The sequence below is a fragment of the Brachyhypopomus gauderio genome, chromosome 7 (assembly GCF_052324685.1).
Source record: "Brachyhypopomus gauderio isolate BG-103 chromosome 7, BGAUD_0.2, whole genome shotgun sequence".
In the NCBI taxonomy this organism is placed as follows: Eukaryota; Metazoa; Chordata; class Actinopteri; order Gymnotiformes; family Hypopomidae; genus Brachyhypopomus; species Brachyhypopomus gauderio.
Genome location: NC_135217.1, coordinates 28,816,287 through 28,888,375, shown reverse-complemented (window position 1 = coordinate 28,888,375; position 72,089 = coordinate 28,816,287). Strand labels below are relative to the sequence as shown.

At 38.9% G+C, this 72,089-nt stretch overlaps 1 protein-coding gene across 10 annotated transcripts; it reads right to left on the bottom strand.

Annotated features, from left to right (window-relative positions):
* Positions 1-35,148: 35,148 nt before the first annotated feature.
* Positions 35,149-50,292, bottom strand: LOC143519517 (uncharacterized). Of its 10 annotated transcripts, none has more exons than XM_077013057.1 (9): positions 50,122-50,292; positions 48,970-49,142; positions 48,249-48,397; positions 46,574-46,684; positions 42,170-42,364; positions 39,300-39,648; positions 38,874-38,922; positions 36,722-36,833; positions 35,149-36,648 (listed from the first exon to the last, which is right to left on the bottom strand). In XM_077013057.1, exons 5-8 carry the CDS (start codon positions 42,305-42,307, stop codon positions 36,791-36,793), a joined length of 579 nt encoding a protein of 192 aa, XP_076869172.1. In that variant the 5' UTR covers positions 42,308-42,364; positions 46,574-46,684; positions 48,249-48,397; positions 48,970-49,142; positions 50,122-50,292; the 3' UTR covers positions 35,149-36,648; positions 36,722-36,790. The 10 variants fall into 10 exon arrangements, 8 of the variants coding, with proteins under 8 accessions (XP_076869172.1, XP_076869173.1, XP_076869171.1 ...); XM_077013058.1 differs by having other exon boundaries at positions 35,149-36,576; XM_077013056.1 differs by having other exon boundaries at positions 35,150-36,648; positions 39,043-39,648.
* Positions 50,293-72,089: the final 21,797 nt, after the last annotated feature.

The window sequence follows — 72,089 nt, the reverse complement described above, 5'->3', positions numbered from 1 at the left end:
GGGTGGAAAAATGAAAAAGACCAAGTCAGCCAAAAGTCATAAAGAGTGAAAAATATAAAATGTCATTGCATCAATCATGATTCAGTAATGAAAATGTTGGTGTCCTGTATCAACCTCTCTTCAATGTCTATACCTTTTAGATATGAAAAGGATTCTGCTGTCCATTGGGAAGAACCTGATGTGGACTCAAGCAGTAGGTGAAAAGAAAACTCTACATGACCAAACAGAATCTTACAGAATATTGCACACTAGTGTCACACCAATTACTGTTTAATGCTGACAATTTATTATGTACACATGTTGTATTCAATGTGTCTTTGATTACCTTCATCTTCTAATGCTTGTTCTGTCCTCTGCTGTTCCGTTCAAGTTGTGCTCAAAAGGTATGGGTGGAAAAATGAAAAAGACCAAGTCAGCCAAAACTCATAAAGAGTGAAAAATATAAAATGTCATTGCATAAATCATGATTCAGTAATGAAAATATTGGTGTCCTGCATGACACTCTCTTCAATGTCTATACCTTTTAGATATGAAAAGGATGCTGCTGTCCATTTGGAAGAACCTGATGTGGACTCAAGCAGTAGGTGAAAAGAAAACTCTACATGACCAAACAGAATCTTACAGAATATTGCACACTAGTGTCACACCAATTACTGTTTAATGCAGACAATTTATTATGTACACATGTTGTATTCAATGTGTCTTTGATTACCTTCATCTTCTAATGCTTGTTCTGTCCTCTGCTGTTCCGTTCGAGTTGTCCTCAAAAGGTATGGGTGGAAAAATGAAAAAGACCAAGTCAGCCAAAAGTCATAAAGAGTGAAAAATATAAAATGTCATTGCATCAATCATGATTCAGTAATGAAAATGTTGGTGTCCTGTATCAACCTCTCTTCAATGTCTATACCTTTTAGATATGAAAAGGATTCTGCTGTCCATTGGGAAGAACCTGATGTGGACTCAAGCAGTAGGTGAAAAGAAAACTCTACATGACCAAACAGAATCTTACAGAATATTGCACACTAGTGTCACACCAATTACTGTTTAATGCTGACAATTTATTATGTACACATGTTGTGTTCAATGTGTCTTTGATTACCTTCATCTTCTAATGCTTGTTCTGTCCTCTGCTGTTCCGTTCGAGTTGTGCTCAAAAGGTATGGGTGGAAAAATGAAAAAGACCAAGTCAGCCAAAACTCATAAAGAGTGAAAAATATAAAATGTCATTGCATAAATCATGATTCAGTAATGAAAATGTTGGTGTCCTGCATCACACTCTCTTCAATGTCTATACCTTTTAGATATGAAAAAGATTCTGCTGTCCATTTGGAAGAACCTGATGTGAACTCAAGCAGTAGGTGAAAAGAAAACTCTACATGACCAAACAGAATCTTACAGAATATTGCACACTAGTGTCACACCAATTACTGTTTAATGCAGACAATTTATTATGTACACATGTTGTATTCAATGTGTCTTTGATTACCTTCATCTTCTAATGCTTGTTCTGTCTTCTGCTGTTCTGTTCGAGTTGTGCTCAAAAGGTATGGGTGGAAAAACGAAAAAGACCAAGTCAGCTAAAACTCATAGAGTGAAAAATATAAAATGTCATTGCATCAATTATGATTCAGTAATGAAAATGTTGGTGTCCTGTATCGAATTCTCTTCAATGTCTTTACCTTTTAGATATGAAAAAGATTCTGCTGTCTATTTGGAAGAACCTGATGTGGACTCAAGCAGTAGGTGAAAAGAAAACTCTACATGACCAAACAGAATCTTACAGAATATTGCACACTAGTGTCACACCAATTACTGTTTAATGCGGACAATTTATTATGTACACATGTTGTATTCAATGTGTCTTTGATTACCTTCATCTTCTAATGCTTGTTCTGTCCTCTGCTGTTCCGTTCGAGTTGTGCTCAAAAGGTATGGGTGGAAAAATGAAAAAGACCAAGTCAGCCAAAACTCATAAAGAGTGAAAAATATAAAATGTCATTGCATAAATCATGATTCAGTAATGAAAATGTTGGTGTCCTGTATCAACCTCTCTTCAATGTCTATACCTTTTAGATATGAAAAGGATTCTGCTGTCCATTGGGAAGAACCTGATGTGGACTCAAGCAGTAGGTGAAAAGAAAACTCTACATGACCAAACAGAATCTTACAGAATATTGCACACTAGTGTCACACCAATTACTGTTTAATGCTGACAATTTATTATGTACACATGTTGTATTCAATGTGTCTTTGATTACCTTCATCTTCTAATGCTTGTTCTGTCCTCTGCTGTTCCGTTCGAGTTGTGCTCAAAAGGTATGGGTGGAAAAATGAAAAAGACCAAGTCAGCCAAAACTCATAAAGAGTGAAAAATATAAAATGTCATTGCATCAATCATGATTCAGTAATAAAAATGTTGGTGTCCTGTATCAACCTCTCTTCAATGTCTATACCTTTTAGATATGAAAAGGATTCTGCTGTCCATTTGGAAGAACCTGATGTGGACTCAAGCAGTAGGTGAAAAGAAAACTCTACATGACCAAACAGAATCTTACAGAATATTGCACACTAGTGTCACACCAATTACTGTTTAATGCAGACAATTTATTATGTACACATGTTGTATTCAATGTGTCTTTGATTACCTTCATCTTCTAATGCTTGTTCTGTCCTCTGCTGTTCCGTTCGAGTTGTGCTCAAAAGGTATGGGTGGAAAAATGAAAAAGACCAAGTCAGCCAAAACTCATAAAGAGTGAAAAATATAAAATGTCATTGCATAAATCATGATTCAGTAATGAAAATGTTGGTGTCCTGTATCAACCTCTCTTCAATGTCTATACCTTTTAGATATGAAAAGGATTCTGCTGTCCATTGGGAAGAACCTGATGTGGACTCAAGCAGTAGGTGAAAAGAAAACTCTACATGACCAAACAGAATCTTACAGAATATTGCACACTAGTGTCACACCAATTACTGTTTAATGCTGACAATTTATTATGTACACATGTTGTATTCAATGTGTCTTTGATTACCTTCATCTTCTAATGCTTGTTCTGTCCTCTGCTGTTCCGTTCAAGTTGTGCTCAAAAGGTATGGGTGGAAAAATGAAAAAGACCAAGTCAGCCAAAACTCATAAAGAGTGAAAAATATAAAATGTCATTGCATCAATCATGATTCAGTAATAAAAATGTTGGTGTCCTGTATCAACCTCTCTTCAATGTCTATACCTTTTAGATATGAAAAGGATTCTGCTGTCCATTTGGAAGAACCTGATGTGGACTCAAGCAGTAGGTGAAAAGAAAACTCTACATGACCAAACAGAATCTTACAGAATATTGCACACTAGTGTCACACCAACTACTGTTTAATGCGGACAATTTATTATGTACACATGTTGTATTCAATGTGTCTTTGATTACCTTCATCTTCTAATGCTTGTTCTGTCCTCTGCTGTTCCGTTCAAGTTGTGCTCAAAAGGTATGGGTGGAAAAATGAAAAAGACCAAGTCAGCCAAAAGTCATAAAGAGTGAAAAATATAAAATGTCATTGCATCAATCATGATTCAGTAATGAAAATGTTGGTGTCCTGTATCAACCTCTCTTCAATGTCTATACCTTTTAGATATGAAAAGGATTCTGCTGTCCATTGGGAAGAACCTGATGTGGACTCAAGCAGTAGGTGAAAAGAAAACTCTACATGACCAAACAGAATCTTACAGAATATTGCACACTAGTGTCACACCAATTACTGTTTAATGCAGACAATTTATTATGTACACATGTTGTATTCAATGTGTCTTTGATTACCTTCATCTTCTAATGCTTGTTCTGTCCTCTGCTGTTCCGTTCGAGTTGTGCTCAAAAGGTATGGGTGGAAAAATGAAAAAGACCAAGTCAGCCAAAACTCATAAAGAGTGAAAAATATAAAATGTCATTGCATAAATCATGATTCAGTAATGAAAATGTTGGTGTCCTGTATCAACCTCTCTTCAATGTCTATACCTTTTAGATATGAAAAGGATTCTGCTGTCCATTGGGAAGAACCTGATGTGGACTCAAGCAGTAGGTGAAAAGAAAACTCTACATGACCAAACAGAATCTTACAGAATATTGCACACTAGTGTCACACCAATTACTGTTTAATGCTGACAATTTATTATGTACACATGTTGTATTCAATGTGTCTTTGATTACCTTCATCTTCTAATGCTTGTTCTGTCCTCTGCTGTTCCGTTCAAGTTGTGCTCAAAAGGTATGGGTGGAAAAATGAAAAAGACCAAGTCAGCCAAAACTCATAAAGAGTGAAAAATATAAAATGTCATTGCATCAATCATGATTCAGTAATAAAAATGTTGGTGTCCTGTATCAACCTCTCTTCAATGTCTATACCTTTTAGATATGAAAAGGATTCTGCTGTCCATTTGGAAGAACCTGATGTGGACTCAAGCAGTAGGTGAAAAGAAAACTCTACATGACCAAACAGAATCTTACAGAATATTGCACACTAGTGTCACACCAACTACTGTTTAATGCGGACAATTTATTATGTACACATGTTGTATTCAATGTGTCTTTGATTACCTTCATCTTCTAATGCTTGTTCTGTCCTCTGCTGTTCCGTTCAAGTTGTGCTCAAAAGGTATGGGTGGAAAAATGAAAAAGACCAAGTCAGCCAAAAGTCATAAAGAGTGAAAAATATAAAATGTCATTGCATCAATCATGATTCAGTAATGAAAATGTTGGTGTCCTGTATCAACCTCTCTTCAATGTCTATACCTTTTAGATATGAAAAGGATTCTGCTGTCCATTGGGAAGAACCTGATGTGGACTCAAGCAGTAGGTGAAAAGAAAACTCTACATGACCAAACAGAATCTTACAGAATATTGCACACTAGTGTCACACCAATTACTGTTTAATGCTGACAATTTATTATGTACACATGTTGTATTCAATGTGTCTTTGATTACCTTCATCTTCTAATGCTTGTTCTGTCTTCTGCTGTTCTGTTCGAGTTGTGCTCAAAAGGTATGGGTGGAAAAACGAAAAAGACCAAGTCAGCTAAAACTCATAAAGAGTGAAAAATATAAAATGTCATTGCATAAATCATGATTCAGTAATGAAAATATTGGTGTCCTGCATGACACTCTCTTCAATGTCTATACCTTTTAGATATGAAAAGGATTCTGCTGTCCATTTGGAAGAACTTGATGTGGACTCAAGCAGTAGGTGAAAAGAAAACTCTACATGACCAAACAGAACCTTACAGAATATTGCACACTAGTGTCACACCAATTACTGTTTAATGCGGACAATTTATTATGTACACATGTTGTATTCAATGTGTCTTTGATTACCTTCATCTTCTAATGCTTGTTCTGTCCTCTGCTGTTCCGTTCAAGTTGTGCTCAAAAGGTATGGGTGGAAAAATGAAAAAGACCAAGTCAGCCAAAAGTCATAAAGAGTGAAAAATATAAAATGTCATTGCATCAATCATGATTCAGTAATGAAAATGTTGGTGTCCTGTATCAACCTCTCTTCAATGTCTATACCTTTTAGATATGAAAAGGATTCTGCTGTCCATTGGGAAGAACCTGATGTGGACTCAAGCAGTAGGTGAAAAGAAAACTCTACATGACCAAACAGAATCTTACAGAATATTGCACACTAGTGTCACACCAATTACTGTTTAATGCTGACAATTTATTATGTACACATGTTGTATTCAATGTGTCTTTGATTACCTTCATCTTCTAATGCTTGTTCTGTCCTCTGCTGTTCCGTTCGAGTTGTGCTCAAAAGGTATGGGTGGAAAAATGAAAAAGACCAAGTCAGCCAAAACTCATAAAGAGTGAAAAATATAAAATGTCATTGCATAAATCATGATTCAGTAATGAAAATGTTGGTGTCCTGCATCACACTCTCTTCAATGTCTATACCTTTTAGATATGAAAAAGATTCTGCTGTCCATTTGGAAGAACCTGATGTGAACTCAAGCAGTAGGTGAAAAGAAAACTCTACATGACCAAACAGAATCTTACAGAATATTGCACACTAGTGTCACACCAATTACTGTTTAATGCAGACAATTTATTATGTACACATGTTGTATTCAATGTGTCTTTGATTACCTTCATCTTCTAATGCTTGTTCTGTCTTCTGCTGTTCTGTTCGAGTTGTGCTCAAAAGGTATGGGTGGAAAAACGAAAAAGACCAAGTCAGCTAAAACTCATAAAGAGTGAAAAATATAAAATGTCATTGCATCAATTATGATTCAGTAATGAAAATGTTGGTGTCCTGTATCGAATTCTCTTCAATGTCTTTACCTTTTAGATATGAAAAAGATTCTGCTGTCTATTTGGAAGAACCTGATGTGGACTCAAGCAGTAGGTGAAAAGAAAACTCTACATGACCAAACAGAATCTTACAGAATATTGCACACTAGTGTCACACCAATTACTGTTTAATGCGGACAATTTATTATGTACACATGTTGTATTCAATGTGTCTTTGATTACCTTCATCTTCTAATGCTTGTTCTGTCCTCTGCTGTTCCGTTCGAGTTGTGCTCAAAAGGTATGGGTGGAAAAATGAAAAAGACCAAGTCAGCCAAAACTCATAAAGAGTGAAAAATATAAAATGTCATTGCATAAATCATGATTCAGTAATGAAAATGTTGGTGTCCTGCATCACACTCTCTTCAATGTCTATACCTTTTAGATATGAAAAGGATTCTGCTGTCCATTTGGAAGAACCTGATGTGGACTCAAGCAGTAGGTGAAAAGAAAACTCTACATGACCAAACAGAACCTTACAGAATATTGCACACTAGTGTCACACCAATTACTGTTTAATGCAGACAATTTATTATGTACACATGTTGTATTCAATGTGTCTTTGATTACCTTCATCTTCTAATGCTTGTTCTGTCCTCTGCTGTTCCGTTCGAGTTGTGCTCAAAAGGTATGGGTGGAAAAATGAAAAAGACCAAGTCAGCCAAAACTCATAAAGAGTGAAAAATATAAAATGTCATTGCATAAATCATGATTCAGTAATGAAAATGTTGGTGTCCTGTATCAACCTCTCTTCAATGTCTATACCTTTTAGATATGAAAAGGATTCTGCTGTCCATTGGGAAGAACCTGATGTGGACTCAAGCAGTAGGTGAAAAGAAAACTCTACATGACCAAACAGAATCTTACAGAATATTGCACACTAGTGTCACACCAATTACTGTTTAATGCTGACAATTTATTATGTACACATGTTGTATTCAATGTGTCTTTGATTACCTTCATCTTCTAATGCTTGTTCTGTCCTCTGCTGTTCCGTTCGAGTTGTGCTCAAAAGGTATGGGTGGAAAAATGAAAAAGACCAAGTCAGCCAAAACTCATAAAGAGTGAAAAATATAAAATGTCATTGCATCAATCATGATTCAGTAATAAAAATGTTGGTGTCCTGTATCAACCTCTCTTCAATGTCTATACCTTTTAGATATGAAAAGGATTCTGCTGTCCATTTGGAAGAACCTGATGTGGACTCAAGCAGTAGGTGAAAAGAAAACTCTACATGACCAAACAGAATCTTACAGAATATTGCACACTAGTGTCACACCAACTACTGTTTAATGCGGACAATTTATTATGTACACATGTTGTATTCAATGTGTCTTTGATTACCTTCATCTTCTAATGCTTGTTCTGTCCTCTGCTGTTCCGTTCAAGTTGTGCTCAAAAGGTATGGGTGGAAAAATGAAAAAGACCAAGTCAGCCAAAAGTCATAAAGAGTGAAAAATATAAAATGTCATTGCATCAATCATGATTCAGTAATGAAAATGTTGGTGTCCTGTATCAACCTCTCTTCAATGTCTATACCTTTTAGATATGAAAAGGATTCTGCTGTCCATTGGGAAGAACCTGATGTGGACTCAAGCAGTAGGTGAAAAGAAAACTCTTCATGATCAAACAGAATCTTACAGAATATTGCACACTAGTGTCACACCAATTACTGTTTAATGCTGACAATTTATTATGTACACATGTTGTGTTCAATGTGTCTTTGATTACCTTCATCTTCTAATGCTTGTTCTGTCCTCTGCTGTTCCGTTCGAGTTGTGCTCAAAAGGTATGGGTGGAAAAATGAAAAAGACCAAGTCAGCCAAAACTCATAAAGAGTGAAAAATATAAAATGTCATTGCATAAATCATGATTCAGTAATGAAAATGTTGGTGTCCTGCATCACACTCTCTTCAATGTCTATACCTTTTAGATATGAAAAAGATTCTGCTGTCCATTTGGAAGAACCTGATGTGAACTCAAGCAGTAGGTGAAAAGAAAACTCTACATGACCAAACAGAATCTTACAGAATATTGCACACTAGTGTCACACCAATTACTGTTTAATGCAGACAATTTATTATGTACACATGTTGTATTCAATGTGTCTTTGATTACCTTCATCTTCTAATGCTTGTTCTGTCTTCTGCTGTTCTGTTCGAGTTGTGCTCAAAAGGTATGGGTGGAAAAACGAAAAAGACCAAGTCAGCTAAAACTCATAAAGAGTGAAAAATATAAAATGTCATTGCATAAATCATGATTCAGTAATGAAAATATTGGTGTCCTGCATGACACTCTCTTCAATGTCTATACCTTTTAGATATGAAAAGGATTCTGCTGTCCATTTGGAAGAACTTGATGTGGACTCAAGCAGTAGGTGAAAAGAAAACTCTACATGACCAAACAGAATCTTACAGAATATTGCACACTAGTGTCACACCAATTACTGTTTAATGCAGACAATTTATTATGTACACATGTTGTATTCAATGTGTCTTTGATTACCTTCATCTTCTAATGCTTGTTCTGTCCTCTGCTGTTCCGTTCGAGTTGTGCTCAAAAGGTATGGGTGGAAAAATGAAAAAGACCAAGTCAGCCAAAACTCATAAAGAGTGAAAAATATAAAATGTCATTGCATAAATCATGATTCAGTAATGAAAATGTTGGTGTCCTGTATCAACCTCTCTTCAATGTCTATACCTTTTAGATATGAAAAGGATTCTGCTGTCCATTGGGAAGAACCTGATGTGGACTCAAGCAGTAGGTGAAAAGAAAACTCTACATGACCAAACAGAATCTTACAGAATATTGCACACTAGTGTCACACCAATTACTGTTTAATGCTGACAATTTATTATGTACACATGTTGTATTCAATGTGTCTTTGATTACCTTCATCTTCTAATGCTTGTTCTGTCCTCTGCTGTTCCGTTCGAGTTGTGCTCAAAAGGTATGGGTGGAAAAATGAAAAAGACCAAGTCAGCCAAAACTCATAAAGAGTGAAAAATATAAAATGTCATTGCATCAATCATGATTCAGTAATAAAAATGTTGGTGTCCTGTATCAACCTCTCTTCAATGTCTATACCTTTTAGATATGAAAAGGATTCTGCTGTCCATTTGGAAGAACCTGATGTGGACTCAAGCAGTAGGTGAAAAGAAAACTCTACATGACCAAACAGAATCTTACAGAATATTGCACACTAGTGTCACACCAACTACTGTTTAATGCGGACAATTTATTATGTACACATGTTGTATTCAATGTGTCTTTGATTACCTTCATCTTCTAATGCTTGTTCTGTCCTCTGCTGTTCCGTTCAAGTTGTGCTCAAAAGGTATGGGTGGAAAAATGAAAAAGACCAAGTCAGCCAAAAGTCATAAAGAGTGAAAAATATAAAATGTCATTGCATCAATCATGATTCAGTAATGAAAATGTTGGTGTCCTGTATCAACCTCTCTTCAATGTCTATACCTTTTAGATATGAAAAGGATTCTGCTGTCCATTGGGAAGAACCTGATGTGGACTCAAGCAGTAGGTGAAAAGAAAACTCTTCATGATCAAACAGAATCTTACAGAATATTGCACACTAGTGTCACACCAATTACTGTTTAATGCTGACAATTTATTATGTACACATGTTGTGTTCAATGTGTCTTTGATTACCTTCATCTTCTAATGCTTGTTCTGTCCTCTGCTGTTCCGTTCGAGTTGTGCTCAAAAGGTATGGGTGGAAAAATGAAAAAGACCAAGTCAGCCAAAACTCATAAAGAGTGAAAAATATAAAATGTCATTGCATAAATCATGATTCAGTAATGAAAATGTTGGTGTCCTGCATCACACTCTCTTCAATGTCTATACCTTTTAGATATGAAAAAGATTCTGCTGTCCATTTGGAAGAACCTGATGTGAACTCAAGCAGTAGGTGAAAAGAAAACTCTACATGACCAAACAGAATCTTACAGAATATTGCACACTAGTGTCACACCAATTACTGTTTAATGCAGACAATTTATTATGTACACATGTTGTATTCAATGTGTCTTTGATTACCTTCATCTTCTAATGCTTGTTCTGTCTTCTGCTGTTCTGTTCGAGTTGTGCTCAAAAGGTATGGGTGGAAAAACGAAAAAGACCAAGTCAGCTAAAACTCATAAAGAGTGAAAAATATAAAATGTCATTGCATAAATCATGATTCAGTAATGAAAATATTGGTGTCCTGCATGACACTCTCTTCAATGTCTATACCTTTTAGATATGAAAAGGATTCTGCTGTCCATTTGGAAGAACTTGATGTGGACTCAAGCAGTAGGTGAAAAGAAAACTCTACATGACCAAACAGAATCTTACAGAATATTGCACACTAGTGTCACACCAATTACTGTTTAATGCAGACAATTTATTATGTACACATGTTGTATTCAATGTGTCTTTGATTACCTTCATCTTCTAATGCTTGTTCTGTCTTCTGCTGTTCCGTTCGAGTTGTGCTCAAAAGGTATGGGTGGAAAAACGAAAAAGACCAAGTCAGCTAAAACTCATAAAGAGTGAAAAATATAAAATGTCATTGCATCAATTATGATTCAGTAATGAAAATGTTGGTGTCCTGTATCGAATTCTCTTCAATGTCTTTACCTTTTAGATATGAAAAAGATTCTGCTGTCCATTTGGAAGAACCTGATGTGGACTCAAGCAGTAGGTTAAAAGAAAACTCTACATGACCAAACAGAATCTTACAGAATATTGCACACTAGTGTCACACCAATTACTGTTTAATGCGGACAATTTATTATGTACACATGTTGTATTCAATGTGTCTTTGATTACCTTCATCTTCTAATGCTTGTTCTGTCCTCTGCTGTTCCGTTCAAGTTGTGCTCAAAAGGTATGGGTGGAAAAATGAAAAAGACCAAGTCAGCCAAAAGTCATAAAGAGTGAAAAATATAAAATGTCATTGCATCAATCATGATTCAGTAATGAAAATGTTGGTGTCCTGTATCAACCTCTCTTCAATGTCTATACCTTTTAGATATGAAAAGGATTCTGCTGTCCATTGGGAAGAACCTGATGTGGACTCAAGCAGTAGGTGAAAAGAAAACTCTACATGACCAAACAGAATCTTACAGAATATTGCACACTAGTGTCACACCAATTACTGTTTAATGCTGACAATTTATTATGTACACATGTTGTATTCAATGTGTCTTTGATTACCTTCATCTTCTAATGCTTGTTCTGTCCTCTGCTGTTCCGTTCGAGTTGTGCTCAAAAGGTATGGGTGGAAAAATGAAAAAGACCAAGTCAGCCAAAACTCATAAAGAGTGAAAAATATAAAATGTCATTGCATAAATCATGATTCAGTAATGAAAATGTTGGTGTCCTGTATCAACCTCTCTTCAATGTCTATACCTTTTAGATATGAAAAGGATTCTGCTGTCCATTGGGAAGAACCTGATGTGGACTCAAGCAGTAGGTGAAAAGAAAACTCTACATGACCAAACAGAATCTTACAGAATATTGCACACTAGTGTCACACCAATTACTGTTTAATGCTGACAATTTATTATGTACACATGTTGTATTCAATGTGTCTTTGATTACCTTCATCTTCTAATGCTTGTTCTGTCCTCTGCTGTTCCGTTCGAGTTGTGCTCAAAAGGTATGGGTGGAAAAATGAAAAAGACCAAGTCAGCCAAAACTCATAAAGAGTGAAAAATATAAAATGTCATTGCATAAATCATGATTCAGTAATGAAAATGTTGGTGTCCTGCATCACACTCTCTTCAATGTCTATACCTTTTAGATATGAAAAAGATTCTGCTGTCCATTTGGAAGAACCTGATGTGAACTCAAGCAGTAGGTGAAAAGAAAACTCTACATGACCAAACAGAATCTTACAGAATATTGCACACTAGTGTCACACCAATTACTGTTTAATGCAGACAATTTATTATGTACACATGTTGTATTCAATGTGTCTTTGATTACCTTCATCTTCTAATGCTTGTTCTGTCTTCTGCTGTTCTGTTCGAGTTGTGCTCAAAAGGTATGGGTGGAAAAACGAAAAAGACCAAGTCAGCTAAAACTCATAAAGAGTGAAAAATATAAAATGTCTTTGCATCAATTATGATTCAGTAATGAAAATGTTGGTGTCCTGTATCGAATTCTCTTCAATGTCTTTACCTTTTAGATATGAAAAAGATTCTGCTGTCTATTTGGAAGAACCTGATGTGGACTCAAGCAGTAGGTGAAAAGAAAACTCTACATGACCAAACAGAATCTTACAGAATATTGCACACTAGTGTCACACCAATTACTGTTTAATGCGGACAATTTATTATGTACACATGTTGTATTCAATGTGTCTTTGATTACCTTCATCTTCTAATGCTTGTTCTGTCCTCTGCTGTTCCGTTCGAGTTGTGCTCAAAAGGTATGGGTGGAAAAATGAAAAAGACCAAGTCAGCCAAAACTCATAAAGAGTGAAAAATATAAAATGTCATTGCATAAATCATGATTCAGTAATGAAAATGTTGGTGTCCTGCATCACACTCTCTTCAATGTCTATACCTTTTAGATATGAAAAGGATTCTGCTGTCCATTTGGAAGAACCTGATGTGGACTCAAGCAGTAGGTGAAAAGAAAACTCTACATGACCAAACAGAATCTTACAGAATATTGCACACTAGTGTCACACCAATTACTGTTTAATGCAGACAATTTATTATGTACACATGTTGTATTCAATGTGTCTTTGATTACCTTCATCTTCTAATGCTTGTTCTGTCCTCTGCTGTTCCGTTCGAGTTGTGCTCAAAAGGTATGGGTGGAAAAATGAAAAAGACCAAGTCAGCCAAAACTCATAAAGAGTGAAAAATATAAAATGTCATTGCATAAATCATGATTCAGTAATGAAAATGTTGGAGTCCTGTATCAACCTCTCTTCAATGTCTATACCTTTTAGATATGAAAAGGATTCTGCTGTCCATTGGGAAGAACCTGATGTGGACTCAAGCAGTAGGTGAAAAGAAAACTCTACATGACCAAACAGAATCTTACAGAATATTGCACACTAGTGTCACACCAATTACTGTTTAATGCTGACAATTTATTATGTACACATGTTGTATTCAATGTGTCTTTGATTACCTTCATCTTCTAATGCTTGTTCTGTCCTCTGCTGTTCCGTTCGAGTTGTGCTCAAAAGGTATGGGTGGAAAAATGAAAAAGACCAAGTCAGCCAAAACTCATAAAGAGTGAAAAATATAAAATGTCATTGCATCAATCATGATTCAGTAATAAAAATGTTGGTGTCCTGTATCAACCTCTCTTCAATGTCTATACCTTTTAGATATGAAAAGGATTCTGCTGTCCATTTGGAAGAACCTGATGTGGACTCAAGCAGTAGGTGAAAAGAAAACTCTACATGACCAAACAGAATCTTACAGAATATTGCACACTAGTGTCACACCAACTACTGTTTAATGCGGACAATTTATTATGTACACATGTTGTATTCAATGTGTCTTTGATTACCTTCATCTTCTAATGCTTGTTCTGTCCTCTGCTGTTCCGTTCAAGTTGTGCTCAAAAGGTATGGGTGGAAAAATGAAAAAGACCAAGTCAGCCAAAAGTCATAAAGAGTGAAAAATATAAAATGTCATTGCATAAATCATGATTCAGTAATGAAAATGTTGGTGTCCTGTATCAACCTCTCTTCAATGTCTATAACTTTTAGATATGAAAAGGATTCTGCTGTCCATTGGGAAGAACCTGATGTGGACTCAAGCAGTAGGTGAAAAGAAAACTCTACATGACCAAACAGAATCTTACAGAATATTGCACACTAGTGTCACACCAATTACTGTTTAATGCTGACAATTTATTATGTACACATGTTGTATTCAATGTGTCTTTGATTACCTTCATCTTCTAATGCTTGTTCTGTCCTCTGCTGTTCCGTTCAAGTTGTGCTCAAAAGGTATGGGTGGAAAAATGAAAAAGACCAAGTCAGCCAAAACTCATAAAGAGTGAAAAATATAAAATGTCATTGCATAAATCATGATTCAGTAATGAAAATATTGGTGTCCTGCATGACACTCTCTTCAATGTCTATACCTTTTAGATATGAAAAGGATTCTGCTGTCCCTTTGGAAGAACCTGATGTGGACTCAAGCAGTAGGTGAAAAGAAAACTCTACATGACCAAACAGAATCTTACAGAATATTGCACACTAGTGTCACACCAATTACTGTTTAATGCAGACAATTTATTATGTACACATGTTGTATTCAATGTGTCTTTGATTACCTTCATCTTCTAATGCTTGTTCTGTCCTCTGCTGTTCCGTTCGAGTTGTCCTCAAAAGGTATGGGTGGAAAAATGAAAAAGACCAAGTCAGCCAAAACTCATAAAGAGTGAAAAATATAAAATGTCATTGCATCAATCATGATTCAGTAATGAAAATGTTGGTGTCCTGTATCAACCTCTCTTCAATGTCTATACCTTTTAGATATGAAAAGGATTCTGCTGTCCATTGGGAAGAACCTGATGTGGACTCAAGCAGTAGGTGAAAAGAAAACTCTACATGATCAAACAGAATCTTACAGAATATTGCACACTAGTGTCACACCAATTACTGTTTAATGCTGACAATTTATTATGTACACATGTTGTGTTCAATGTGTCTTTGATTACCTTCATCTTCTAATGCTTGTTCTGTCCTCTGCTGTTCCGTTCGAGTTGTGCTCAAAAGGTATGGGTGGAAAAATGAAAAAGACCAAGTCAGCCAAAACTCATAAAGAGTGAAAAATATAAAATGTCATTGCATAAATCATGATTCAGTAATGAAAATGTTGGTGTCCTGCATCACACTCTCTTCAATGTCTATACCTTTTAGATATGAAAAAGATTCTGCTGTCCATTTGGAAGAACCTGATGTGAACTCAAGCAGTAGATGAAAAGAAAACTCTACATGACCAAACAGAATCTTACAGAATATTGCACACTAGTGTCACACCAATTACTGTTTAATGCTGACAATTTATTATGTACACATGTTGTATTCAATGTGTCTTTGATTACCTTCATCTTCTAATGCTTGTTCTGTCTTCTGCTGTTCTGTTCGAGTTGTGCTCAAAAGGTATGGGTGGAAAAACGAAAAAGACCAAGTCAGCTAAAACTCATAAAGAGTGAAAAATATAAAATGTCATTGCATCAATTATGATTCAGTAATGAAAATGTTGGTGTCCTGTATCACACTCTCTTCAATGTCTATACCTTTTAGATATGAAAAGGATTCTGCTGTCCATTTGGAAGAACCTGATGTGGACTCAAGCAGTAGGTGAAAAGAAAACTCTACATGACCAAACAGAATCTTACAGAATATTGCACACTAGTGTCACACCAATTACTGTTTAATGCAGACAATTTATTATGTACACATGTTGTATTCAATGTGTCTTTGATTACCTTCATCTTCTAATGCTTGTTCTGTCCTCTGCTGTTCCGTTCGAGTTGTGCTCAAAAGGTATGGGTGGAAAAATGAAAAAGACCAAGTCAGCCAAAACTCATAAAGAGTGAAAAATATAAAATGTCATTGCATAAATCATGATTCAGTAATGAAAATGTTGGAGTCCTGTATCAACCTCTCTTCAATGTCTATACCTTTTAGATATGAAAAGGATTCTGCTGTCCATTGGGAAGAACCTGATGTGGACTCAAGCAGTAGGTGAAAAGAAAACTCTACATGACCAAACAGAATCTTACAGAATATTGCACACTAGTGTCACACCAATTACTGTTTAATGCTGACAATTTATTATGTACACATGTTGTATTCAATGTGTCTTTGATTACCTTCATCTTCTAATGCTTGTTCTGTCCTCTGCTGTTCCGTTCGAGTTGTGCTCAAAAGGTATGGGTGGAAAAATGAAAAAGACCAAGTCAGCCAAAACTCATAAAGAGTGAAAAATATAAAATGTCATTGCATCAATCATGATTCAGTAATAAAAATGTTGGTGTCCTGTATCAACCTCTCTTCAATGTCTATACCTTTTAGATATGAAAAGGATTCTGCTGTCCATTTGGAAGAACCTGATGTGGACTCAAGCAGTAGGTGAAAAGAAAACTCTACATGACCAAACAGAATCTTACAGAATATTGCACACTAGTGTCACACCAACTACTGTTTAATGCGGACAATTTATTATGTACACATGTTGTATTCAATGTGTCTTTGATTACCTTCATCTTCTAATGCTTGTTCTGTCCTCTGCTGTTCCGTTCAAGTTGTGCTCAAAAGGTATGGGTGGAAAAATGAAAAAGACCAAGTCAGCCAAAAGTCATAAAGAGTGAAAAATATAAAATGTCATTGCATAAATCATGATTCAGTAATGAAAATGTTGGTGTCCTGTATCAACCTCTCTTCAATGTCTATAACTTTTAGATATGAAAAGGATTCTGCTGTCCATTGGGAAGAACCTGATGTGGACTCAAGCAGTAGGTGAAAAGAAAACTCTACATGACCAAACAGAATCTTACAGAATATTGCACACTAGTGTCACACCAATTACTGTTTAATGCTGACAATTTATTATGTACACATGTTGTATTCAATGTGTCTTTGATTACCTTCATCTTCTAATGCTTGTTCTGTCCTCTGCTGTTCCGTTCAAGTTGTGCTCAAAAGGTATGGGTGGAAAAATGAAAAAGACCAAGTCAGCCAAAACTCATAAAGAGTGAAAAATATAAAATGTCATTGCATAAATCATGATTCAGTAATGAAAATATTGGTGTCCTGCATGACACTCTCTTCAATGTCTATACCTTTTAGATATGAAAAGGATTCTGCTGTCCCTTTGGAAGAACCTGATGTGGACTCAAGCAGTAGGTGAAAAGAAAACTCTACATGACCAAACAGAATCTTACAGAATATTGCACACTAGTGTCACACCAATTACTGTTTAATGCAGACAATTTATTATGTACACATGTTGTATTCAATGTGTCTTTGATTACCTTCATCTTCTAATGCTTGTTCTGTCCTCTGCTGTTCCGTTCGAGTTGTCCTCAAAAGGTATGGGTGGAAAAATGAAAAAGACCAAGTCAGCCAAAACTCATAAAGAGTGAAAAATATAAAATGTCATTGCATCAATCATGATTCAGTAATGAAAATGTTGGTGTCCTGTATCAACCTCTCTTCAATGTCTATACCTTTTAGATATGAAAAGGATTCTGCTGTCCATTGGGAAGAACCTGATGTGGACTCAAGCAGTAGGTGAAAAGAAAACTCTACATGATCAAACAGAATCTTACAGAATATTGCACACTAGTGTCACACCAATTACTGTTTAATGCTGACAATTTATTATGTACACATGTTGTGTTCAATGTGTCTTTGATTACCTTCATCTTCTAATGCTTGTTCTGTCCTCTGCTGTTCCGTTCGAGTTGTGCTCAAAAGGTATGGGTGGAAAAATGAAAAAGACCAAGTCAGCCAAAACTCATAAAGAGTGAAAAATATAAAATGTCATTGCATAAATCATGATTCAGTAATGAAAATGTTGGTGTCCTGCATCACACTCTCTTCAATGTCTATACCTTTTAGATATGAAAAAGATTCTGCTGTCCATTTGGAAGAACCTGATGTGAACTCAAGCAGTAGATGAAAAGAAAACTCTACATGACCAAACAGAATCTTACAGAATATTGCACACTAGTGTCACACCAATTACTGTTTAATGCTGACAATTTATTATGTACACATGTTGTATTCAATGTGTCTTTGATTACCTTCATCTTCTAATGCTTGTTCTGTCTTCTGCTGTTCTGTTCGAGTTGTGCTCAAAAGGTATGGGTGGAAAAACGAAAAAGACCAAGTCAGCTAAAACTCATAAAGAGTGAAAAATATAAAATGTCATTGCATCAATTATGATTCAGTAATGAAAATGTTGGTGTCCTGTATCGAATTCTCTTCAATGTCTTTACCTTTTAGATATGAAAAAGATTCTGCTGTCTATTTGGAAGAACCTGATGTGGACTCAAGCAGTAGGTGAAAAGAAAACTCTACATGACCAAACAGAATCTTACAGAATATTGCACACTAGTGTCACACCAATTACTGTTTAATGCGGACAATTTATTATGTACACATGTTGTATTCAATGTGTCTTTGATTACCTTCATCTTCTAATGCTTGTTCTGTCCTCTGCTGTTCCGTTCGAGTTGTGCTCAAAAGGTATGGGTGGAAAAATGAAAAAGACCAAGTCAGCCAAAACTCATAAAGAGTGAAAAATATAAAATGTCATTGCATAAATCATGATTCAGTAATGAAAATGTTGGTGTCCTGCATCACACTCTCTTCAATGTCTATACCTTTTAGATATGAAAAGGATTCTGCTGTCCATTTGGAAGAACCTGATGTGGACTCAAGCAGTAGGTGAAAAGAAAACTCTACATGACCAAACAGAATCTTACAGAATATTGCACACTAGTGTCACACCAATTACTGTTTAATGCAGACAATTTATTATGTACACATGTTGTATTCAATGTGTCTTTGATTACCTTCATCTTCTAATGCTTGTTCTGTCCTCTGCTGTTCCGTTCGAGTTGTGCTCAAAAGGTATGGGTGGAAAAATGAAAAAGACCAAGTCAGCCAAAACTCATAAAGAGTGAAAAATATAAAATGTCATTGCATAAATCATGATTCAGTAATGAAAATGTTGGTGTCCTGTATCAACCTCTCTTCAATGTCTATACCTTTTAGATATGAAAAGGATTCTGCTGTCCATTGGGAAGAACCTGATGTGGACTCAAGCAGTAGGTGAAAAGAAAACTCTACATGACCAAACAGAATCTTACAGAATATTGCACACTAGTGTCACACCAATTACTGTTTAATGCTGACAATTTATTATGTACACATGTTGTATTCAATGTGTCTTTGATTACCTTCATCTTCTAATGCTTGTTCTGTCCTCTGCTGTTCCGTTCGAGTTGTGCTCAAAAGGTATGGGTGGAAAAATGAAAAAGACCAAGTCAGCCAAAACTCATAAAGAGTGAAAAATATAAAATGTCATTGCATCAATCATGATTCAGTAATAAAAATGTTGGTGTCCTGTATCAACCTCTCTTCAATGTCTATACCTTTTAGATATGAAAAGGATTCTGCTGTCCATTTGGAAGAACCTGATGTGGACTCAAGCAGTAGGTGAAAAGAAAACTCTACATGACCAAACAGAATCTTACAGAATATTGCACACTAGTGTCACACCAACTACTGTTTAATGCGGACAATTTATTATGTACACATGTTGTATTCAATGTGTCTTTGATTACCTTCATCTTCTAATGCTTGTTCTGTCCTCTGCTGTTCCGTTCAAGTTGTGCTCAAAAGGTATGGGTGGAAAAATGAAAAAGACCAAGTCAGCCAAAAGTCATAAAGAGTGAAAAATATAAAATGTCATTGCATCAATCATGATTCAGTAATGAAAATGTTGGTGTCCTGTATCAACCTCTCTTCAATGTCTATACCTTTTAGATATGAAAAGGATTCTGCTGTCCATTGGGAAGAACCTGATGTGGACTCAAGCAGTAGGTGAAAAGAAAACTCTACATGACCAAACAGAATCTTACAGAATATTGCACACTAGTGTCACACCAATTACTGTTTAATGCTGACAATTTATTATGTACACATGTTGTATTCAATGTGTCTTTGATTACCTTCATCTTCTAATGCTTGTTCTGTCCTCTGCTGTTCCGTTCAAGTTGTGCTCAAAAGGTATGGGTGGAAAAATGAAAAAGACCAAGTCAGCCAAAACTCATAAAGAGTGAAAAATATAAAATGTCATTGCATAAATCATGATTCAGTAATGAAAATATTGGTGTCCTGCATGACACTCTCTTCAATGTCTATACCTTTTAGATATGAAAAGGATTCTGCTGTCCATTTGGAAGAACCTGATGTGGACTCAAGCAGTAGGTGAAAAGAAAACTCTACATGACCAAACAGAATCTTACAGAATATTGCACACTAGTGTCACACCAATTACTGTTTAATGCTGACAATTTATTATGTACACATGTTGTATTCAATGTGTCTTTGATTACCTTCATCTTCTAATGCTTGTTCTGTCCTCTGCTGTTCCGTTCGAGTTGTGCTCAAAAGGTATGGGTGGAAAAATGAAAAAGACCAAGTCAGCCAAAAGTCATAAAGAGTGAAAAATATAAAATGTCATTGCATCAATCATGATTCAGTAATGAAAATGTTGGTGTCCTGTATCAACCTCTCTTCAATGTCTATACCTTTTAGATATGAAAAGGATTCTGCTGTCCATTGGGAAGAACCTGATGTGGACTCAAGCAGTAGGTGAAAAGAAAACTCTACATGACCAAACAGAATCTTACAGAATATTGCACACTAGTGTCACACCAATTACTGTTTAATGCTGACAATTTATTATGTACACATGTTGTATTCAATGTGTCTTTGATTACCTTCATCTTCTAATGCTTGTTCTGTCCTCTGCTGTTCCGTTCGAGTTGTGCTCAAAAGGTATGGGTGGAAAAATGAAAAAGACCAAGTCAGCCAAAAGTCATAAAGAGTGAAAAATATAAAATGTCATTGCATCAATCATGATTCAGTAATGAAAATGTTGGTGTCCTGTATCAACCTCTCTTCAATGTCTATACCTTTTAGATATGAAAAGGATTCTGCTGTCCATTGGGAAGAACCTGATGTGGACTCAAGCAGTAGGTGAAAAGAAAACTCTACATGACCAAACAGAATCTTACAGAATATTGCACACTAGTGTCACACCAATTACTGTTTAATGCTGACAATTTATTATGTACACATGTTGTGTTCAATGTGTCTTTGATTACCTTCATCTTCTAATGCTTGTTCTGTCCTCTGCTGTTCCGTTCGAGTTGTGCTCAAAAGGTATGGGTGGAAAAATGAAAAAGACCAAGTCAGCCAAAACTCATAAAGAGTGAAAAATATAAAATGTCATTGCATAAATCATGATTCAGTAATGAAAATGTTGGTGTCCTGCATCACACTCTCTTCAATGTCTATACCTTTTAGATATGAAAAAGATTCTGCTGTCCATTTGGAAGAACCTGATGTGAACTCAAGCAGTAGGTGAAAAGAAAACTCTACATGACCAAACAGAATCTTACAGAATATTGCACACTAGTGTCACACCAATTACTGTTTAATGCAGACAATTTATTATGTACACATGTTGTATTCAATGTGTCTTTGATTACCTTCATCTTCTAATGCTTGTTCTGTCTTCTGCTGTTCTGTTCGAGTTGTGCTCAAAAGGTATGGGTGGAAAAACGAAAAAGACCAAGTCAGCTAAAACTCATAAAGAGTGAAAAATATAAAATGTCATTGCATCAATTATGATTCAGTAATGAAAATGTTGGTGTCCTGTATCGAATTCTCTTCAATGTCTTTACCTTTTAGATATGAAAAAGATTCTGCTGTCTATTTGGAAGAACCTGATGTGGACTCAAGCAGTAGGTGAAAAGAAAACTCTACATGACCAAACAGAATCTTACAGAATATTGCACACTAGTGTCACACCAATTACTGTTTAATGCGGACAATTTATTATGTACACATGTTGTATTCAATGTGTCTTTGATTACCTTCATCTTCTAATGCTTGTTCTGTCCTCTGCTGTTCCGTTCGAGTTGTGCTCAAAAGGTATGGGTGGAAAAATGAAAAAGACCAAGTCAGCCAAAACTCATAAAGAGTGAAAAATATAAAATGTCATTGCATAAATCATGATTCAGTAATGAAAATGTTGGTGTCCTGCATCACACTCTCTTCAATGTCTATACCTTTTAGATATGAAAAGGATTCTGCTGTCCATTTGGAAGAACCTGATGTGGACTCAAGCAGTAGGTGAAAAGAAAACTCTACATGACCAAACAGAATCTTACAGAATATTGCACACTAGTGTCACACCAATTACTGTTTAATGCAGACAATTTATTATGTACACATGTTGTATTCAATGTGTCTTTGATTACCTTCATCTTCTAATGCTTGTTCTGTCCTCTGCTGTTCCGTTCGAGTTGTGCTCAAAAGGTATGGGTGGAAAAATGAAAAAGACCAAGTCAGCCAAAACTCATAAAGAGTGAAAAATATAAAATGTCATTGCATAAATCATGATTCAGTAATGAAAATGTTGGTGTCCTGTATCAACCTCTCTTCAATGTCTATACCTTTTAGATATGAAAAGGATTCTGCTGTCCATTGGGAAGAACCTGATGTGGACTCAAGCAGTAGGTGAAAAGAAAACTCTACATGACCAAACAGAATCTTACAGAATATTGCACACTAGTGTCACACCAATTACTGTTTAATGCTGACAATTTATTATGTACACATGTTGTATTCAATGTGTCTTTGATTACCTTCATCTTCTAATGCTTGTTCTGTCCTCTGCTGTTCCGTTCGAGTTGTGCTCAAAAGGTATGGGTGGAAAAATGAAAAAGACCAAGTCAGCCAAAACTCATAAAGAGTGAAAAATATAAAATGTCATTGCATCAATCATGATTCAGTAATAAAAATGTTGGTGTCCTGTATCAACCTCTCTTCAATGTCTATACCTTTTAGATATGAAAAGGATTCTGCTGTCCATTTGGAAGAACCTGATGTGGACTCAAGCAGTAGGTGAAAAGAAAACTCTACATGACCAAACAGAATCTTACAGAATATTGCACACTAGTGTCACACCAATTACTGTTTAATGCAGACAATTTATTATGTACACATGTTGTATTCAATGTGTCTTTGATTACCTTCATCTTCTAATGCTTGTTCTGTCCTCTGCTGTTCCGTTCGAGTTGTGCTCAAAAGGTATGGGTGGAAAAATGAAAAAGACCAAGTCAGCCAAAACTCATAAAGAGTGAAAAATATAAAATGTCATTGCATAAATCATGATTCAGTAATGAAAATGTTGGTGTCCTGTATCAACCTCTCTTCAATGTCTATACCTTTTAGATATGAAAAGGATTCTGCTGTCCATTGGGAAGAACCTGATGTGGACTCAAGCAGTAGGTGAAAAGAAAACTCTACATGACCAAACAGAATCTTACAGAATATTGCACACTAGTGTCACACCAATTACTGTTTAATGCTGACAATTTATTATGTACACATGTTGTATTCAATGTGTCTTTGATTACCTTCATCTTCTAATGCTTGTTCTGTCCTCTGCTGTTCCGTTCGAGTTGTGCTCAAAAGGTATGGGTGGAAAAATGAAAAAGACCAAGTCAGCCAAAACTCATAAAGAGTGAAAAATATAAAATGTCATTGCATCAATCATGATTCAGTAATAAAAATGTTGGTGTCCTGTATCAACCTCTCTTCAATGTCTATACCTTTTAGATATGAAAAGGATTCTGCTGTCCATTTGGAAGAACCTGATGTGGACTCAAGCAGTAGGTGAAAAGAAAACTCTACATGACCAAACAGAATCTTACAGAATATTGCACACTAGTGTCACACCAACTACTGTTTAATGCGGACAATTTATTATGTACACATGTTGTATTCAATGTGTCTTTGATTACCTTCATCTTCTAATGCTTGTTCTGTCCTCTGCTGTTCCGTTCAAGTTGTGCTCAAAAGGTATGGGTGGAAAAATGAAAAAGACCAAGTCAGCCAAAAGTCATAAAGAGTGAAAAATATAAAATGTCATTGCATCAATCATGATTCAGTAATGAAAATGTTGGTGTCCTGTATCAACCTCTCTTCAATGTCTATACCTTTTAGATATGAAAAGGATTCTGCTGTCCATTGGGAAGAACCTGATGTGGACTCAAGCAGTAGGTGAAAAGAAAACTCTACATGACCAAACAGAATCTTACAGAATATTGCACACTAGTGTCACACCAATTACTGTTTAATGCTGACAATTTATTATGTACACATGTTGTATTCAATGTGTCTTTGATTACCTTCATCTTCTAATGCTTGTTCTGTCCTCTGCTGTTCCGTTCAAGTTGTGCTCAAAAGGTATGGGTGGAAAAATGAAAAAGACCAAGTCAGCCAAAACTCATAAAGAGTGAAAAATATAAAATGTCATTGCATAAATCATGATTCAGTAATGAAAATATTGGTGTCCTGCATGACACTCTCTTCAATGTCTATACCTTTTAGATATGAAAAGGATTCTGCTGTCCATTTGGAAGAACCTGATGTGGACTCAAGCAGTAGGTGAAAAGAAAACTCTACATGACCAAACAGAATCTTACAGAATATTGCACACTAGTGTCACACCAATTACTGTTTAATGCAGACAATTTATTATGTACACATGTTGTATTCAATGTGTCTTTGATTACCTTCATCTTCTAATGCTTGTTCTGTCCTCTGCTGTTCCGTTCGAGTTGTCCTCAAAAGGTATGGGTGGAAAAATGAAAAAGACCAAGTCAGCCAAAACTCATAAAGAGTGAAAAATATAAAATGTCATTGCATCAATCATGATTCAGTAATGAAAATGTTGGTGTCCTGTATCAACCTCTCTTCAATGTCTATACCTTTTAGATATGAAAAGGATTCTGCTGTCCATTGGGAAGAACCTGATGTGGACTCAAGCAGTAGGTGAAAAGAAAACTCTACATGATCAAACAGAATCTTACAGAATATTGCACACTAGTGTCACACCAATTACTGTTTAATGCTGACAATTTATTATGTACACATGTTGTGTTCAATGTGTCTTTGATTACCTTCATCTTCTAATGCTTGTTCTGTCCTCTGCTGTTCCGTTCGAGTTGTGCTCAAAAGGTATGGGTGGAAAAATGAAAAAGACCAAGTCAGCCAAAACTCATAAAGAGTGAAAAATATAAAATGTCATTGCATCAATCATGATTCAGTAATAAAAATGTTGGTGTCCTGTATCAACCTCTCTTCAATGTCTATACCTTTTAGATATGAAAAGGATTCTGCTGTCCATTTGGAAGAACATGATGTGGACTCAAGCAGTAGGTGAAAAGAAAACTCTACATGACCAAACAGAATCTTACAGAATATTGCACACTAGTGTCACACCAATTACTGTTTAATGCTGACAATTTATTATGTACACATGTTGTATTCAATGTGTCTTTGATTACCTTCATCTTCTTATGATTATTCTGTCCTCTGCTGTTCCGTTCGAGTTGTGCTCAAAAGGTATGGGTGGAAAAATGAAAAAGACCAAGTCAGCCAAAACTCATAAAGAGTGAAAAATATAAAATGTCATTGCATCAATCATGATTCAGTAATAAAAATGTTGGTGTCCTGTATCAACCTCTCTTCAATGTCTATACCTTTTAGATATGAAAAGGATTCTGCTGTCCATTTGGAAGAACTTGATGTGGACTCAAGCAGTAGGTGAAAAGAAAACTCTACATGACCAAACAGAATCTTACAGAATATTGCACACTAGTGTCACACCAATTACTGTTTAATGCTGACAATTTATTATGTACACATGTTGTATTCAATGTGTCTTTGATTACCTTCATCTTCTTATGCTTATTCTGTCCTCTGCTGTTCCGTTCGAGTTGTGCTCAAAAGGTATGGGTGGAAAAATGAAAAAGACCAAGTCAGCCAAAACTCATAAAGAGTGAAAAATATAAAATGTCATTGCATCAATCATGATTCAGTAATAAAAATGTTGGTGTCCTGCATCACACTCTCTTCAATGTCTATACCTTTTAGATATGAAAAAGATTCTGCTGTCCATTTGGAAGAACCTGATGTGGACTCAAGCAGTAGGTGAAAAGAAAACTCTACATGACCAAACAGAATCTTACAGAATATTGCACACTAGTGTCACACCAATTACTGTTTAATGCAGACAATTTATTATGTACACATGTTGTATTCAATGTGTCTTTGATTACCTTCATCTTCTAATGCTTGTTCTGTCTTCTGCTGTTCTGTTCGAGTTGTGCTCAAAAGGTATGGGTGGAAAAACGAAAAAGACCAAGTCAGCCAAAACTCAAAGAGTGAAAAATATAAAATGTCATTGCATCAATTATGATTCAGTAATGAAAATGTTGGTGTCCTGTATCGAATTCTCTTCAATGTCTTTACCTTTTAGATATGAAAAAGATTCTGCTGTCCATTTGGAAGAACCTGATGTGGACTCAAGCAGTAGGTGAAAAGAAAACTCTACATGACCAAACAGAATCTTACAGAATATTGCACACTAGTGTCACACCAATTACTGTTTAATGCTGACAATTTATTATGTACACATGTTGTATTCAATGTGTCTTTGATTACCTTCATCTTCTATTGCTTGTTCTGTCTTCTGCTGTTCTGTTCGAGTTGTGCTCAAAAGGTATGGGTGGAAAAATGAAAAAGACCAAGTCAGCCAAAACTCATAAAGAGTGAAAAATATAAAAAAGTCATTGCATCAATCATGATTCAGTAATAAAAATGTTGGTGTCCTGTATCAACCTCTCTTCAATGTCTATACCTTTTAGATATGAAAGGATTCTGCTGTCCATTTGGAAAAACCTGATGTGGACTCAAGCAGTAGGTGAAAAGAAAACTCTACATGACCAAACAGAATCTTACAGAATATTGCACAGTAGTGTCACACCAATTACTGTTTAATGCTGACAATTTATTATGTACACATGTTGTATTCAATGTGTCTTTGATTACCTTCATCTTCTAATGCTTGTTCTGTCCTCTGCTGTTCCGTTCGAGTTGTGCTCAAAAGGTATGGGTGGAAAAATGAAAAAGACCAAGTCAGACAAAACTCATAAAGAGTGAAAAATATAAAATGTCATTGCATCAATCATGATTCAGTAATAAAAATGTTGGTGTCCTGTATCGAATTCTCTTCAATGTCTTTACCTTTTACATATGAAAAGGATTCTGCTGTCCATTTGGAAGAACCTGATGTGGACTCAAGCAATAGGTGAAAAGAAAACTCTACATGACCAAACAGAATCTTACAGAATACAGGTGCTGGTCTTTTATTAGTTCCACAAATTAATAAGGTTACAGTAGGGGGAAGAGCCTTTTCTTATAAGGCCCCCCAGATTTCTCACGCCGAAAAAAAAAAATCTAGTTTATTTACCTCTGATCCTTATCTATGATTCAATGAGTTACTAGTTCGCTCTGGCACCAACCACTGGCGATCGATCGATCGCGATATAATACTTAATTTGTGTCCATTTTACACCCCGCCCGGTAACAATTCACGTTCGCTGACCCCCCCATTTGATTGGTTGTGCTGCAGCTCATGCACACACACATACACACACACACAACGTACAGAGTGTGGAAAAGCAGAGGACCGGTCTGCGTCAGAAGGACGGAAATGAAATTAATGGGGTGCACTTTATAAATATTAATATGCGTTTTAAAATTTAGATTTGGGGTAAAAAAATCAAGTCTTTGCAAGTAAACAAGTTCAAGTCCAATTCAAGTCCCAAGTTATTGGTGTAAAAGTCCAAGTCAAGTCTAAGTCTCTGAATATTTTTTCAAGTCAGGTCAAAAGTCTTAATATTAATGACTCGAGTCTGACTCGAGTCCAAGTCATGTGACTCGAGTCCCCACCTCTGATGGCAACTAAAAATATGCCCTGTTGGCTATCAGCAGTGTTGGGTAAGTTACTTTTAAAAAGTAATTCGTTACAGTTACAAGTTACCTTGTTTAAAATGTAATTGTAGTGTAACTTTTCTGATTACTTTTGAAAAGTAATGTAACTAATTACTTTTGGATTACATTTTGATTACTTTAAGGTTTAAATGAGTATTGACCCATGATCAACATTTAATTTTTGAGAACTGACAGTGTGAACCTTAAAAGAGTACTAAGCTGAGAGAGAATTGCTGACAGGCAATCACAGGAGGTCCACAAGAAGAGATGCCTGCACCAGGCATGTAAGATCAGACTACTGTCATCGGGCCATGCTCTTTTCTGCTCCTCCCCCAGGCTCTACCATTTTCACAGTTTGCGGACTAACACAAGCAGGTTCAGAAACCACTTCTTTCCCACAGCGGTCACCTTATTGAACTCTTCCCAAAGACCATTCTTTCCTTCCCCTCTATCCATACCTTACCATCCATACAAAATCTGTACAGTGTTCCTCTTCAATTCACATCTGTATAGCCCTATCTACAGTGGTATAGGATAATCTGTATGATTCCATCTGTATTTATCACATTTATTTATGCCATGCTATTTTTCTTTGCCCTGTGCATTGTACTGCCATAACTACATTACACACACATGCATTTCCCTAGGTAATTTATCTACTCTGCACATATCTATTAACCATCTTTACTTACACTAGCTGTAACTAACTGCATTGTATCTCTAAATACTGCATTCTATACAATCTGCACGTGTTGCACTTGATTAGATACCAAACTGCATTTCATTACTTCATACAAATTTAATTCAAATGTATTGCTTGTCGAACGGTAGGTCTAAGATAGGTCCAATGATAGCCTACCAATTGGGTAGGCTAGGTCGTGTCATAGACATCGACAAACGTTTTTCCAACACCAAACAGTAATAAATATTCATTTGATACCGTCTGTCATTGTCTCTAATAGTCATGTATGATTCCAGCGAATACCTGTTTAGGACTTTAAACAGCTAATTTGGTTAGCCTGTAAATCAAGCTAGCATGCTAAAGAACAAACACATTCAAGTGAATGGTAGTAGCTAGCCTAGCAGGTAGCTAACTGTGGAAACCACAGTGTGACGGTCAGCATACCTTGCTGTTAGCTCGCTTACAACCTCAATAGTGGTTGCCTTCTGATCGGAAATAAACCTCCAAACTCCGAAATTTACACAAAGGCTTGGCATAATCACAAATAGTTGCCGATGGTGGCACATGGTTCACATTTATTGACAACACGAAAACAAAACAAACGCTTCTTAAATGTCCAGTGCTTGAAGGCGTCTGTCATTGCTGCTTGAGCTGAAACTGAACCGCGCGTTTGCAAGCGGGAAACAAGCGGCAAACGGCGATGTAGGGCGCAAAGCAATAAAAATATCATTAAATATTTCGCAAAGGTTTTTGTTTATATTTTTAAAATGTAACTAAAATTATAAGATATACATGAACGAAATCATTTAACTGAATTCATGAAGTCATTTAACTGTTCATGATGCCGAAATGAACTTGATATTCATTCGATAATTTACATACATGTTATGATAATATGTATATATATTCAGATTGAGGAGAAAAAATAACGTTGATACATGGCAACTAAAAATAGGCCCTGTTGGCTATCAGGCACCGGTCAGATCAGCACTGGGCTTTTTTTTTTTTTTTTTTTTTTTTTTTGTTTTCTTTTGTTTTTGTCTTTTTTTCGTTTTTTTGGTATACCTTTTTTTGTTACACTTAACCTAGCGTGGGGTTCGAACCCGGGTCTTGCTGACCCAAGTGCTTCAATGACCAGTGCCCTACCCATTAGGCCAACATAGGGCCGCTTACGGATCAAAATTCATAATATACAAAGTTAAAATACACGACATATGCGCATGCGCATTGCGATTACGACGTCACCGCATCAACGGACAAACTTCTCAAAAAAGCTTATATTTCAAGCACAAAGTGGACTTTTGCTTTCTTTCCAGTGTATTTCATCTATAGTTATATTTTGAAACGGTTTATGGGATTAAATTATTAACTTCATCAAGCGTTTTAACCATTGATCTGTAATATAGATCAATGGTTTTAACAACCCACTTTGAATTAACCTTCATTTTATAATTACCCCAGGCGTTTATTTGGATTGAAACATTATTCCCATGAACAGCACACTTTTGGATTCTGGAGGGCGCAGTTCGTACATAAAACATCCAGGCATCACCTGCTCAGTTTTTAATTGTAATTAAATTGTGATTTCTGGGACATTGGGACATTAGGATATCCGGCACATTTCAAATTCTGTGCATTGACATAATGTCATGAGATGGACTGAACAGCTTTTGTATAGTGGAAAGGTGATTTTGATATACACGAAGGAAGTCATTTAAATAAAGTCATGAAGTCATTTAACTGTCCAAGGTGCTGAAATGAACTTGATATTCATTGGATATTTTACGTATATATTATAAATAATGCATAGTTCGATTTTTCAGATTGAACAAAAAAAAAAAAAAAAAAAAAACCGGTAGTGGCAACTAAAAATGTGCCCTGTTGGCTATCAGGCACCGGTGAGGTGGGCACTGGGTATTGATCTATTGGCCCTTGTAATCCTCCTGTAACTGAGCCCGTCATTCTCATCACTGTCATTAAGAAACCTAGCGCAGCGCGTTTCCTCTCGGCTCCCTGATCCAGGGCCTCCACGCTCAATATCATTATTGAAGTTATGGGGTCACACACCCGGTGGCGGATTTGAACTCTCGTCGTTCTGCGTGACTGACCAGTGCGCTACCCATTACGCCAAGAACGGGCAATGTCAAAGGTCAAAAATTCATAATATACAAAGATAAAATATTCGAAACGTGCGCATGCGCATTGCGATTATGCCGTGACACCGCACCAGCGGATAAACCTCTCAAAGAAGCCTATGTTTCAAGCACAAAGTGGACTTTTGCTTTCTTTCCATTTTATTTCACCTATAGTTATAGTTTGAAACGATTTATCGTATTAAATTACTAATTTCATCAGGCGTTTTAAGAACCCACCTTGAATTAACCTTCATTTTATGATTACTTTCATTCCATAAACCCCAGGCGCTTATTTGGATTGAAACATTAGTCCCATGACCAACACACTTTTGTATCCACACTTTTTGTAGTTTTTAAAACAGACTATTCATATATAAGGCCACTGGAAACATGTCAGCACCGGCTAAGTCTCTTTATTAAGAGCTGAGCAGATCTCTCCAAAAGCCGCCGGGCGCAGTGGCGCGTACCTGTAATCCACGTTACTTGGAGGCTGAGCTTGGAGGAGCTTGTGAGTTCGGAGCTTCTGGGCTGCACCGCGCTGTGTTGATCGGTTGTCCGCACTAAGCTCGCTGTCGATATGGTGTCCCTGAGGGAGCTTCGGGCCACCAGGTCGGAAACAGAGCAGGTCAAAGCCCCCTTACCGATCAGTAGTGGGAGCGCATCTGAGAACAGACGCTGTAGCGCAGCCCGAGCGATAAAGTGTGACCGAACCTTTTACAGCGCACCTGTCTGACTTTTGTGCTGGAACCTGCTTGACTGATTTTATGTCTAAAACTCATCTCAACGTGTTTGATTAGCTCGTTAATTTAGCATCAGAATTAAAGTGATAATTTCGTGCCAAATCTGAGGCTAACAAAAACTGTTTGGATTTTAACTGGCAGATTACGAGCAAAATGAGTTAACCACAACAGCAATGAACTCATTTTATTGCCTTGTAAAGCATATAAAATTATAAAATTGTTGTGATTTCTGGAACATTCCAAATTCGGCACGTTGATAATGCGATAGGATTCAGTGCAATGTTGATATTGATATACATGAACGAAATCATTTAACTGAATTCATGAAGTCATTTAACTGTCCATGATGCCGAAATGAACTTGATATTCATTCGATAATTTACATACACGTTATGATAATATGTATATATAACAGTGGCGTGCACACATAGACATCAGGTGGTGCTAAAGCACCACCAACTCTGCCCTTTATCAACGAAAGTGCCCTTTTGAAACTTCGTTTTTTTTTTTTTTATTATTATCATTTATTTTTAATTGCCACTACCGGTTTTTTTTTTTTTTTTTGTTCAATCTGAAAAATCGAACTATGCATTATTTATAATATATACGTAAAATATCCAATGAATATCAAGTTCATTTCAGCACCTTGGACAGTTAAATGACTTCATGACTTTATTTAAATGACTTCCTTCGTGTATATCAAAATCACCTTTCCACTATACAAAAGCTGTTCAGTCCATCTCATGACATTATGTCAATGCACAGAATTTGAAATGTGCCGGATATCCTGACGTCGTAATCGCAATGCGCATGCGCATATGTCGTGTATTTTAACTTTGTATATTATGAATTCGCTCTGTGCACGTGACGCTTCCGCATGCCCATATACCGGCAGTATCATTTCCGGCTCGACTACAGAGACACGTCAACAATGACGTTTTACACGCGCTGTTTGCAGGACCTCCCTCGGGTGACGGTCAACGATGTTCATCGGATCGTCAAGACACACATGCCGCGGCTTCTTCGAGCGAGAAAGAGAAAGATTTCAAGATGTACATATCTAGTTATATTGACAACTACGAAGGTGAGTGTTCCGTGTTAGCGCTAGCACACACCTAAGCGTAAATTAGTTAGCGTTAGCATTGTGTGTGTGTGTGTGTGTGTGTGTGTGTGTGTGTGTGTGTGTGTGTGTGTGTGTGAGTGTGTGTGTGTGTGTGTGTGTTAGCTAGCTGGTCGTGTCTGAACACTAAACTTCGTAAGAGCTTAAACTCAAGATCAACACAAACCCGGCGGATCCCTGTGTTTAGCCCGGCCATGACTGGGTTAAACAGCGGAATCTGTGTTTGTAAACAAAGCGCAACTCGACGGTGTTCGCCGACGCGTGTTTGTTTACAAAACAACGAATATTGTGCTTTGTTTACAAACACGGAATCCGCGCCGGAGACTGCTGTTTAACCTGTCTCAGGACTGAGTTATCTCACTTCACTATTAAACACATACTGTGATTAAGTCTGTTCTTTTATTTGCATTTTAGTGTGGAACAAAGATCAGGTGACAGGAGAGATGTGTGTGAGGGCGACCTGTTTTAGGTCGATGAAGAAGTCGGAGAAGCCACACAGCTCGAGTGTAGGGTGACAGTGCTTTAGAAGATAGATGCTATGAATGTTGTTTTTAGATTTATGTTTATGGGGATTAAAAACATTTTGTTGGTGAAAAGTAAGTAGTGGAGTAATGTTTTGAGTAATGTTACCTGGCAATGTGAGTATGACTTAATGTCAGGAAAAGTGAATGTTAAAAGGCAAAACCCCCAGAAACTGTATTTGTTCAGATGTTTCCTGATTTACTTTATTGTAAATACTATTGAAGCTGGTAAATTGTTTATGTCAAATGAGGGCCACATTAGGCAACACTGTAGACTATTAGTGACAGTGTATTCTAATTATATAGCCTTTCCTGGCGGATTTTATTTTGTAAACAGTTTTTTTAATTAAATTGCACTTGATACTGTTTCTCATTGTATTTGCTACATTTTGTATTTTTGCAGATTTCATTAGATGATTCGAGACCTGCTCATGTGTTGCTGGGACAACTTTGTGCAATCATGTGGTGGCATTGCTTTATCAAACTGCACATTATTCACAACTAAGAGTTCCTGCTGTTCCTCCTGTCCTGAGCTGCACAGAGAGTGAGCAGCAATGACACAAGCCAAGAACTTTGGTAAGTAATAATATTCTAAACTTTGTACATTTGTGTAAAAATGTAGGATGCTATGAAAAATGTCAATAAACACAGAATACAGTCATATTGTCACGTAGGGCTACGCCTCCTCTCGTAGCTGTCACTCTGGGTTCCCTCATGTCTGTATTCCCTGCCTGTTTATCCCGCCCTGCTCGTTGTCTCTGTGATTTCCCATTGTTTGCCACGCCCCTGTTATCATTGTTCGCACCTGGTCCTTGTCTAGTCCTGTGTATAAAAGTCCCTGTGTCTCCCATGTCCGTATTGGTCTTTTTGTTCAAACCTGTGCCTAGTCATTCCAGCTGTTCGTAAGTTTGCGCCTTTGTGTTATCCGTCTCCCATGTGTTTTGCCTTTTGTTCCTTAGTTAGTCTGTCTTGTTGTTTTCTGTACCCGTTGTCATGCCTGTGTATATTTCATGTATGGACTGCCTTCCCGATCTGACCTGCGCCCGTTATTTCGACTCTGTCAATGGAATTTCCTTTAATAAATCTCGCTCTCCTCAGCGTTTGTGTCCGCCTCCCTGTTCTGCCCAGCGCAGGTCGTTACACATATACTACTTATTTTAAATTACAAAGACATCATTTCAGATATTAAGACTGCAAAATGTAATTGATTTAAAAAATAAAAAGCACATATATCACTGCGCTGCTGACAGTGATCCACCACCCATATAATATCTGCTCAGGGGTGGTCTGGGCCATAAATGAGTGGAGTGAAGACAATCAATCTATGCAGAGAAATTGAATGATCTTTAGTTGTTGAACTACTAAGCTGGCCTGAAAAGAATTGTGCCAACTAAAGTGGCCAATAATTATACCTACTCACCATAACGGAAGTACTGTTTTGCATAAACAAACTTTAGTATGCATCATTACAGTAACATACAAATGAATATAAAATACCACAGTATAGATTGAGTTATTCAACCATGCACATTAGCAGTATGAGTATAAATAAATAGTGATCTCTGTAGATATATCTCTGATCATTAGGATCCTCTGCTCTGTAAGTTATGTTGACTGCTCTTACCTAGAAGCAAAGCAGGGCACACTGCAGCTGAAGCGTCATCATAACTACTACTGACAGATCCAGGGGCAGATGCTCATCACAGGAATGGATTGGTGTGACTTTGTTGTTTTTGCTGAGGAGGACATGTTGGTGCAGCGCATATTGAAAGATGCACAGGTAATTAACACCATTAAACAAAAGGTGGACCATTTCTTTTTTCACCTATACATGCCCAGATGTCTATAAACTCAGTTTGTATGTTTGTATATATTGTTGTATTTGTTTAAAATGTTCTTATAACCCTGATAAGGATCTGTAGAATAGAAAAACATTTGAATGTCATTGGCACAGTTCTGATATTTAAAAAAACAACTCAATAGACAAATCACAAGCACTTTGTTTCAAAATAAAATTATTTATTTTCCTTCACTTTGTCATTGTTTTACATTTCGTCAAGCTTAAGTACAAACAAGTGAAACATTTATATTAAATATTAAACATTAAAAGTGAAGCCCATTAGATGTGAAGTAACTATTTACAAAAAGTAAGTGGTCATAGTTCAAACTGCAGGAAGTGTACATGAAAAGTAAACACATGGATAACATGCATATGCACCCTTAAATATTTATCACACATTTGCAACATTGGTCCTGGGGGCTATTCCACGAAGCGAGCTTATGAAAGCGGCGCTTATTAGAGTGAGCCTCGCTTGAGTTAGCCAAACAGTTCACTTCCGTCTAGTTCCGTTCCACTAACGAAATCCAGACTCAACCTGTTCCCGCTAATTCAAGCCCGGCTTTTGTAATCGGCGATCATGCGCGTGCACACAGTATTTACACAGCCTCACTAATCGATATTCGAAAAGGCAAGAAAATGTCGAAAGAGCTGAAAGAACAAGCAGCTTTTTTTTCTTCTGCTGAACAGGAGCTACTCATACGTCTTTATGAGGAATATAAAGACGTTATTATGAAGAAAGGCAACACGTCCTGTATTAATAAAGCCAGAGAAGCTGCCTGGCACAATATTGCAGACAGATTAAATGCGTGAGCATATAATTTAATCCATTCATTGGCATTTTAAAAGTGTTATAGTAAATTAATAATGTTAATAATTTCCTGATGTAGAAGTAACATGAGCGGGGTTAGGAGAACGTGGCAACTGTATAAAATATTTTAGCAACCAGAAAGAAAACTGCTACTGCTGCTGCTGCTGGTGGGCCTCCTGTAGCAGCCCTCACTCCTGCAGAAGACCTTGCTTTAGAGCAAAACAGCGGACGCCCCATCATTGTGGGAATCGAAGGAGGAACATCATCTGATCCTGTCTGTCCTCATGATACACAGCCTTATGTTAAAGGTAGGTTCAGTTGTTTCTCAGATTTTACATTTTTGTTCTTTGTTTCTTCTGTCCACAGGCTCAGCAAGACAATTAATACATTTCTCTTTCCAAAAAAAACGCCTTTTGTTTTATGTTAATAGTGTTAATGAACAAATGCAAACAAAATATTCCCTTAACTAAAGTAAGTGTTTGCATACATGTCCCTCATAGCTCTACCATCCATGTGGTCTGCAATTAAAATGTCGTCTTCCCATTGCTCCAACTGCACTCTTGGCATTTCTTCTTTTTTCAGTATTGCCACATTGTGCAAAACTGCACAGGCTGCTTTAATGTCACAGGCTCTCTCAGGAGTCACTCTGAGATGGCGCAAGCAGTTAAATCTGCTGTTTAACTGTCCAAATGCCATCTCAATGCATGCCCTTGTCTTTGAATGTGCACGATTGAACCTCCTCTCTGCATCTGTTGTAGGGTCTGCATATGGGGTAAGAAGAAAAGGTTGGCAGGGGTAACCCCTATCCCCAAGCAGTAAGCCAGGAAAAGCACCTACGATTATAAGGAGAAGAGTTAAACACTGAGGCCAAATCTGCACTATTTTGTGTGGTTGGAGTATTCTTACCTTGGGCAAACCTCTGTGCCAGTGAGGACGCACGAAATATCCTGGAATCGTGCACCGAGCCGGGCCATTTTACCTCAATGTTGGAGAATAGAAATTGGCTGGTGCAAACCATCTAGAACAATGGCAAAAGTGACAAAGGGTGAAAGTTATTCAAACCCATGAACTGACATGCTTTACAATTTCTGTTGGGTAGGCAAAACTTGCATGTACCTGTACATTGATGCTGTGAAATAATTTTTTGGTTCACATAGTCTGCCTCCATGGGTACAGATGGAGCCTTTATCCAGATGTGAGTACAGTCTATAGCACCAATGACATTTGGAAATCCTAGACAATTCAATGCGTTTTGAATTGAAGGAATTTTAGCATGAAATAGTTGATTAAGATGAATACAAAGCACTTTGGTAAGTGCTCTGGATAAGAGCGTCTGTTAAAGTCATATAAATTTAACTCCAAGTTACTGATCAAACCAACACTACTTCTCATGAATACATGCCAGCTGTTCTGAAAAGGATGGGAAGGATGCCTCTGTGACCAGGGAATTTAATGAATATATTAAGGAAGCGCTTAAGCGCAAGGTAAACCTTTCGAATTTCGCTGCAGAACGTTGCCTTACTAAGATGTTATGCATCCCCAAAGCTGTACAGAAATGCACGACTGGCAAAGAAGCACAAAGCGATACAGACTGTTTGGGGTTTGGTAAGAGCTTTACTACGTCTAGTGGTCTTCTCAATATATGGCCCCGGTAATTTACAAAGATATATAATACTGTGTCTTCTGAACCTGTAGCATCGGCGCAGATGGAAATTCTGAAGTGAGGGGGACCAAGCTGTACAATATATGCGTTTATGCTTGTAGATGCTAGATTTCGGATGGGGTCAATATAAATCTGGAGGGGACATGTCCCCCCCGTCCCCAGTGCCATCTGCGCCCCTGACCTGTAGTGCTCAAATAAGTAGTCATCCGGAAAGCCCAGTGGATCTGTCCTGTCCTGGAATGACCTTGGAGCTGGTAGCATGAATGCTCTGTGCACTACACACGCTCCCTCATCTACTGGATTCTCTACAAATGGGCATGCCATGGTCAATCAGCCTTCAGCCTTCACTGTTAGCTGCTCTTTTTATAGCTTACATTTTGGATTATTTGTATCACCTGTATGAAAATCTTGGTAAAGTATTTGTCTGTATCCATTTCCTTTTTGCACCATTAAGTTAACCACACATTTACATTATTTATACTGAACATATGTAAATTGCAAAGTGATATGATTTGCTTGTAATTTGAACACAAAAGAGGAAGTATGGGGATAAATATATACCTAAAAGTATCTTCACCTAAATTACTCAGTATTAATAATTATTAATACTCAGGTACAAAGAATTGTATTTTTTGTGATATAGAGTTTATGCTAATGTATGTTTCTGCACCATAACTGCGATTAGACACTGTATTCCATTTTACACTGACCTGAATTTGTGAAGATTAAACCAATACATTAAAATGTGCAGAAACCTCACTGAATAACATTGAATATGTACTCTTAAGATCGAAATATAAATTGCATTTTGAAATATAATTATTAAATTTTGATAATAATAACCTGCAATCATTCCAAACTAATAATTACAGTACTCAATTAAATGTATAAAGATGTTATAATATATGCTACATCCACAGCCATTTAATGGATAGAACTGCAGCGGAACCTTGTTCCTCAATTCAGTTTCCCGGATGGCGAGACTGACATCACGCTGCTCAGCCAATAGAAGCGGTCCGGCTAAGCTAAGCCTCAACTCTAGCCTGGTACGGAGCAGGTTAGTTCAAACGTATATGTTGCTGTAGTAACTGAGCGAGGCTCAAGTCTAGCCTCTTTTGTGGAACCGAATTTGAGCAAAATGAGCCAGGCTTGTCTTTAAAAGCCCGGCTTACTGAGTTAGCTCGCTTCGTGGAATACCCCCCTGGAGTACCATTGCCCTGCTGTTTTTCCTTATTTAGTAAACCTACCTCAAATCATGAAAGCCTTAATTGCAGCAGGGAAACATCAGGAGAAATTCTGTAACATTTCTAAAATAATAACAAAAAGCCCTGTACATGAATGTAAAAAGTATTCTTGGGAAAGAGCAAATGTTATATATTCTGTACTCATACAGACCTTTCCACCATCCGAGGCCCATTTCTTGACAAGAGGACCATTCTGGTAGCTGGAGAGAAGACATGCCACAGTAAACAATTTGATTGATACTTCCTGTGATGGAGAGTGGTATTACAGTGTCAAATAGTTTGTTTTCTTTAATTCGTCTAATCATCCTCTCCACATGTACCCTTAGACGTGCAATATGCTGGGTCTCTCTCACATCATCTTCCAGCATCTGTGTTCTCTTGTGCAGGAAAGCAGGCCTGTGTACTTTACAAGGAACCAGGTCATCAACAAGGAATCCCTTGTCTACCATAATGGCCATGTGAGGTGTCAGTAGAGATGTGATGCCTGACTGCCTGAAGATTTCCTTGTCACCGAGAGACCCCTGGTAAAGTGCTGATACAAATGTCACAGCTCCATGTGGTGCCATCCCCAACATACCTTTGAAAGTGCAGTGGGACTTGTATGTTGAAAATACTTCACTTTGCAGCAGTAAAGATGATGGAGTCTGGCAGCGAAGCTCTGTGCAGTCAATCACTACCTGTGTGTCTGGGTACCTTGAGAACTCCTTGGGCAGGTGAGCCTTTATGACTTCGGGTGGCATCCAGATACACATGGATCCCAGCAGGGTGTAAAGACCTGTAAAGGGTGTAAAGAAGTTGGCCCACGTAATGATGATCCGGCTCACAGTGGTGCGGTGAATAAAAAATCTGTGCCCAAGATCCCTCTGTTTTAGGCCAACCGACAAGTACATCAGAAAGAGGAACAGCTCTTCAATTGGTGTTAGCTTCTGGATTGGGCAAAAACAAAGAGAAAACATACACAAATTATATTTTTAAAAGATTAAAATAATATACACAGTCCGGTCACATTATAAACAGCCCTTGTAACCGTACTCTTTGTGGATGTTTTCAGTTAATTAGGTTATATAGGATCAGATCATATAGCACTTTGTAGTTATACAATAATCAGACTGTAATCTCAATGTGACCTCAATGTGACAGACTCCCCCACCAAGGGCACTACCCGTCCCGGGGTGCCAACAGGACCCAGTGCCCCGAACCCACATCGGGAGCGGGAACATTCCCTACTCCAGTTCTCAACACACCTCTACCATATTGTTCTTACTGATAAACATGTGTGTGTTAAGAGCTGGGTGAGGGAGAAAAAACATGAACTGTCAACATGGATAGCAAGGGTGAAATACCTGATTTAAGAAAATGCAAATATTTGTTACTACCAAAATAACGACATGAACTGAATTTTAGCCAGTCTTTTCAACATCCAAATAGTGCATTGAATACACCAGGGATATATTTTAGGATTCAAGCAACTGCTGCACGTTCGCCTGCTAAACTTAAAGTACATTAACTGCCTGTAAATAAAACGTATTTTGTATTCTACTTAGTGCACTACACAATGAGTGGGGAGCTATTTGGGTCATGATCTAATCAAACACAGCTACACGGTTACGCGGTTATGTCTTGTGATTATCCGTCTCACCTGTGGCTCGTCTCGTCATCACTTGGGGTTTATGGGGTCTGTCTATTTAATGTACGTTCGCGCAGTGTCCTGTGCTCGTCGTTGTCTGAGTCATACGTTTTCTGTGAGTAGCTGTGTGTTCAGTCATCCAATACAACATTATGCTACAGTCAATATAAACAAAGACAAAGTAAAATTAGCAGTGTGGCATCTTGGTAGTCTAACCTTGCTACAACCTTTTGCAGTATGGCTAAAGCCCACCAACTCCATGCCACCCAACATGCTAACAAACTCTTTTCAAACTAGAAATCACAGCCACATTAGAATTATTGACATTAATTCTACACTGACATTAGAATGGAAACATTATTTGACAAGATTCGATTAACCCACACAGTTTCCCTTATTGATGTTTCCGTAGTTTGAATTACTTGCCAATATAATGTTAACATTATTTATAGTGATCCTAGCAGACCTAGCAGTGGAGTGAGCAGGCAAAGTCATTTCACTAGCCTTACTGCAAAGCTCCTCTGACTACATAGTCACTTAACAAAACATTTAGGCTGCATACCGTAATATACTTCCTCAGGTGGGACGGTGAATTTTGGTATGCAGTGATATAGTTTGTTTTTGGCAAACAAAGCATGCATTTAAAACGATAGGAATGATTCATCCGTTCAGAAAACTGGAACATTTTGTCGAGATACGGCCATGGGTGCAAAAGAGCATGCCAGGGTTGCCAGCTCTCACGCATTGAGCGTGAGACACACGCATTTGACCGTTTTCACACGCTCTCACGCCACAGTTCCGATATCTCACGCCAATAAAAAAATCTAGTTTATTTACCTCTGATCTATATCTATCAACCACCGGCGATCGCGATATAATACTTAATTTGTGTCCATTTTTCACCGCCCCGGTAACGTTCGCCACCCCCCGATCAACAATTTACACTCGCCACCAAGTCCAGGTTCAAATCTCCCTCCAAGCGATCTTGAAAAGTTGGCAACCCTGGCATGCTCCATCACCGCCGTCTCCGCTCATGTTGCTGTTATTTAGGAAAAGAACGACTAGCGACACCGAACTTGATTTTACACCTCACAGACACATCCTTGATTGCTGATAGGCTGTCACCTGTGAAAATACTATCGGGGGAGGGGAGGAGAGTTGTGTGTGGAAGTAACGAGTAACGAGAGCTGGACAGAAATGTAGTGGAGTGATAAGTACTGTATTTGTTATTCAACTGTAGTGAAGTGAAAGTCATAAGTATTTTTTTAAAAAATCAACTTAAGTAAAGTACAAATACTCAAGAACTGTACTTAAGTACAGTACTTAAGTAAATGTACTTCGTTACTGCCCACCTCTGGTCACGACAGTGCTGGCAATGCTCACCCAAACAATAGCTGCTATTTACCGTAGAACAGGACAAAATCTGGTTAATAAAGTATACAGAGAAAGAGACAGATTACAGTCTTTTTTTTTTGTTAATGGCCCACCTCCACCCCCCAATCTTTGGAGGACAACTTTGTTCTTATGTACAGTTCAAATGACAATTATAACAATTCTGTATAATATAGTGATAACAATATGCAAAGTGATAATTATTGGGGTTAGGTGGACCAAGAAAAGAGGGGGAGAGAAAGAATAAAAAGGGAAAAGACAGAAGTGCAGGAGGAAAAACAACCAGCTCAAATGACTACTGCAAAGAAGAGCAGAAAGTGTACCCAAGACATATAGCACACATGACTGTGATGTATGTGTATGTGTGAGTGTGTGTTTATGTGCAACCTAAAAGTGCAACATAGTATAAATGTACGGAATATGCTTACCAGCAAGGGTAAGAAAGCCGCGACAACATTCCCCCAGAGGCCAGAGGCAGGCAGAGAAAGACCCGGGAATCCCACCCACCCACGGCCCCTCCAGGAGCAGTGGAGTCCCAGGGCCGCACATCCCAGTGACCCTCGCATGCCCGCCCCCGCAGGCGGGAGAGGGAGACCCCGGAAAGCGGGGTCACGCAGGGTCACCTGCGGAAGAGAAACAGGTTAGCAGACTCTTCTAAAAGCAAGGCAAGCTACAAGACTGGGAGAATGCCGCCAAAAAGAGTTCCACCAGCAATGAGTCAACCACAGCAAAGAGAAGATGACCCGCTTCTAATCTCTAGCACCGAAGCTGCGTCTGGCGACCCACCCGCAGATGTAGAACAGCTGTGTGCAATGCTCCAGAGCTTTATGACAGAGCAAAAAGGAAGGGATGACTATTTCCAAAAAGAAGTAGCAAAACAGGAGCAAAGATGGTGCTCAATGCAGCACCAGTTCGGTTTACTGCAGGAAGAAGTCCACAAGGACCGGGCTGCAGGGAGACGCGAACAAGACTAGAGTGAAGAAACAACGGACTTCGCTCATTCTCGGATTATACGACGCACTCAAGCAGAGAGTGCAGACCAAGCAAATGAAAGTGAAACACGGCAATCTACATCGCAAGTTTCATCACACACAGTGTGGCCAACACCAAGACTGCCAACGCTAAAAGAGTCAGATGACATCGAACACTTCCTCACAATGTTCGAACGCATAGCGCAAACGGCAAACTGGCCAAGTGGAAGTTGGGCGCTACATCTGGCCCCGCTCCTGGAAGGAAAAGCCAGGGCGGCTTACGTAGCTATGGATGGTACGGACATCGGCGACTACCACAAAGTAAAAGACGTTATCCTGCGAAAATACAAAATAAACAAAGACACTTACCGCCAGAGGTTCCGGATGAACGACATACTCGAGGCAGAGACACCACGGGAGCTCTACACTAGGCTGAAAGGTCTCTACGAGAAGTGGATGACGCCACAGGAGAAGACTAAGGAAGAGATTGGCGACGTGATCATGCTGGAACAGTACCTGCGCATGGTCAAGCCAGAGCTCAGGAGGTGGATTATTGAGCGTAGTCCCGGGTCAACTCTCCAAGCGGTAGAGATGTCAGAGGCATTCGTGGCAGCGAGATAGACAGAAGGCAACTTCCGCTTTGACGAAGTCAACAAACCGCGTCAGCACAACGAGTTTGGTATGTTTGCTGGGGGACGGGGTAGTATTCCGATGCCACAATATAGCAGACCACCTACACACGGGCGCTCGAGTGCGATTAATGTGAGAGCAGCTAGCGATAGACGCCCCGCAGATAAAACACTACGGTGCTTTAACTGTAACCAAACCAGCCACAAAATTAGTGCTTGTCCTAATTTATCGAGTAGCTCCAGTCGTTTGTCGTACAGCCTGTGGTGGAAATTTGGTGACCTCCTGGTGCGTGTATACACAGGCGACGCCAGACGCAGTTCATAGGGAACTGTCAGGATCAGGGGATCTAACTCGACAAGAGTCGAGAGGTTTGGCGGTCGAACTCCACGGGGGTGGGGGGGGGGGGTTATACAGGTGGCACCATCGGTGGTTACCGGACAGGGTAACTGAGTGATTGGGAGTTTCACCCTCGACTGGGAGTCGAGCACCAGGTGGCCACACGCAACTGTGGGTTGACGAGCACACAGTTTGCATAAAACCAGTGAGAGTGAAGGTCGCGCTCTGTGTGAGTGTTTGTGGTATGAGAGAGCGTGGGTGAGTAGTTGTCTCTCCTCTCTCTTGTCACAAGTTCAAAGGGCGGTGAAAGAGGCGTTACCCAAGGTCCACAGCACAACCTGGAACATGGATTCACGCCAGCCATTGCAAGAAGGTTCTTGAACCTGAGCAGACGAAGAGCAGTCCTGAAGCATCCCAGCTTCTGTAGAGTGAAAGGAGGGTGTTCAGGCGCCTCAGCTGAGTGGGTGGAAGTGCAGAAAGGGCGTGACCCGCACTCCAAGCACAACAGCTGTCAAGAATGGTCAACGATCACCCACCATGAACCCTGTGCTCTTGCTCATCCAGGGATGGAGCACAATGGCGATTGTTGTTGAAGGTTTTCTGTGGGCCTTGTATGCTGTCACTTCTGAGGAGTTGTGTCTTGCAGGCTGCAGACACGGCGCCAACACCTGAGGACCTCACGATGTGGACGGATGTCAAGGCCACAAATCTACCACCTGATGTTGATTCTGTTTGTAATCAGGTGTAGTTTGTTTGACCATCCATGTACTTTCTGTAAGTGACACTACGATCGAAAGCCTGTATTGGAGTGGTCTGTAGTCGATGTGATTTGTCCATAAAGGACAAAAAGGACGGAAATGTGGTGGAAATTTGGTGATTTCCATTTATGTCAGGCTTTCTTAGTATACATTAAACACATTAGATATAGGTATTAGATCTTTTTACATATACGTGTGTTAATCATGGCACTGAAGCCATTCTCGTGACTTCAGTAGGGCTCAGATGTGTGTGCGTGTGTTCTCTGGCCTCGGCTGAGGCCTAATCTGATGTTCCTCTGGTGTTCCTAAACTGACCTCGCTGGAGACGGCTAATCTCTACTTGGAAGGGACTACGGCGACACTCAGTCTGTCATGACATCACGAGGATGCTGAGCTTGGAGGGGACATGCGTAATATGCATCTGTCAAATCAGTGTTAATTATTTCATGTATTGTCCAATCACATTTGGTTGATCACCTCGTGTTCACCTCGTGGACACCGTGTGTATTGATGATTAAACGTATAAAAGATGAGAGTTTGGAATGGGGAATTAGCTCTCTCTGTGACAGACACCTGGCGTGTTTGTAACGGAGATCTCAGGGGTTAATCCATGCTTTGTTGAAATAAATCATTGTACTTTATTATCTAACCCAACTGCTTCTGACTTTTATTGTGCTCACCATTTAAGGGTTTCAGAATTTCTATCACAAGCCCAAGGAGAGTTTAGCTTTAAAACTGTTGATGATACTAAAGACAGCACAATTACTGTAAAAATAGGCAGTAGAAAGTTCAAAGCGCTCATTGATACGGGAGCTAGTCAGACGCTGGTATCGGCTAAATGTTTTCCCAACAATGAAGTAGTACACACCGGGAAATTACGGGTAAAGTGCATACACGGGGACGAGCAGGTATATCCCACAGCAGAAGTAAGCATAGAGGTACAGGGGCAGGCTTATCTGTTAAACCTGGGTATAATTCAGCAATCTCCCTACTCCGTGATTTTAGGCAGAGATGTACCCGTTTTAATAGACCTCTTAGCAGATAGGCAGAAAACAGCTGATGTAATGGTTGTAACCAGGCTGCAGGCTAAGCAGGAGAGTGTAGCAGGGGAAAATCAGACCCTCTTGAGGGAGTTACCCTATAATGAGACTCCTAAAATTTAAAAAGTCCACACGACAAAAAAGGCAAGATAAAATCAGAGGCACTGCTATAGAGGAACAAGTAGAATGTCCTGATATAGAGGTAGACGCATTGCCTGGTAGCGTGGCGCAGTTACAACGTCAGGACAAGTCACTTGAGCCACTATTCCTAAAGGCAGAGGAACAGAGATCCAGTTCACAATAATTAGGGACATTCTTTTCCGAGTAAAAGGTGAAATAGAACAACTTGTGGTACCTGTAGGTTTGAGGCAGGAAGTACTTAAATTAGGGCATTCTGACCCATGGGCAGGTCACCTCGGACACGCTAAAACTCAGAGCAGAATAGCGAACCGATTCTACTGGCCACGTCAGCAGTTAGACATAATAGAATTCTGCAAAGCATGTCCAGAGTGCCAGCTAACCGCACCAAAAAGAAAATCAGACAGACAGAGTACCCATGATAAGCTTACCGGTTATTGACGTCCCGTTTTCACGGATCGCCATGGACGTAGTAGGTCCCCTATCCAAGAGTCAGAGCGGCAAACGCTATATTTTAGTAATTGCTGACTATGCAACGCGCTATCCAGCAGCATTTGCACTAAGTAAAGTGAAAACACGCCAGCTGGTTAATGCCCTTCTACAGTTAATATCCAGAGTAGGCATACCACGTGAAATACTCACAGATCAGGGAACAAACTTTATGTCCAAGCAGCTTAAAGACGTCTTTGCGTTAATGGGTATAAAAGGCATCAGGACGACCCCCTTTCACCCAAAAACTGACGGCTTGGTTGAGCGCTTCAATAAGACCCTGAAGTGCATGCTTTGCAAGTTTGTGTCAGAGACTGGCTCTGACTGGGACAAGTGGCTCCCATACGTGAGCCTTTATTCCAAAGAATAAAGAATAAAAGATGATAAAGCTAGGGGTGATTAAGCCATCCAGCTCTGGCCCATCACCAAGTCTCTAAAAGACACGTGATTGATTATAATGTTGTACTTACCTGTTCCGGGATACTCAGGGGACTGGCGGCCCATCCAGCTCCTCCTCTTATAGTGGCCGAAGGGCCCTCGGCCTACTGAAGGAGGGGAGGGGGTTACAGTTCCTGGAATACCTGAGGACGGAGTTGTATGCAACAAATGGACATATTAATTATTATTCTTGTCATAGTAGTGCACTAAATGTAAAATGTTATGTATATATTGTGTTACTGCAGTAATGTATGTATGTCATGTTTGTGTTTGTAGGTAACCCCTGCTAGTAGTAGTGGTGTGTCCCAGCTTAATTAAGGGGAGGGGCTACTAGTATAAGAGGCCTTCCTCTCAGAGGCTAAGGAGGTTGAGGTTGGTTGGTTAATGTTGGTTGTTTGATATTGGATGTTATTGTGTTGAGCCCAAGAAACGTAGGGGCTAGACTGGCTGCTGATTGCCAGCGCTTACTGGAGGTACTGCTTATAAGCCTTTGCGGGCTTGAGTACTTTTTATATGTTTGTTCTCCTTTTATACAGTTTTTCTTTTCGTTTACTAGTATTGGTGATTTACTCCTTTGCTGGAAAACACAATTAAAACACCTGGATTGGGAACACCAATGTCTGTATTCACCTCACTCTCTGTAGTGAACCCACCTCCATATTCACCCACTCGTAGTACCACGCTCACAGTATGGTTACTAGGGGTGTTCATAATGTGACCGGACTGTGTATATTATTTTAATCTTTTGTCTTTGTTTTTGCCCAATCCAGAAGCTAACACCAATTGATGAGCTGATGAGGCCTGATTTCCTGCACAAGAGAACACAGATGCTGGAAGATGATGTGAGAGAGACCCAGCATATTGCACGTCTAAGGGTACATGTGGAGAGGATGATTAGACGAATTAAAGAAAACAAACTATTTGACACTGTAATACCACTCTCCATCACAGGAAGTATCAATCAAATTGTTTACTGTGGCATGTCTTCTCTCCAACTACCAGAATGGTCCTCTTGTCAAGAAATGGGCCTCGGATGGTGGAAAGGGCTGTATGAGTACAGAATATATAACATTTGCTCTTTCCCAAGAATACTTTTTACATTCATGTACAGGGCTTTTTGTTATTATTTTAGAAATGTTACTGAATTTCCCCTGATGTTTCCCTGCTGCAATTAAGGCTTTCATGATTTGAAGTAGGTTTACTAAATAAGGAAAAACAGCAGGGCAATGGTACTCCAGGACCAATGTTGGAAACCTGTGATAAATATTTAAGGGTGCATATGCATGTTATCCATGTGTTTACTTTTCATGTACACTTCCTGCAGTTTGAACTATGACCACTTACTTTTTGTAAATAGTTACTTCACATCTAATGGGCTTCACTTTTAATGTTTAATATTTAATATAAATGTTTCACTTGTTTGTACTTAAGCTTGACGAAATGTAAAACAATGACAAAGTGAAGGAAAATAATTTTATTTTGAAACAAAGTGCTTGTGATTTGTCTATTGAGTTGTTTTTTAAAATATCAGAACTGTGCCAATGACATTCAAATGTTTTTCTATTCTACAGATCCTTATCAGGGTTATAAGAACATTTTAAACAAATACAACAATATATACAAACATACAAACTGAGTTTATAGACATCTGGGCATGTATATGTGAAAAAAGAAATGGTCCACCTTTTGTTTAATGGTGTTAATTACCTGTGCATCTTTCAATATGCGCTGCACCAACATGTCCTCCTCAGCAAAAACAACAAAGTCACACCAGTCCATTCCTGTGATGAGCATCTGCCCCTGGATCTGTCAGTAGTAGTTATGATGACGCTTCAGCTGCAGTGTGCCGTGCTTTGCTTCTAGGTAAGAGCAGTCAACATAACTTACAGAGCAGAGGATCCTAATGATCAGAGATATATCTACAGAGATCACTATTTATTTATACTCATACTGCTAATGTGCATGGTTGAATAACTCAATCTATACTGTGGTATTTTATATTCATTTGTATGTTACTGTAATGATGCATACTAAAGTTTGTTTATGCAAAACAGTACTTCCGTTATGGTGAGTAGGTATAATTATTGGCCACTTTAGTTGGCACAATTCTTGTCAGGCCAGCTTTGTAGTTCAACAACTAAAGATCATTCAATTTCTCTGCATAGATTGATTGTCTTCACTCCACTCATCTATGGCCCAGACCACCCCTGAGCAGATATTATATGGGTGGTGGATCACTGTCAGCAGTGCAGTGGTATATGTGCTTTTTATTTTTAAAATCAATTACATTTTGCAGTCTTAATATCCGAGATGATGTCTTTGTAATTTAAAATAATTAGTATATGACTGTATTCTGTGTTTATTGACATTTTTCATAGCACCCTACATTTTTACACAAATGTACAAAGTTTAGAATATTATTACTTACCAAAGTTCTTGGCTTGTGTCATTGCTGCTCACTCTCTGTGCAGCTCAGGACAGGAGGAACAGCAGGAACTCTTAGTTGTGAATAATGTGCAGTTTGATAAAGCAATGCCACCACATGATTGCACAAAGTTGTCCCAGCAACACATGAGCAGGTCTCGAATCATCTAATGAAATCTGCAAAAATACAAAATGTAGCAAATACAATGAGAAACAGTATCAAGTGCAATTTAATTAAAAAAACTGTTTACAAAATAAAATCAGCCAGGAAAGGCTATATAATTAGAATACACTGTCACTAATAGTCTACAGTGTTGCCTAATGTGGCTCTCATTTGACATCAACAATTTACCAGCTTCAATAGTATTTACAATAAAGTAAATCAGGAAACATCTGAACAAATACAGTTTCTGGGGGTTTTGCCTTTAACATTCACTTTTCCTGACATTAAGTCATACTCACATTGCCAGGTAACATTACTCAAAACATTACTCACACATTTTCACCAACAAAATGTTTTAATCCCCATAAACATAAATCTAAAAACAACATTCATAGCATCTATCTTCTAAAGCACTGTCACCCTACACTCGAGCTGTGTGGCTTCTCCGACTTCTTCATCGACCTAAAACAGGTCGCCCTCACACACATCTCTCCTGTCACCTGATCTTTGTTCAACACTAAAATGCAAATAAAAGAACAGACTTAATCACAGTATGTGTTTAATAGTGAAGTGAGATAACTCAGTCCTGAGACAGGTTAAACAGCAGTCTCCGGCGCGGATTCCGTGTTTGTAAACAAAGCACAATATTCGTTGTTTTGTAAACAAACACGCGTCGGCGAACACCGTCGAGTTGCGCTTTGTTTACAAACACAGATTCCGCTGTTTAACCCAGTCATGGCCGGGCTAAACACAGGGATCCGCCGGGTTTGTGTTGATCTTGAGTTTAAGCTCTTACGAAGTTTAGTGTTCAGACACGACCAGCTAGCTAACACACACACACACACACACACACACACACACACACACGCGCGCGCGCGCGCGCGCACGCACGCACGCACGCACGCACACACACACACACACACACACACACACAATGCTAACGCTAACTGATTTACGTTTAGCTGTGTGCTAGCGCTAACACGGAACACTCACCTTCGTAGTTGTCAATATAACTAGATATGTACATCTTGAAATCTTTCTCTTTCTCGCTCGAAGAAGCCGCGGCATGTGTGTCTTGACGATCCGATGAACATCGTTGACCGTCACCCGAGGGAGGTCCTGCAAACAGCGCGTGTAAAACGTCATTGTTGACGTGTCTCTGTAGTCGAGCCGGAAATGATACTGCCGGTATATGGGCATGCGGAAGCGTCACGTGCACAGAGCGAATTTTGACCCGTAAGTACTTGTTAATTTTAGTTGTTAATTTAAATATTCAAATCAAACAAAGTTAATGCTGTTTCCTTTTGGGGATCAGTCGGGAAATAAAAGCCCCACATTAATCTTAGAGCTGTCTGGTTTGTGTGATTCCCTCCTTCTACACCTGGCCACATATACATATTATCATAACATGTATGTAAATTATCGAATGAATATCAAGTTCATTTCGGCATCATGGACAGTTAAATGACTTCATGAATTCAGTTAAATGATTTCGTTCATGTATATCAATATCAACATTGCACTGAATCCTATCGCATTATCAACGTGCCGAATTTGGAATGTTCCAGAAATCACAACAATTATTAATTTTATATGCTTTACAAGGCAATAAAATGAGTTCATTGCTGTTGTGGTTAACTCATTTTGCTCGTAATCTGCCAGTTAAAATCCAAACAGTTTTTGTTAGCCTCGGATTTGGCACGAAATTATCACTTTAATTCTGATGCTAAATTAACGAGCTAATCAAACACGTTGAGATGAGTTTTAGACATAAAATCAGTCAAGCAGGTTCCAGCACAAAAGTCAGACAGGTGCGCTGTAAAAGGTTCGGTCACACTTTATCGCTCGGGCTGCGCTACAGCGTCTGTTCTCAGATGCGCTCCCACTACTGATCGGTAAGGGGGCTTTGACCTGCTCTGTTTCCGACCTGGTGGCCCGAAGCTCCCTCAGGGACACCATATCGACAGCGAGCTTAGTGCGGACAACCGATCAACACAGCGCGGTGCAGCCCAGAAGCCCTGAACTCACAAGCTCCTCCAAGCTCAGCCTCCAAGTAACGTGGATTACAGGTACGCGCCACTGCGCCCGGCGGCTTTTGGAGAGATCTGCTCAGCTCTTAATAAAGAGACTTAGCCGGTGCTGACATGTTTCCAGTGGCCTTATATATGAATAGTCTGTTTTAAAAACTACAAAAAGTGTGGATACAAAAGTGTGTTGGTCATGGGACTAATGTTTCAATCCAAATAAGCGCCTGGGGTTTATGGAATGAAAGTAATCATAAAATGAAGATTAATTCAAGGTGGGTTCTTAAAACGCCTGATGAAATTAGTAATTTAATACGATAAATCGTTTCAAACTATAACTATAGGTGAAATAAAATGGAAAGAAAGCAAAAGTCCACTTTGTGCTTGAAACATAGGCTTCTTTGAGAGGTTTATCCGTTGGTGCGGTGTCACGGCATAATCGCAATGCGCATGCGCACGTTTCGAATATTTTATCTTTGTATATTATGAATTTTTGACCTTTGACCTTGCCCGTTCTTGGCGTAATGGGTAGCGCACTGGTCAGTCACGCAGAACGACGAGAGTTCAAATCCGCCACCGGGTGTGTGACCCCATAACTTCAATAATGATATTGAGCGTGGAGGCCCTGGATCAGGGAGCCGAGAGGAAACGCGCTGCGCTAGGTTTCTTAATGACAGTGATGAGAATGACGGGCTCAGTTACAGGAGGATCACAAGGGCCAATAGATCAATACCCAGTGCCCACCTCACCGGTGCCTGATAGCCAACAGGGCACATTTTTAGTTGCCACTACCGGTTTTTTTTTTTTTTTTTTTTGTTCAATCTGAAAAATCGAACTATGCATTATTTATAATATATACGTAAAATATCCAATGAATATCAAGTTCATTTCAGCACCTTGGACAGTTAAATGACTTCATGACTTTATTTAAATGACTTCCTTCGTGTATATCAAAATCACCTTTCCACTATACAAAAGCTGTTCAGTCCATCTCATGACATTATGTCAATGCACAGAATTTGAAATGTGCCGGATATCCTGACGTCGTAATCGCAATGCGCATGCGCATATGTCGTGTATTTTAACTTTGTATATTATGAATTTTGATCCGTAAGCGGCCCTATGTTGGCCTAATGGGTAGGGCACTGGTCATTGAAGCACTTGGGTCAGCAAGACCCGGGTTCGAACCCCACGCTAGGTTAAGAGTAAAAAAAAAAGGTATACCAAAAAAACGAAAAAAAAACAAAAACAAAAAAAAAAAAAAAAAAAAAAAAAAAAAGCCCAGTGCTGATCTGACCGGTGCCTGATAGCCAACAGGGCCTATTTTTAGTTGCCATGTATCAACGTTATTTTTTCTCCTCAATCTGAATATATATACATATTATCATAACATGTATGTAAATTATCGAATGAATATCAAGTTCATTTCGGCATCATGAACAGTTAAATGACTTCATGAATTCAGTTAAATGATTTCGTTCATGTATATCTTATAATTTTAGTTACATTTTAAAAATATAAACAAAAACCTTTGCGAAATATTTAATGATATTTTTATTGCTTTGCGCCCTACATCGCCGTTTGCCGCTTGTTTCCCGCTTGCAAACGCGCGGTTCAGTTTCAGCTCAAGCAGCAATGACAGACGCCTTCAAGCACTGGACATTTAAGAAGCGTTTGTTTTGTTTTCGTGTTGTCAATAAATGTGAACCATGTGCCACCATCGGCAACTATTTGTGATTATGCCAAGCCTTTGTGTAAATTTCGGAGTTTGGAGGTTTATTTCCGATCAGAAGGCAACCACTATTGAGGTTGTAAGCGAGCTAACAGCAAGGTATGCTGACCGTCACACTGTGGTTTCCACAGTTAGCTACCTGCTAGGCTAGCTACTACCATTCACTTGAATGTGTTTGTTCTTTAGCATGCTAGCTTGATTTACAGGCTAACCAAATTAGCTGTTTAAAGTCCTAAACAGGTATTCGCTGGAATCATACATGACTATTAGAGACAATGACAGACGGTATCAAATGAATATTTATTACTGTTTGGTGTTGGAAAAACGTTTGTCGATGTCTATGACACGACCTAGCCTACCCAATTGGTAGGCTATCATTGGACCTATCTTAGACCTACCGTTCGACAAGCAATACATTTGAATTAAATTTGTATGAAGTAATGAAATGCAGTTTGGTATCTAATCAAGTGCAACACGTGCAGATTGTATAGAATGCAGTATTTAGAGATACAATGCAGTTAGTTACAGCTAGTGTAAGTAAAGATGGTTAATAGATATGTGCAGAGTAGATAAATTACCTAGGGAAATGCATGTGTGTGTAATGTAGTTATGGCAGTACAATGCACAGGGCAAAGAAAAATAGCATGGCATAAATAAATGTGATAAATACAGATGGAATCATACAGATTATCCTGTACCACTGTAGATAGGGCTATACAGATGTGAATTGAAGAGGAACACTGTACAGATTTTGTATGGATGGTAAGGTATGGATAGAGGGGAAGGAAAGAATGGTCTTTGGGAAGAGTTCAATAAGGTGACCGCTGTGGGAAAGAAGTGGTTTCTGAACCTGCTTGTGTTAGTCCGCAAACTGTGAAAATGGTAGAGCCTGGGGGAGGAGCAGAAAAGAGCATGGCCCGATGACAGTAGTCTGATCTTACATGCCTGGTGCAGGCATCTCTTCTTGTGGACCTCCTGTGATTGCCTGTCAGCAATTCTCTCTCAGCTTAGTACTCTTTTAAGGTTCACACTGTCAGTTCTCAAAAATTAAATGTTGATCATAGGTCAATACTCATTTAAACCTTAAAGTAATCAAAATGTAATCCAAAAGTAATTAGTTACATTACTTTTCAAAAGTAATCAGAAAAGTTACACTACAATTACATTTTAAACAAGGTAACTTGTAACTGTAACGAATTACTTTTTAAAAGTAACTTACCCAACACTGCTGATAGCCAATAGGGCATATTTTTAGTTGCCATCAGAGGTGGGGACTCGAGTCACATGACTTGGACTCGAGTCAGACTCGAGTCATTAATATTAAGACTTTTGACCTGACTTGAAAAAATATTCAGAGACTTAGACTTGACTTGGACTTTTACACCAATAACTTGGGACTTGAATTGGACTTGAACTTGTTTACTTGCAAAGACTTGATTTTTTTTACCCCAAATCTAAATTTTAAAACGCATATTAATATTTATAAAGTGAACCCCATTAATTTCATTTCCGTCCTTCTGACGCAGACCGGTCCTCTGCTTTTCCACACTCTGTACGTTGTGTGTGTGTGTATGTGTGTGTGCATGAGCTGCAGCACAACCAATCAAATGGGGGGGTCAGCGAACGTGAATTGTTACCGGGCGGGGTGTAAAATGGACACAAATTAAGTATTATATCGCGATCGATCGATCGCCAGTGGTTGGTGCCAGAGCGAACTTGTAACTCATTGAATCATAGATAAGGATCAGAGGTAAATAAACTAGATTTTTTTTTTCGGCGTGAGAAATCTGGGGGGCCTTATAAGAAAAGGCTCTTCCCCCTACTGTTACCTCATTCATTTGTGGAACTAATAAAAGACCAGCACTCTGTGATCTTAGTGGACGTGGGGGTTCATAGTAGGAAATAAGTTCCTGGAGGTATTCAGGAGCAAGCCCGTGCAGTGCTTTATATGTTAATAATAGAATTTTAAAATCAATACGGGGGAAGAGCCTTTCCTTATAACGCCCCCCAGCTTTGGAACAACCTTCCAAATTGCATACGGGACTCTGACACAGTCAAAATCTTTAAGTCTAGGTTGAAAACCCACCTATTTGGTTTAGCGTTTGATAATTAATATCCCCCCTTAGATAAATGTACAGATCCAGGGGTTTATAGACGAAGGGTTTTATGGTAGACTGGGGCGCTGGTGCTGTCGTCCTGTCACTGCTTGTGGTCACTCAAGTTTGTTGACAGGGCAGTGGATGGATGCCATTGTCTCAGAATGCCCCCAAGCCTATGTTACCTTCTGGTTCTGCCTTTTTAGCTAGGCTGTAATAGTTTAACTTAATGCCGGAGTTGCTGCCACACTCCTGAAATGTGTTTAATTTTATCTGTCCTGTATATGTCCTCATACAGAGCTAATTTTCCCTGTTTTATTTTCTCCACATGGCTGCCCGCCTGCTCGAGGAAAAATGAGATGAAGAGAGACAAGCGATCCATCCAGTGCCAGCCACCTACTGCCTGACCGGATGAGCCTACACCATGATGGACATTACTACATCTTTTCCTTTTCTTTATTTCTTTGTTTAAATTGTTGTTGTTGTCATGGTGACCGGTGTCGGCCAGAGGAGGATGGGTTCCCCTCCTGAGTCTTGGTTCCTCTCAAGGTTTCTTCCTCATGCAAAAAACTAGGGAGTTTTTCCTTGCCACTGTCGCCCTTGGCTTGCTCACTGGGGGCTAGGACTCGGCACTTGTAAAGCTGCTTTGTGACAACAACTGTTGTAAAAAGCGCTATATAAATAAAATTTGATTGATTGATTGAAATCGGATGTGTGGCGTGAGAGCGTGTGAAGACAGTCAAATGCATGTGTCTCACGCTCAATGCGTGAGAGTTGGCAACCCGGGGTTCTGTATCTGAACTCAGGGAAGAGAGCCTCTCTCTGTCACCATCATATCCAGTTCTATCTCAGCATGGATTGTGTATTTGAAGACATCTACGTCGAGAAAAAAAAATATTGACAAAAGTGGAGCGAGTTTTCAGCTATGGGGACATCATTCTACGGCCTCATCGTGCACAAATGACATACAGACTTTTGGCCAGTTTGGTCTTTTGCAAATGCAATGCAGAATAGTTTACTGAAATGTCTAAAGTTGCATTCCTGATTCCTGTTCATTGTTCAGTTCTTATATTTGTTTGTCTTGTGTCACTCACACATGGACACACATGTTCTCCAAGAAACCAGATAAGAGAAGAGAGGGAAAAATGCTGTTATGGTTCTTTGTATTGTACTGTGAAAATATCAGCACTTTTTATTTGAACATGGAGTTCTACTTATGACTTTTTCACAGAATATTTATTTCTGGAAAATTGTAGTTTAAAGTATGAATATTTTTGCAGCTAATTTTAACAAATTGAACTGTGCAATAAAGAGGTGTAATTTAAATTTGTTTTATACTTAGTGTTTTCAGTTGCACATGTTTTATCAAGATTTGAGGAGAATACAGATTTAAAAAAGAACACATGTCTATTATTTACATTTAAAATATACCTGCAACATTGGTTAAAAAAAAAAAACTCGAAAGGACTTGAAATTCCAAGTTTCAGACTTGGGACTTGACTTGACTGTTGCCTGTCTTGACTCGAGACTTGACTTGACTTGACTGTCTTTGCTTGAGACTTGACTCGGGACTTGAGGATAAAGACTTGGACTTACTTGAGACTTGCAAAACACTGACTTGGTCCCACCTCTGATAATTCATATCCAATATACAGTCATGTCCTTCAGGTAACTTCTGTTTACCCTCCACTGACTGCAGGCCTTGTTGCATATATTTTGCAATTAGTAAATCAATATAGGCCTACAATTAAGACAGTAAAAGACCGTAAAGTAGGAGAAGGAGTTATAGGCTACTGAATGTTGTCATTACATGAATGCAGATGGGCATTTTTCACAGGTAATGGGGAACTTCCCGTTTCTTCTTTCACAAATGAATGTAATTTATGTTGCCTAACAAAACCTATACAACAGAAGACGTTCAGCTTAACACATAGATTTGCAAACTCTACCTTAATTATTTGTATGTGGTCGTCCTCACGTTATCTATCATTGATTTGGGCTAGTGCGACTAGTTTATCAGGTGACCAGTCGGCTAAAAATGCTTAGTAGTTTAGTGCTGTATGAGACATTTTACAACACAAGAAAATGATTTCACGTTGGGCTTAGAGGGCAAACGGTACGATTTGACTTGATGTGTATGTGACCTGGCTGGTGGGGACGGGAGAAGAAGTCTATCTGTGAGCGTGTGTGCTGTGCTGAAGACGCTTCCTTCCACTCGCTGAACTGAACTGCTGCAGCGCATCTGGTGTTAAAGGAAGAGAGAGGTCGGGTGTGTGAGGTGGTGGCTCATTTCAGGGCATTGTTTTTAATCGCTCAGGCTTTCAAAAGATCATTTCAAGCCGACCTCAGTAAAATGATAATAATTTAAAAAAAAAAAAACGAAGTTTCAAAAGGGCACTTTCGTTGATAAAGGGCAGAGTTGGTGGTGCTTTAGCACCACCTGATGTCTATGTGTGCACGCCACTGTTATATATACATATTATCATAACATGTATGTAAATTATCGAATGAATATCAAGTTCATTTCGGCATCATGGACAGTTAAATGACTTCATGAATTCAGTTAAATGATTTCGTTCATGTATATCAATATCAACATTGCACTGAATCCTATCGCATTATCAACGTGCCGAATTTGGAATGTTCCAGAAATCACAACAATTATTAATTTTATATGCTTTACAAGGCAATAAAATGAGTTCATTGCTGTTGTGGTTAACTCATTTTGCTCGTAATCTGCCAGTTAAAATCCAAACAGTTTTTGTTAGCCTCGGATTTGGCACGAAATTATCACTTTAATTCTGATGCTAAATTAACGAGCTAATCAAACACGTTGAGATGAGTTTTAGACATAAAATCAGTCAAGCAGGTTCCAGCACAAAAGTCAGACAGGTGCGCTGTAAAAGGTTCGGTCACACTTTATCGCTCGGGCTGCGCTACAGCGTCTGTTCTCAGATGCGCTCCCACTACTGATCGGTAAGGGGGCTTTGACCTGCTCTGTTTCCGACCTGGTGGCCCGAAGCTCCCTCAGGGACACCATATCGACAGCGAGCTTAGTGCGGACAACCGATCAACACAGCGCGGTGCAGCCCAGAAGCCCTGAACTCACAAGCTCCTCCAAGCTCAGCCTCCAAGTAACGTGGATTACAGGTACGCGCCACTGCGCCCGGCGGCTTTTGGAGAGATCTGCTCAGCTCTTAATAAAGAGACTTAGCCGGTGCTGACATGTTTCCAGTGGCCTTATATATGAATAGTCTGTTTTAAAAACTACAAAAAGTGTGGATACAAAAGTGTGTTGGTCATGGGACTAATGTTTCAATCCAAATAAGCGCCTGGGGTTTATGGAATGAAAGTAATCATAAAATGAAGGTTAATTCAAGGTGGGTTCTTAAAACGCCTGATGAAATTAGTAATTTAATACGATAAATCGTTTCAAACTATAACTATAGGTGAAATAAAATGGAAAGAAAGCAAAAGTCCACTTTGTGCTTGAAACATAGGCTTCTTTGAGAGGTTTATCCGTTGGTGCGGTGTCACGGCATAATCGCAATGCGCATGCGCACGTTTCGAATATTTTATCTTTGTATATTATGAATTTTTGACCTTTGACCTTGCCCGTTCTTGGCGTAATGGGTAGCGCACTGGTCAGTCACGCAGAACGACGAGAGTTCAAATCCGCCACCGGGTGTGTGACCCCATAACTTCAATAATGATATTGAGCGTGGAGGCCCTGGATCAGGGAGCCGAGAGGAAACGCGCTGCGCTAGGTTTCTTAATGACAGTGATGAGAATGACGGGCTCAGTTACAGGAGGATCACAAGGGCCAATAGATCAATACCCAGTGCCCACCTCACCGGTGCCTGATAGCCAACAGGGCACATTTTTAGTTGCCACTACTGGTTTTTTTTTTTTTTTTTGTTCAATCTGAAAAATCGAACTATGCATTATTTATAATATATACGTAAAATATCCAATGAATATCAAGTTCATTTCAGCACCTTGGACAGTTAAATGACTTCATGACTTTATTTAAATGACTTCCTTCGTGTATATCAAAATCACCTTTCCACTATACAAAAGCTGTTCAGTCCATCTCATGACATTATGTCAATGCACAGAATTTGAAATGTGCCGGATATCCTGACGTCGTAATCGCAATGCGCATGCGCATATGTCGTGTATTTTAACTTTGTATATTATGAATTTTGATCCGTAAGCGGCCCTATGTTGGCCTAATGGGTAGGGCACTGGTCATTGAAGCACTTGGGTCAGCAAGACCCGGGTTCGAACCCCACGCTAGGTTAAGAGTAAAAAAAAAAGGTATACCAAAAAAACAAAAAAAAGACAAAAACAAAAAAAAACAAAAAAAAAAAAAAAAAAAAAAGCCCAGTGCTGATCTGACCGGTGCCTGATAGCCAACAGGGCCTATTTTTAGTTGCCATGTATCAACGTTATTTTTTCTCCTCAATCTGAATATATATACATATTATCATAACATGTATGTAAATTATCGAATGAATATCAAGTTCATTTCGAAATCATCGACAGTTAAATGACTTCATGAATTCAGTTAATTGATTTCGTTCATGTATATCTTATAATTTTAGTTACATTTAAAAAATATAAACAAAAACCTTTGCGAAATATTTAATGATATTTTTATTGCTTTGCGCCCTACATCGCCGTTTGCCGCTTGTTTCCCGCTTGCAAACGCGCGGTTCAGTTTCAGCTCAAGCAGCAATGACAGACGCCTTCAAGCACTGGACATTTAAGAAGCGTTTGTTTTGTTTTCGTGTTGTCAATAAATGTGAACCATGTGCCACCATCGGCAACTATTTGTGATTATGCCAAGCCTTTGTGTAAATTTCGGAGTTTGGAGGTTTATTTCCGATCAGAAGGCAACCACTATTGAGGTTGTAAGCGAGCTAACAGCAAGGTATGCTGACCGTCACACTGTGGTTTCCACAGTTAGCTACCTGCTAGGCTAGCTACTACCATTCACTTGAATGTGTTTGTTCTTTAGCATGCTAGCTTGATTTACAGGCTAACCAAATTAGCTGTTTAAAGTCCTAAACAGGTATTCGCTGGAATCATACATGACTATTAGAGACAATGACAGACGGTATCAAATGAATATTTATTACTGTTTGGTGTTGGAAAAACGTTTGTTGATGTCTATGACACGACCTAGCCTACCCAATTGGTAGGCTATCATTGGACCTATCTTAGACCTACCGTTCGACAAGCAATACAATTGAATTAAATTTGTATGAAGTAATGAAATGCAGTTTGGTATCTAATCAAGTGCAACACGTGCAGATTGTATAGAATGCAGTATTTAGAGATACAATGCAGTTAGTTACAGCTAGTGTAAGTAAAGATGGTTAATAGATATGTGCAGAGTAGATAAATTACCTAGGGAAATGCATGTGTGTGTAATGTAGTTATGGCAGTACAATGCACAGGGCAAAGAAAAATAGCATGGCATAAATAAATGTGATAAATACAGATGGAATCATACAGATTATCCTGTACCACTGTAGATAGGGCTATACAGATGTGAATTGAAGAGGAACACTGTACAGATTTTGTATGGATGGTAAGGTATGGATAGAGGGGAAGGAAAGAATGGTCTTTGGGAAGAGTTCAATAAGGTGACCGCTGTGGGAAAGAAGTGGTTTCTGAACCTGCTTGTGTTAGTCCGCAAACTGTGAAAATGGTAGAGCCTGGGGGAGGAGCAGAAAAGAGCATGGCCCGATGACAGTAGTCTGATCTTACATGCCTGGTGCAGGCATCTCTTCTTGTGGACCTCCTGTGATTGCCTGTCAGCAATTCTCTCTCAGCTTAGTACTCTTTTAAGGTTCACACTGTCAGTTCTCAAAAATTAAATGTTGATCATAGGTCAATACTCATTTAAACCTTAAAGTAATCAAAATGTAATCCAAAAGTAATTAGTTACATTACTTTTCAAAAGTAATCAGAAAAGTTACACTACAATTACATTTTAAACAAGGTAACTTGTAACTGTAACGAATTACTTTTTAAAAGTAACTTACCCAACACTGCTGATAGCCAATAGGGCATATTTTTAGTTGCCATCAGAGGTGGGGACTCGAGTCACATGACTTGGACTCGAGTCAGACTCGAGTCATTAATATTAAGACTTTTGACCTGACTTGAAAAAATATTCAGAGACTTAGACTTGACTTGGACTTTTACACCAATAACTTGGGACTTGAATTGGACTTGAACTTGTTTACTTGCAAAGACTTGATTTTTTTACCCCAAATCTAAATTTGAAAACGCATATTAATATTTATAAAGTGAACCCCATTAATTTCATTTCCGTCCTTCTGACGCAGACCGGTCCTCTGCTTTTCCACACTCTGTACGTTGTGTGTGTGTGTATGTGTGTGTGCATGAGCTGCAGCACAACCAATCAAATGGGGGGGTCAGCGAACGTGAATTGTTACCGGGCGGGGTGTAAAATGGACACAAATTAAGTATTATATCGCGATCGATCGATCGCCAGTGGTTGGTGCCAGAGCGAACTTGTAACTCATTGAATCATAGATAAGGATCAGAGGTAAATAAACTAGATTTTTTTTTTCGGCGTGAGAAATCTGGGGGGCCTTATAAGAAAAGGCTCTTCCCCCTACTGTTACCTCATTCATTTGTGGAACTAATAAAAGACCAGCACTCTGTGATCTTAGTGGACGTGGGGGTTCATAGTAGGAAATAAGTTCCTGGAGGTATTCAGGAGCAAGCCCGTGCAGTGCTTTATATGTTAATAATAGAATTTTAAAATCAATACGGGGGAAGAGCCTTTCCTTATAACGCCCCCCAGCTTTGGAACAACCTTCCAAATTGCATACGGGACTCTGACACAGTCAAAATCTTTAAGTCTAGGTTGAAAACCCACCTATTTGGTTTAGCGTTTGATAATTAATATCCCCCCTTAGATAAATGTACAGATCCAGGGGTTTATAGACGAAGGGTTTTATGGTAGACTGGGGCGCTGGTGCTGTCGTCCTGTCACTGCTCGTGGTCACTCAAGTTTGTTGACAGGGCAGTGGATGGATGCCATTGTCTCAGAATGCCCCCAAGCCTATGTTACCTTCTGGTTCTGCCTTTTTAGCTAGGCTGTAATAGTTTAACTTAATGCCGGAGTTGCTGCCACACTCCTGAAATGTGTTTAATTTTATCTGTCCTGTATATGTCCTCATACAGAGCTAATTTTCCCTGTTTTATTTTCTCCACATGGCTGCCCGCCTGCTCGAGGAAAAATGAGATGAAGAGAGACAAGCGATCCATCCAGTGCCAGCCACCTACTGCCTGACCGGATGAGCCTACACCATGATGGACATTACTACATCTTTTCCTTTTCTTTATTTCTTTCTGTTTAAATTGTTGTTGTTGTCATGGTGACCGGTGTCGGCCAGAGGAGGATGGGTTCCCCTCCTGAGTCTTGGTTCCTCTCAAGGTTTCTTCCTCATGCAAAAAACTAGGGAGTTTTTCCTTGCCACTGTCGCCCTTGGCTTGCTCACTGGGGGCTAGGACTCGGCACTTGTAAAGCTGCTTTGTGACAACAACTGTTGTAAAAAGCGCTATATAAATAAAATTTGATTGATTGATTGAAATCGGATGTGTGGCGTGAGAGCGTGTGAAGACAGTCAAATGCATGTGTCTCACGCTCAATGCGTGAGAGTTGGCAACCCGGGGTTCTGTATCTGAACTCAGGGAAGAGAGCCTCTCTCTGTCACCATCATATCCAGTTCTATCTCAGCATGGATTGTGTATTTGAAGACATCTACGTCGAGAAAAAAAAATATTGACAAAAGTGGAGCGAGTTTTCAGCTATGGGGACATCATTCTACGGCCTCATCGTGCACAAATGACATACAGACTTTTGGCCAGTTTGGTCTTTTGCAAATGCAATGCAGAATAGTTTACTGAAATGTCTAAAGTTGCATTCCTGATTCCTGTTCATTGTTCAGTTCTTATATTTGTTTGTCTTGTGTCACTCACACATGGACACACATGTTCTCCAAGAAACCAGATAAGAGAAGAGAGGGAAAAATGCTGTTATGGTTCTTTGTATTGTACTGTGAAAATATCAGCACTTTTTATTTGAACATGGAGTTCTACTTATGACTTTTTCACAGAATATTTATTTCTGGAAAATTGTAGTTTAAAGTATGAATATTTTTGCAGCTAATTTTAACAAATTGAACTGTGCAATAAAGAGGTGTAATTTAAATTTGTTTTATACTTAGTGTTTTCAGTTGCACATGTTTTATCAAGATTTGAGGAGAATACAGATTTAAAAAAGAACACATGTCTATTATTTACATTTAAAATATACCTGCAACATTGGTTAAAAAAAAAAAGACTCGAAAGGACTTGAAATTCCAAGTTTCAGACTTGGGACTTGACTTGACTGTTGCCTGTCTTGACTCGAGACTTGACTTGACTTGACTGTCTTTGCTTGAGACTTGACTCGGGACTTGAGGATAAAGACTTGGACTTACTTGAGACTTGCAAAACACTGACTTGGTCCCACCTCTGATAATTCATATCCAATATACAGTCATGTCCTTCAGGTAACTTCTGTTTACCCTCCACTGACTGCAGGCCTTGTTGCATATATTTTGCAATTAGTAAATCAATATAGGCCTACAATTAAGACAGTAAAAGACCGTAAAGTAGGAGAAGGAGTTATAGGCTACTGAATGTTGTCATTACATGAATGCAGATGGGCATTTTTCACAGGTAATGGGGAACTTCCCGTTTCTTCTTTCACAAATGAATGTAATTTATGTTGCCTAACAAAACCTATACAACAGAAGACGTTCAGCTTAACACATAGATTTGCAAACTCTACCTTAATTATTTGTATGTGGTCGTCCTCACGTTATCTATCATTGATTTGGGCTAGTGCGACTAGTTTATCAGGTGACCAGTCGGCTAAAAATGCTTAGTAGTTTAGTGCTGTATGAGACATTTTACAACACAAGAAAATGATTTCACGTTGGGCTTAGAGGGCAAACGGTACGATTTGACTTGATGTGTATGTGACCTGGCTGGTGGGGACGGGAGAAGAAGTCTATCTGTGAGCGTGTGTGCTGTGCTGAAGACGCTTCCTTCCACTCGCTGAACTGAACTGCTGCAGCGCATCTGGTGTTAAAGGAAGAGAGAGGTCGGGTGTGTGAGGTGGTGGCTCATTTCAGGGCATTGTTTTTAATCGCTCAGGCTTTCAAAAGATCATTTCAAGCCGACCTCAGTAAAATGATAATAATTTTAAAAAAAAAAACGAAGTTTCAAAAGGGCACTTTCGTTGATAAAGGGCAGAGTTGGTGGTGCTTTAGCACCACCTGATGTCTATGTGTGCACGCCACTGTTATATATACATATTATCATAACATGTATGTAAATTATCGAATGAATATCAAGTTCATTTCGGCATCATGGACAGTTAAATGACTTCATGAATTCAGTTAAATGATTTCGTTCATGTATATCAATATCAACATTGCACTGAATCCTATCGCATTATCAACGTGCCGAATTTGGAATGTTCCAGAAATCACAACAATTATTAATTTTATATGCTTTACAAGGCAATAAAATGAGTTCATTGCTGTTGTGGTTAACTCATTTTGCTCGTAATCTGCCAGTTAAAATCCAAACAGTTTTTGTTAGCCTCGGATTTGGCACGAAATTATCACTTTAATTCTGATGCTAAATTAACGAGCTAATCAAACACGTTGAGATGAGTTTTAGACATAAAATCAGTCAAGCAGGTTCCAGCACAAAAGTCAGACAGGTGCGCTGTAAAAGGTTCGGTCACACTTTATCGCTCGGGCTGCGCTACAGCGTCTGTTCTCAGATGCGCTCCCACTACTGATCGGTAAGGGGGCTTTGACCTGCTCTGTTTCCGACCTGGTGGCCCGAAGCTCCCTCAGGGACACCATATCGACAGCGAGCTTAGTGCGGACAACCGATCAACACAGCGCGGTGCAGCCCAGAAGCCCTGAACTCACAAGCTCCTCCAAGCTCAGCCTCCAAGTAACGTGGATTACAGGTACGCGCCACTGCGCCCGGCGGCTTTTGGAGAGATCTGCTCAGCTCTTAATAAAGAGACTTAGCCGGTGCTGACATGTTTCCAGTGGCCTTATATATGAATAGTCTGTTTTAAAAACTACAAAAAGTGTGGATACAAAAGTGTGTTGGTCATGGGACTAATGTTTCAATCCAAATAAGCGCCTGGGGTTTATGGAATGAAAGTAATCATAAAATGAAGGTTAATTCAAGGTGGGTTCTTAAAACGCCTGATGAAATTAGTAATTTAATACGATAAATCGTTTCAAACTATAACTATAGGTGAAATAAAATGGAAAGAAAGCAAAAGTCCACTTTGTGCTTGAAACATAGGCTTCTTTGAGAGGTTTATCCGTTGGTGCGGTGTCACGGCATAATCGCAATGCGCATGCGCACGTTTCGAATATTTTATCTTTGTATATTATGAATTTTTGACCTTTGACCTTGCCCGTTCTTGGCGTAATGGGTAGCGCACTGGTCAGTCACGCAGAACGACGAGAGTTCAAATCCGCCACCGGGTGTGTGACCCCATAACTTCAATAATGATATTGAGCGTGGAGGCCCTGGATCAGGGAGCCGAGAGGAAACGCGCTGCGCTAGGTTTCTTAATGACAGTGATGAGAATGACGGGCTCAGTTACAGGAGGATCACAAGGGCCAATAGATCAATACCCAGTGCCCACCTCACCGGTGCCTGATAGCCAACAGGGCACATTTTTAGTTGCCACTACTGGTTTTTTTTTTTTTTTTTGTTCAATCTGAAAAATCGAACTATGCATTATTTATAATATATACGTAAAATATCCAATGAATATCAAGTTCATTTCAGCACCTTGGACAGTTAAATGACTTCATGACTTTATTTAAATGACTTCCTTCGTGTATATCAAAATCACCTTTCCACTATACAAAAGCTGTTCAGTCCATCTCATGAAATGTGCTGGATATCCTGACGTCGTAATCGCAATGCGCATGCGCATATGTCGTGTATTTTAACTTTGTATATTATGAATTTTGATCCGTAAGCGGCCCTATGTTGGCCTAATGGGTAGGGCACTGGTCATTGAAGCACTTGGGTCAGCAAGACCCGGGTTCGAACCCCACGCTAGGTTAAGAGTAAAAAAAAAAGGTATACCAAAAAAACGAAAAAAAGACAAAAACAAAAAAAAACAAAAAAAAAAAAAAAAAAAAAGCCCAGTGCTGATCTGACCGGTGCCTGATAGCCAACAGGGCCTATTTTTAGTTGCCATGTATCAACATTATTTTTTCTCCTCAATCTGAATATATATACATATTATCATAACATGTATGTAAATTATCGAATGAATATCAAGTTCATTTCGAAATCATCGACAGTTAAATGACTTCATGAATTCAGTTAATTGATTTCGTTCATGTATATCTTATAATTTTAGTTACATTTAAAAAATATAAACAAAAACCTTTGCGAAATATTTAATGATATTTTTATTGCTTTGCGCCCTACATCGCCGTTTGCCGCTTGTTTCCCGCTTGCAAACGCGCGGTTCAGTTTCAGCTCAAGCAGCAATGACAGACGCCTTCAAGCACTGGACATTTAAGAAGCGTTTGTTTTGTTTTCGTGTTGTCAATAAATGTGAACCATGTGCCACCATCGGCAACTATTTGTGATTATGCCAAGCCTTTGTGTAAATTTCGGAGTTTGGAGGTTTATTTCCGATCAGAAGGCAACCACTATTGAGGTTGTAAGCGAGCTAACAGCAAGGTATGCTGACCGTCACACTGTGGTTTCCACAGTTAGCTACCTGCTAGGCTAGCTACTACCATTCACTTGAATGTGTTTGTTCTTTAGCATGCTAGCTTGATTTACAGGCTAACCAAATTAGCTGTTTAAAGTCCTAAACAGGTATTCGCTGGAATCATACATGACTATTAGAGACAATGACAGACGGTATCAAATGAATATTTATTACTGTTTGGTGTTGGAAAAACGTTTGTTGATGTCTATGACACGACCTAGCCTACCCAATTGGTAGGCTATCATTGGACCTATCTTAGACCTACCGTTCGACAAGCAATACATTTGAATTAAATTTGTATGAAGTAATGAAATGCAGTTTGGTATCTAATCAAGTGCAACACGTGCAGATTGTATAGAATGCAGTATTTAGAGATACAATGCAGTTAGTTACAGCTAGTGTAAGTAAAGATGGTTAATAGATATGTGCAGAGTAGATAAATTACCTAGGGAAATGCATGTGTGTGTAATGTAGTTATGGCAGTACAATGCACAGGGCAAAGAAAAATAGCATGGCATAAATAAATGTGATAAATACAGATGGAATCATACAGATTATCCTGTACCACTGTAGATAGGGCTATACAGATGTGAATTGAAGAGGAACACTACAGATTTTGTATGGATGGTAAGGTATGGATAGAGGGGAAGGAAAGAATGGTCTTTGGGAAGAGTTCAATAAGGTGACCGCTGTGGGAAAGAAGTGGTTTCTGAACCTGCTTGTGTTAGTCCGCAAACTGTGAAAATGGTAGAGCCTGGGGGAGGAGCAGAAAAGAGCATGGCCCGATGACAGTAGTCTGATCTTACATGCCTGGTGCAGGCATCTCTTCTTGTGGACCTCCTGTGATTGCCTGTCAGCAATTCTCTCTCAGCTTAGTACTCTTTTAAGGTTCACACTGTCAGTTCTCAAAAATTAAATGTTGATCATAGGTCAATACTCATTTAAACCTTAAAGTAATCAAAATGTAATCCAAAAGTAATTAGTTACATTACTTTTCAAAAGTAATCAGAAAAGTTACACTACAATTACATTTTAAACAAGGTAACTTGTAACTGTAACGAATTACTTTTTAAAAGTAACTTACCCAACACTGCTGATAGCCAATAGGGCATATTTTTAGTTGCCATCAGAGGTGGGGACTCGAGTCACATGACTTGGACTCGAGTCAGACTCGAGTCATTAATATTAAGACTTTTGACCTGACTTGAAAAAATATTCAGAGACTTAGACTTGACTTGGACTTTTACACCAATAACTTGGGACTTGAATTGGACTTGAACTTGTTTACTTGCAAAGACTTGATTTTTTTACCCCAAATCTAAATTTGAAAACGCATATTAATATTTATAAAGTGAACCCCATTAATTTCATTTCCGTCCTTCTGACGCAGACCGGTCCTCTGCTTTTCCACACTCTGTACGTTGTGTGTGTGTGTATGTGTGTGTGCATGAGCTGCAGCACAACCAATCAAATGGGGGGGTCAGCGAACGTGAATTGTTACCGGGCGGGGTGTAAAATGGACACAAATTAAGTATTATATCGCGATCGATCGATCGCCAGTGGTTGGTGCCAGAGCGAACTTGTAACTCATTGAATCATAGATAAGGATCAGAGGTAAATAAACTAGATTTTTTTTTTCGGCGTGAGAAATCTGGGGGGCCTTATAAGAAAAGGCTCTTCCCCCTACTGTTACCTCATTCATTTGTGGAACTAATAAAAGACCAGCACTCTGTGATCTTAGTGGACGTGGGGGTTCATAGTAGGAAATAAGTTCCTGGAGGTATTCAGGAGCAAGCCCGTGCAGTGCTTTATATGTTAATAATAGAATTTTAAAATCAATACGGGGGAAGAGCCTTTCCTTATAACGCCCCCCAGCTTTGGAACAACCTTCCAAATTGCATACGGGACTCTGACACAGTCAAAATCTTTAAGTCTAGGTTGAAAACCCACCTATTTGGTTTAGCGTTTGATAATTAATATCCCCCCTTAGATAAATGTACAGATCCAGGGGTTTATAGACGAAGGGTTTTATGGTAGACTGGGGCGCTGGTGCTGTCGTCCTGTCACTGCTCGTGGTCACTCAAGTTTGTTGACAGGGCAGTGGATGGATGCCATTGTCTCAGAATGCCCCCAAGCCTATGTTACCTTCTGGTTCTGCCTTTTTAGCTAGGCTGTAATAGTTTAACTTAATGCCGGAGTTGCTGCCACACTCCTGAAATGTGTTTAATTTTATCTGTCCTGTATATGTCCTCATACAGAGCTAATTTTCCCTGTTTTATTTTCTCCACATGGCTGCCCGCCTGCTCGAGGAAAAATGAGATGAAGAGAGACAAGCGATCCATCCAGTGCCAGCCACCTACTGCCTGACCGGATGAGCCTACACCATGATGGACATTACTACATCTTTTCCTTTTCTTTATTTCTTTCTGTTTAAATTGTTGTTGTTGTCATGGTGACCGGTGTCGGCCAGAGGAGGATGGGTTCCCCTCCTGAGTCTTGGTTCCTCTCAAGGTTTCTTCCTCATGCAAAAAACTAGGGAGTTTTTCCTTGCCACTGTCGCCCTTGGCTTGCTCACTGGGGGCTAGGACTCGGCACTTGTAAAGCTGCTTTGTGACAACAACTGTTGTAAAAAGCGCTATATAAATAAAATTTGATTGATTGATTGAAATCGGATGTGTGGCGTGAGAGCGTGTGAAGACAGTCAAATGCATGTGTCTCACGCTCAATGCGTGAGAGTTGGCAACCCGGGGTTCTGTATCTGAACTCAGGGAAGAGAGCCTCTCTCTGTCACCATCATATCCAGTTCTATCTCAGCATGGATTGTGTATTTGAAGACATCTACGTCGAGAAAAAAAAATATTGACAAAAGTGGAGCGAGTTTTCAGCTATGGGGACATCATTCTACGGCCTCATCGTGCACAAATGACATACAGACTTTTGGCCAGTTTGGTCTTTTGCAAATGCAATGCAGAATAGTTTACTGAAATGTCTAAAGTTGCATTCCTGATTCCTGTTCATTGTTCAGTTCTTATATTTGTTTGTCTTGTGTCACTCACACATGGACACACATGTTCTCCAAGAAACCAGATAAGAGAAGAGAGGGAAAAATGCTGTTATGGTTCTTTGTATTGTACTGTGAAAATATCAGCACTTTTTATTTGAACATGGAGTTCTACTTATGACTTTTTCACAGAATATTTATTTCTGGAAAATTGTAGTTTAAAGTATGAATATTTTTGCAGCTAATTTTAACAAATTGAACTGTGCAATAAAGAGGTGTAATTTAAATTTGTTTTATACTTAGTGTTTTCAGTTGCACATGTTTTATCAAGATTTGAGGAGAATACAGATTTAAAAAAGAACACATGTCTATTATTTACATTTAAAATATACCTGCAACATTGGTTAAAAAAAAAAAACTCGAAAGGACTTGAAATTCCAAGTTTCAGACTTGGGACTTGACTTGACTGTTGCCTGTCTTGACTCGAGACTTGACTTGACTTGACTGTCTTTGCTTGAGACTTGACTCGGGACTTGAGGATAAAGACTTGGACTTACTTGAGACTTGCAAAACACTGACTTGGTCCCACCTCTGATAATTCATATCCAATATACAGTCATGTCCTTCAGGTAACTTCTGTTTACCCTCCACTGACTGCAGGCCTTGTTGCATATATTTTGCAATTAGTAAATCAATATAGGCCTACAATTAAGACAGTAAAAGACCGTAAAGTAGGAGAAGGAGTTATAGGCTACTGAATGTTGTCATTACATGAATGCAGATGGGCATTTTTCACAGGTAATGGGGAACTTCCCGTTTCTTCTTTCACAAATGAATGTAATTTATGTTGCCTAACAAAACCTATACAACAGAAGACGTTCAGCTTAACACATAGATTTGCAAACTCTACCTTAATTATTTGTATGTGGTCGTCCTCACGTTATCTATCATTGATTTGGGCTAGTGCGACTAGTTTATCAGGTGACCAGTCGGCTAAAAATGCTTAGTAGTTTAGTGCTGTATGAGACATTTTACAACACAAGAAAATGATTTCACGTTGGGCTTAGAGGGCAAACGGTACGATTTGACTTGATGTGTATGTGACCTGGCTGGTGGGGACGGGAGAAGAAGTCTATCTGTGAGCGTGTGTGCTGTGCTGAAGACGCTTCCTTCCACTCGCTGAACTGAACTGCTGCAGCGCATCTGGTGTTAAAGGAAGAGAGAGGTCGGGTGTGTGAGGTGGTGGCTCATTTCAGGGCATTGTTTTTAATTGCTCAGGCTTTCAAAAGATCATTTCAAGCCGACCTCAGTAAAATGATAATAATAAAAAAAAAAAAAACGAAGTTTCAAAAGGGCACTTTCGTTGATAAAGGGCAGAGTTGGTGGTGCTTTAGCACCACCTGATGTCTATGTGTGCACGCCACTGTTATATATACATATTATCATAACATGTATGTAAATTATCGAATGAATATCAAGTTCATTTCGGCATCATGGACAGTTAAATGACTTCATGAATTCAGTTAAATGATTTCGTTCATGTATATCAATATCAACATTGCACTGAATCCTATCGCATTATCAACGTGCCGAATTTGGAATGTTCCAGAAATCACAACAATTATTAATTTTATATGCTTTACAAGGCAATAAAATGAGTTCATTGCTGTTGTGGTTAACTCATTTTGCTCGTAATCTGCCAGTTAAAATCCAAACAGTTTTTGTTAGCCTCGGATTTGGCACGAAATTATCACTTTAATTCTGATGCTAAATTAACGAGCTAATCAAACACGTTGAGATGAGTTTTAGACATAAAATCAGTCAAGCAGGTTCCAGCACAAAAGTCAGACAGGTGCGCTGTAAAAGGTTCGGTCACACTTTATCGCTCGGGCTGCGCTACAGCGTCTGTTCTCAGATGCGCTCCCACTACTGATCGGTAAGGGGGCTTTGACCTGCTCTGTTTCCGACCTGGTGGCCCGAAGCTCCCTCAGGGACACCATATCGACAGCGAGCTTAGTGCGGACAACCGATCAACACAGCGCGGTGCAGCCCAGAAGCCCTGAACTCACAAGCTCCTCCAAGCTCAGCCTCCAAGTAACGTGGATTACAGGTACGCGCCACTGCGCCCGGCGGCTTTTGGAGAGATCTGCTCAGCTCTTAATAAAGAGACTTAGCCGGTGCTGACATGTTTCCAGTGGCCTTATATATGAATAGTCTGTTTTAAAAACTA

Coding starts and splice junctions, on each gene's coding strand:
- LOC143519517 (XM_077013050.1), bottom strand. CDS start 42,307: ATGCGAGGGTCACTGGGATGTGCGGCCCTGGGACTCCACTGCTCCTGG. Junction 39,649..42,169: donor CGGCTTTCTTACCCTTGCTG/GTAAGCATATTC, acceptor TGCCCAATCCAG/AAGCTAACACCAATTGAAGA.